This window comes from Harpia harpyja, chromosome 7 (genome assembly GCF_026419915.1).
Source record: "Harpia harpyja isolate bHarHar1 chromosome 7, bHarHar1 primary haplotype, whole genome shotgun sequence".
Classification (NCBI taxonomy): domain Eukaryota; kingdom Metazoa; phylum Chordata; class Aves; order Accipitriformes; family Accipitridae; genus Harpia; species Harpia harpyja.
In genome coordinates this window covers 32,040,024-32,112,112 of record NC_068946.1, presented here as the reverse complement: position 1 = coordinate 32,112,112, position 72,089 = coordinate 32,040,024, and the positions used below count along the sequence as shown (strand labels likewise).

The window sequence follows — 72,089 nt, the reverse complement described above, 5'->3', positions numbered from 1 at the left end:
AGTCTCAGGTACTAGGTGCTTCACAGATGAAGACTAGTGATCTGCCCACAAGAGTGAACAAGAGTCCAACAGAAGGGATAAATACAATAAACTTGAGAAAATTTCTGTTCTTTTTTTAAATTAGCTTAATACTTGAGAAGGTAGCAAAGCCAGGTAAAGAAGTTCAGATGCTTTCCTATGGCAACCCTGTTTAAATAAGAGATAGACAACATGCTTTATTCAGACAAAAAAATAGTCAAAATACTATTTTGTACTATTATTTGTCAAGGCAAAGTGAAGTTTAAATTGTAAAATGCATAATCAAACGCTGAAAGTTTTGATCTTGCTCAGTCATAAATGGGTTGGTTGTTTCCGATGGCTGGGAACTTTCTGATTAGATAATTTGTTCATGCTTATTTGTCAAAATGAGACATTTTCAAGGGACTCCTTTGTCAGGAAACGTTTCTTAGCTTCGTTTTCTGGTTAAAAACAGGGATAAAAGAGAATAGGCAGACTCAGCCCAGCCTAGCAGAAAGGTCACAGACTTAAAACAGGTGAGACTTGCCTGGAAGTGTCTGCTGTCCCCAATCCACTCAAATGGTTCACAGCATGATCTGCAGAACCCCTGATCACATCTATGATCTGTTTATCCATTTATTTGTTCCCTTTGCCATTTTGCTATGGTTTCTTTCTCTTTTTTACTCACATTTTACAAAGTTGTTTATTTGTTTTTTTTAAATGACTTGGTCTTATCCCAGCATAGAGCAGCTAACTGTTAGAAATTTTGAAAAGACTTATGGGCCCAGAACAAGGTTTCTTGCCCAGCTTCAGGTCATTCCCCTCACCTCTGAAAGTGGGGAACTTGTGTGTGCTTAGTGCTGGGGCATCAGGTCAGCTCTTGTATATTCAAACCCATATTTTGTGAGTTGTCTCTAGAGAGCTCCCAAAGGCAAGGCAACCTCCCAACCCTATTTAAAGTTGCAACGTAATTTTGTGGCAGCTAGAAACAGGTCTTTGCCCTCCCTTCCCTGCCCTGGGCATAGGTATGTAGAGCTGCTTAAGATTCACACGCAGAACACTACAAAAATTCAAGACCCTACTTATAGCATGTACAAGATTTTCTGAAAAAAACCCACCTAAACCCTGTAAAGAGATCTTACATTTCGTTCATCTTGGCATTTGCGTCTGCTCTGCTGGCAGAGAGCTCTAATTGCCAGGGACACAATAAGCTGTGCTCTTATCTGTGATTAATAGACATGATCTTTCCAGAATGATAAATGCAGGTAGGTAAAGTCTCTGTGACTGTATCTACACTACATTATAGATTATCAAAAACCCTACAATGTGGACATGATAATAAGCATCCATGGTGTCTAAAAGTGCTGGCTAAGAGTTCCTAATGTCTAGAATTAGACTTTTATGATTTTAATGAGGCTTTGTGTGGGAATGTCCTCCTCAACATTGAAATTCAGTGTTCAGTTTCTTAGTTGTTGCTCAACTCTGTTATGGGGATTTCACCCACATTCCTTTCTGAGATTCCCTTTAAGCAGAAAGAGGGATCTGCCCTCAGCAGCGGGACAGGCTGGAGCTGCAGGAGAATTGTGCACCAGCCCCAGTGTGGCTCTTCTCGGGGTTGAAGAGGGACGAATTGACATTCCTCACAGCAACTAGCAACCGTCTCTTTTTCCCTTGCCATGGTGGCACCAAAACCCTCACATACATTTTCAGCACACCACCAGCTGTGATTGTCATTGCTGTGACAAGGGCTGTGGCAGGGCCCTGCCTGTTGCTTGGTCCAGCTTGGAGTGAGAAGAAAGCTCCTTCCTATGGCACCCCCTTCTCTTTCCTGTGCATCCCAGGACTGCATCCCCCAGACAGCCTTCTGCAGGCTACATTGTGGGTGAAACAGGGGAGGCCCCACCACAGAGTTGTCCAGAAGTTCTTCAGAATTGTTAACTATGTGCTTACCTCTGCAGGGAGATGGGGTGCCAAGCAAGATCTCCCTCCTGACTTGCTCTCTGCCCCGGGAGAGAGTTTAATATTTATCATCAAAATGATAAAACACAGTAAGTAGGAAAACTACCTGCTAGATTCGGCTCATTCATTGCAACATGAAGCCAACATTTAAATATGAAGTAAGAGTTTTGTTCTAGACCAGCACTGCCCAGCCTGTGCCACAGTACAAAGTTTGGATCTGAGTGCCAGAAAGCTTGAAGGTGCTCATTCTGATGATTTTTTAAAAATCATATTCTAGTACAATGCCTTTATTCACAGCCTATTTCGGAAATCTCGCCTCTTGTTAAAAGCAAGAAGCCTTAGATAAGCCCAGGAGTGAAGGGGAGCGGGGTCACAGAGAGTGGGGAAAGGTGGGCTTTCTTTCATGGGTGATCACATGTATCTGCACCAGACACTCGACGGGAAGGTCAGTAAAACTCCAAAACGTTTTATCTTTCTCATCCATGTTTACTTCCCTGTGTGCTTTTTAGTGACTTTGAAGGAAAATATTCCCTGGTTTGTAGGCAATGCTATGTATTTTTAAAGATGATGTGGCGATTGCCAAAGTATCTATTGCATTATGTGGATCAACAAAAGGATATTAGTCTGGTGAAAATGTCTTAAGGCAAGGAAAGACAGGACTGAGAGCCCTTGCTCCTCTTCAAAGCCACAGCCAGCACAGAGTTTGCATTTGAAAGGCTTTTCAGCTAGATAGAGTTGTCACAAATGGAGTCTTTTGGGAAACTCACACCATTACAACCCCTTGAGGGAAGCATTTGGAACAATATTTTTCTTTTGCTGATAGCAATGTTTCAGAAGGCCGACGTCCTCTGAAAGTTGCTGCAGCGATGAACTACCACCATCTCATGCCATCCAGTCATGAGGGGAAGAATGGTGATTGCAAATGACAACCAGCGTGATTAAAACCACCCATCAAAGAGATTAAGAATCTGTAAATGCCATGGTACGTAAGATGCAGAGCACCACACTACTATGCAGATGGAAACATCTGTAGCAGAGATGTGACATTCAGAAATGTGCAACAAGTTTTTCAGATGCTCTTGCAGCCTGAGACGCAGGCCACACACTGCGAGCAGATGGCTCCACTATGCTTCATCATACACAGAAACATTGATTTGTTGTCATGCCATGGTGTAGATTTTTGTTGATAGCAGGTTAATGGCATTTGGCAGTAACCATTGTGGAGCCTTTTTTCCTTTTTTTGGTGACATGGGTTGTTTTTCCACAGAGGCACACAGTGTGGTGCTGAGATGTCCCTTCGGGTATTTCCTCAGACCACCATGGTAGGTTTGGGGAGTCTGTGAGGAGGGGAAAGGAGCAGCTCAGCTCTTCTTTATTTGCATGGGAGCCAATGACCAAGCAGGAGGTTTTGGCTCGCATACAGCTGTCTGAGGCAAGCTTTGTGATGAGGAAGTTTTTGGTACTCGGATACTGAGAAGCGTTATTTTCAGCATATATATTCTGTACCAGGCAGCGTAAGAATTAAACATGGTGGAGACACTTGTATAAAATTGACATGAGAGTTGTATCTGCTTTTTTATCTCAGGTTTGTAATAAACTTCCAGCCAGAGCAGTAATGGCCAGAAAAGCTTTGCAGTAAAGACTAGTAAAGACTGGTCAGACTCTTATACCTCTTCCTCAGACAATTCCACCTCTAAAACTACTGATGGTTTTGCTTGCCTGCACATTAGACAAAAGCAGACTACCCAGAGCTCTGGGTTGTGCTATCTGAAAGCTCCGGCAAAATTAGTGTGAGCCTGCCCATGTTGCCGGCAGGCCAGATTTGCCCAGGTGCATCAAACCTCTGCTCTGGTGTCCCTGACAAGTGACACCCTTCTGGGGAGAGCTGACAGTTATGTTCTGTGTCCTTGAAGCCCTATCCATTTAAGCCACCAAAGTCTTTCTCTTCCACAGGGGCAACTGTTGTACTGAAATACTTCACTTGGAAGACCCAAATTGGGAATTTGTAAGAAAGAGGAGCAAAAAAGGTCTGACAAGTGTTCTCCCTCAGAAAAATGTTTGAGTCCATGACTGGCTATGTCTACTTTATAAGTCATGTCTCTTAAGAACTTTTATTACATCAGGATTTATAATCTGTCTAATTGCTAGGTTTCCTCCAAGATTAATTAGTTGCTACGGATATCCACTCCCATTTCTGTAAATCAACAACTCTTAATCTTGTAATGCATACCAAGAAAATATGGGGAAGCATGTCTCCTAAATACTGATGATAATGACCAAGATGATGATATTCAAACACAGTTATTAAGGACATTTATTCCCATAAAGCACACAAGCCCTAGAATCTTTGGGTACAGAGATAAGATATAGAAACAGTTTTATTAACATGAATGAAAAGTCTTATTCTATTTTTAAATAACAAAAGATATAAAGAGTAAGAAGATGGATTATCAACAAATTGAGAATTTGGCAGGCAGAAGTACTGTCAAAGAATCAGCAGGAGAGAGGAATCAAAAATATGAAAGAAATTCTGGGACAGCTGCAGAAAAACACCCACTCTGAAGCCATGTGGGCATTATTGGATGATATATGCATAGAAAACCAAAATAATTACTTTTTTATCAGCTTGAGGGGATTTTAATAGGTTGAACAACTGTAGAAGACATTTCAGGAGAAGCTTTAGACTAGTGACCTGATTAAACAAAGTTAGGCACGTGTTTAAGGGACTTGCTGCCTTGGGATCTTAATTATTACGGACAATTTCCATGTGTGTGTTTGCTTTAACATTGTCTCCTGCTGGAAAACAGCTGGCTGCAAATGGGCTGGCAAGGTAAACAGAAACAGGCCTGCAATGCTCAGCAACTCAGACAAGTCTCATCACCAGCACAAATCTGTTGCCAACCTGACAAGCATAAAATGTCTTGGAAGGATCCACATTTCATAGCAGTTGTGCCTTGTGGACTGTGTCATAGTCCAACAACAAGATATTCAGGGCACGGTCATACAGTCATTGTTGCATGTCAAATGTTGAGGAAAGAACATAGATCCTTACCAAATAATTTTTCTTCTGAAATATGTAGGTTAATTCAGTGTTTGTGAATAAACCAATGCTCTGTTCGCTTACAGTGTAATGCTGGCAGAACTGGCTGGTGCTGTGTTAGTAAATCCTGACAGCTTATTATTTTTGAGTTAATTGCTATTTGTTCAACTCCAAGAGTGTTCCAGGTGACTCGCAGGCTGATATAGAAAGAAAAAACTTGCCCTGAATAACCTAAATAAAATAGTTGGAAAAAAGAAAGGGGAGGTAGCAGTGGGTATAAGACAGTAGAGCTGAGTTATGAACTAAGGGCTCAGTCTGTTGGGCTTTCAGTACAGTCAGTCGAACAGCCAGGGATATTGGTCATCCTGTTGCCAGAAGCTAATGTTCTTGTGCTGGGAGAAGAGGAGAACTTAAATAGAAATGGTGATTATGTTTCTGTAGTTTCCTTCCAGAAGCCTTGTGTTTGTTCTTTTTTTGGTCCTGGATTCCCCTGCATTGCTAACTGTACTAGCATAAGGACCTAGCTCCAGTGTGTACGTGTGGGACACTTCTCCAGTGATGAGTAGCTGATCAAAATCACTCCAAAAAGCTCTGAGGAGTAACCGTTGTGCCTATTAAACCAGGGTGCAGGTCGAACCCACAGCTGGAATAGTGGCCCAGATTTTGCATGCAATTTCATTGCCTTTCACAAAGCTTAAGTGTGTGCAGCTACCACTGTCCAAAATAAGGCCATATTATTCTGCCGTGGTCTCCTGCTTTGGGAGCACAGGTTGATCTGTTAGGCAGACCTACTCGTATATCTCTCTACATGCCTGTCTTTTAAATGACTATTTGAGGTGAATCTCATTTAAACAAATATAAACAGGGCCATGTGAAGAAAAGGCTGTCTGCATAGGGTCGAGTCATTCCATAGTTTGGACAGAGAGAAGAACATGTACAGAAAGAGATGAAAACAGATGTACTAGGGAAAGGTTATCTATAGTACTGAGTAGTGGAAGAGATACTAGCAAAAGAAAGCAAATACGTAATGATAGTGCCAAGGTTTTGAGCCTGACAAGATAACAGAATTGAGATCACTGAGGAGACAGACGGGATGTGATGGAGAAAATTAAGAGAAAAAATAACATGCTTTTGTTTTGGAGAATGACAGTCTAATGTAGTCATCTAGAGCAGACAGCAGAGAAAGCAGCAGGGGCAAGGGTGCTGGATAAGCCAAAGAGGCAAAAAGCAGGCTTTGAGGGGCAGTTGGAGAAGATGAAGTTGAAAAAAGAGAGAAGAGTGGAAATAGAAGAAAACAAACAAACAAAAAACCAAGAACAACAATGGGGTAAAAGGGATTAGGAGACTGCAAATATCTCATATTTCCATTATCTACCTACTCATGAACTGATTGAAGTGTGCATTTAAGTACACAAATAAGGAGCTTCTCCCCTCATCCCCACTGATAATGAGCTAAGTATAAGCGATGGAAGCCTCTTATAAATGGCCTAGGACAGGTACTTAGCAGACAAAAATGCAATAAAAATCAAAGTTAAAATATCAGTCTTTGAGGAGTGGCCCAACTTATCAATGGCATGGGCTGCTTGACCATCCTGTCCTGGTCCCTCCATGGAGGTCATAACTGGGAGGCATTGTCCTTGTAGCCTCCCTTTTCACAGACGGCAGGACACCTCCATCTGCATGACTCTTGTCTCAATAGTCATGAACTGGCCTACTTCACTGGCAGGGCTGAAGTATGAAGTGGAAAAAATCTGAAATTATTTTCAAAGAGCAGAAATAGTGGCTTGGATCACTAGGGTTCACAGCAACTATATAGCAGCAATGAGACAAGTATAATTATGTTTTTTACTCTCATATTCCACAGAGACTTAATACTTCCCAGCATGTTGCCCTACCAATAAATAAATAACCAACATTTCCCTTATTTCATTAGTTTTCAGATTCATTCATTTATTACAGGTTCCCTATATTTTTTACTAATATATGCCAAATAAAAAGTTTAATATTTAATCACTAGGATGGGGAGATCAGCATTTTGGGGAGTTATCAGACTCCAGTCTGATAACTTCGAGTTTCACTGCTGATTGCCATGTAAAGGCAAGGCCATACTTTGCTTCAGTTTGTCATTCTCTGGACTGGCTTCACATAGTGTGTATGTGGAGAGAATGAATATTTACAAAGTGTTCTTGAAATCACAGGGACAAAAAGCATCATTAAAATATTAGTTTACTTTTTTTTTCATCAGTACATGACACTGCAGCAATCCTAGTGCGATCGTGCACTCGCAGACCTCTCAGTGACTGGAGGAGTGTGCTGTGTAACTACCAATTACGTTGCTACAGCTCCTGAATGGCACCATTTTGTTGTTAGAATGAACAAAGGATGCCTACAAGGGAGTGAAATGTAAGGTGCTGAGAGAGGAAAGTTTTCTGCAGTGTGCTGGGGGAATGTGGGCAGCATGGCTAACATGACAGATCGTGATGAATGATGTTACACGAAGAGAGGCTGGGCCAGATGTGTGCATGCAGTGAACGTCTGTCCTCGATAAGCCGGGCAACTTAATGGGAGTGAGCAAAGAAAAGCTCCTTTCTATGATAGGATTTCATCCCCTTTCTCTTTGTCAGGACCTTGCATTTAAAAATGTTACTCTTGTAGCAAGGATGGCCATGGGCTACACTGCATTAACCCGTTTTGACACTAGGGTAACACAGTGAACAGCTTCATCAGCAGGCAGGAGTGACGCAGGCTCCCTCCAAATCAAACACTCAGAAAATGAATTTGCTATTGATGAAATAATCACCACCTCAGTTCTTGACAATTAGCACAAGCAAATTTGACTGTAGCTATACACTGCAAGCTCACTGAAATCGATATTAGGTATTCAGAAACATTGCACAATTAGAAGTGTCTTGATTGATCTTTTAGGATTGAATCTAAAGACAAAAAAGAAAAGAAGTTTCATCTAAAGACAAAAAAGTTTTATTTCATTTGGGGAATTTAAAAAAAAAATCTTTGTTTATGCAAAATTCTGATAAATAAAATACTTGACTGAAGCGTTTTGCCCACCTCTGGTTAGCAATGCCGTATCACTGAAATCTTTTATAAGCAGATAATATTTAGTTCTAGAACACAACTAACATACTACTCTGCTGACTATTTGGATATATTATTGACAGCAATATGTGGAGAAGAGTAAGGTTAAAGTGGTAATCAGGTGGAATTTAGCCCAGTTATCACACCACTTCTAACACCAGTCATCCAGAAAAGAAGTTAAGGAAACTGCTGAAGTCTCCTCTGAGTAGAGATTTCCTTTACATTGTAGTTTCCCCTCTTTGCTAATGAAACGTACATAAACACGTGCCAATAGTAAGGACTTTTTTGCGTAGTTTTGCACTGAAATCTGTGTTGGCACCTTCCCGTACTGAGAAAGCTTTTTCATGTTACAGGCCATCTCCAGCACTGTTGGGAGAAAATGCATCATGAAGGGAGGTGTTAGAGGTGAGGGGGCTCACAGTAATGCGACACTGCAGTCCATAGTTGTGAAATATAAATGCTAGAGGTAGCAACGTAAAATGTGGACAGTCTGTGTGGCTCTAGACTAAAGAAAAGCATGTGTAAAACTTGTAACAGCATTTTGCAGCTTGCTGGTGATCAGCTCTCTAGAGCAGCATTTTTGTACAGCTGTACACTATATAAAGTGGGTGATTGGGTGTCTTTCAGGTTTTTTTTTCCTTTTGGCTGACAAAATTTCAAGCAGATTAAGAATAAAATCAATTAATGTAAACTTTATGTGACTCTTCATTGGCTGTCAAGGACAACTAGGACCCACCAGATGATACAGAAGCATGTTCCTCTCCTGAATCCATTTTTTATCTCAGTGTATTACAGTCAGTTGTCTTCTCAGTGGATGTTTGATGAGGAATTGTGTTTTTCTGAGCCCTTTTTAAGACAGACAAAAATGAATTGGTCCCACTTTACTGACCTACATCAGGCAATTTATCTAAACATTGTAATGTAGTCATATATAAAAGTTATGGCAATTCCTTCACTGCTCAAACCATGTAGCGATTAACTTTATTTGTGTATTTATTTCAACATGCTAGATATGTCAGTCATGGGGCTACACTTAAAAGTGTATCAACAGTTGCCTTTTTCAGGCAATTAAATTTTAGAAAGCTTTAATTTTGTTGTACCTAGATGTAATCACAAGAATAAATATGTCTTTAATGATGAATGAAAATGGTTTGGATATATTAAAGTCACATATAAGCACAAAATTTAAACAAAAACTATTATCAGGACAGGATTTCATTATGAAACACTCGTAAACAGCTTTATGTGGGCATACAACTGTCAGCAGTTTTCTTTCTATTTTCTTTCTCTTCTCTGGGTCACTGGGAAGAGTAACAGGTGAGATTTGCAGTTCCTTTCCACCTACTATGCTGTTAAACGTTCTTGCAGCTATGCCCTTGATTTCTGGTTTATTAGCTGATGCAGAGTGTCAAGAACTAGCATTTGTATATACACGAAATGGGAAATGTGGGACAGTACCAGAAAAAATCCTCAAAGTACTTTCAGTGCTTTGAAACAGTAAAATAGTAAAGATAGTGAAATAGTATGTAAATCTTACTATTTCAGCTACAACACACGCCAAGGCACGTACCGATATCTACCCCAGCCCTTTGATGGGAACCAGTGGCCATGCACAGCCACACTGTGTTCACTGGAGCTTGCAGAACTAAGTGCAGGACCAGGGTGTCACGTTCTCCTGGCTCTGCTCATGCTGAGGAGTAACTATTCTACTGCAGTCAACTGAAGAACCTGCTTATTTAAGTCAAAAAAGCAGAATCTGGCCTTTGGCAGATAGTCTTACCATTTCCCATGGAGTAAGTCACGATCTAAAATGCACAACAAAACACACATTAAATGATAGTCATGGAGTGAATGTTATGATTTTTACAAGGTCCAGATGCAATATACCGGAGAGCGAGCGCAGCGTTATGTGTTCACAGTCCGCATCAGTTGTAGGGGTATCTTGTGTTAGTATTTGTTGGCGTTACTTCAGGAGGAGCTTGTGTGCAATGGTCAGAGCAATCAGCTCAGAAGGGGGTTTGCCAGCCCTGGGGTTCAATCCTGCTCCCAGTCCTTACATCACTCCTCAGATCTGAGAAAGCTAAAACTCATCCAAATGTATTTTCTTATGCTGGCTGGCAAAATTGTCCAAGCAGATCACCGAGGACTATACCGGCCTTCCTAAAAGGGGCATGGCAACTTGCAGTCCCCAGTGTACTAGCAAGATCTGAGGAGTGAGTTCATTAAGGCTGAGTCCATAGTGTTTCTGGCCCTGTCTTGTATGGGGATAACAGCGATCTGATAGGAATGGGAATAAATAAAAATCAGTAAACTTTTGTTAGATTTCAAAGTGACAGTGTCACTGATGGATGGATGATGATGAAAAATGGTGGTGGCACTTTAGAGGCCCTCAGTGATGCACATCACAGTCAGATGCTCCATAGAGACTCAAACATAACTAGGTAAAAATGCATTTTTTGAAATACCTAAATATGTTGGCCTTTGGCAAATACTATGTAGGGGTTTTTTTTTGGTCTCAGAAGTAAATAATGCATGTTTTATAACCATCAAGAAAATTCTCTGCTTTCCCTTCTTCACTTCAGATCATCATAAGAAGAAAAGAAATTACACAGACAACCATTGTCCAATTATATAGACTGACTGATGCTTTTAACATTGATATTTTTTTTTTTTCTTCTTCCGCATTTGGAAATCATAGAGAAGAAATAACAGCTATACAACTTCAAAGCACTTTCTAGCACTGGATGTCATTAGAGATATTTCAGCTGTTCTTCCTACTCTGACAGCTCTGGCTTTCACATGCTAATGCTCTAAACAATAGTAAGCAGAGAATGGACAACAGTTTACTGACAAAGTTTTGGTGTAAGTATATACCAGAAGGGATGTGCCTTCCAATTTGATTTCAAAATTCTGCTGGCTTTGCTCACACGGCAGTCATGGGAGCTTTGAGATCATCAAGACGCTTCACTGGTTAATGAACTGAATGTGTAAACCATGAAGCAGGGGTAGGCATGTGCTTCGGTGGGTGCTGCTGAAGAGCCCTGAGCGAGGCAGAACTGCAGGGTGGCAGAGGGGCTCCAACCCGTGTGGCTGGATTCACCCTGAGCCCTCGCTCCTGGGGTCCAAAACTTACAGCATTTCAGGAGGAGCTCTTTAGCTTATCTGCTACAGGAACAGTGACGGAAGACGAGCAGACTTTACTGTCTAGAATGACCAGGACGTCATAAATTCACCCTCATTTCTGTATTCGATTGCCTGATAAGCTGATGTAACTGACTGTACGGTTTGTGTAAGTGTGCTGGTTTTGGCTGGGATAGAGTTAATTTTCTTCATAGTAGCTAGTATGGGGCTATGTTTTGGATTTGTGCTGAAAACAGTGTTGATAACACAGGGATGTTTTTGTTACTGCTGAGCAGTGCTTACACAGAGCCAAGGCCTTTTCTGCTTCTCACCCCACCCCACCAGTGAGGAGGCTGGGGGTGCGCAAGAAGTTGGGAGGGGACACAGCTGACCCCAACTGACCAAAGGTATATTTCAGACCATATGACATCATGCTCAGTATATAAAGCTAGGGGAAGAAGGAGGAATGGGGGGACGTTCAGAGTGATGAGTTTGTCTTCCCAAGTCACCGTTAGGCATGATGGAGCCCTGCTTTCCTGGAGATGGCTGAACACCTGCCTGCTGATGGGAAGTGGTGAATGAATTCCTTGTTTTGCTTTGCTTGTGTGCGCAGCTTTTGCTTTACCTATTAAACTGTCTTTATCTCAGCCCATGAGTTTTCTCACTGTTGCTCTTCCGATTCTCTCCCCCATCCTGCTGTGAGGGGACTGAGCGAGCGGCTGTGTGGGGCTTGGTTGCCTGCTGGGGTTAAACCACAACAGTAAGAAAATCCCCTTCCCAGACAAAACTCTCTACTGACAAAATAGTCCAGTTGCTGTTAGAAAAAAAAAGGGACTAACGGTCTCACCAGTACTCATACTAGGAAAAGGCCAAAGCAGGTATCTGTCACTCAGTATCATACTTTGTATCTCTCTTGCTAATTGTCAGAATTTTAACCCTCCTAAATGTATCAATCTTCTTCTTCCCATAGCACTCCACATCATCCTGTATTGCTTTAATCTGATGTGGGCATAAGCCAGATTCTTCAGTGAAAGAGGAGTACTAGATTCACCTGTATTCCTTCTGCTTATTCCTCATCTCACCTCCCTCACAGGGCACACCAAGTACGTGCTGATTCAGCAAAGTACACAATGCGACACAAGGAAGCAGAGTGACAGGAATGAGATGGCGTGGTACCAAGCTGGGATATTCCCTTTGCCCGGGAATGCTCAAGGCCTGATAACTTTGCATTTCCTCTGCCCACGGACAGACTCCACCAGCAGGATAAGCAGTTTAGCCAGTTATTTGTGTTGACAGGGCTTGCCATTTAATAGTTAATATTGTCTTGCACTGAAAGTATTGTTATCAGGCCTCTAAGGTATCACGTTTGATGGGCACAATTCACACTTCTCAGAACCATTATTCCAAGCTTCCTGCCAGCTCCTTAGTTTGCTCAGGCTTCGCCTTTGCAAGGTTATTTTTGCAGCGACAAAGGCTGGAAATGTAAGGCCCGATTCTCTGCCAGAAGGAACTGGCGCAGTCCCACTGCCTGCGCCCTGGCTGCCTGCGCCCTGGCTGCCTGCCTGGGTGCTGGGGCACCGCTGGGGCCGCGGATGGGCTCGGGGAGAACCACGGCTGCTCCTGCAGGGACTCTCTCCAGCTCTGGTTACGAGCCAGGAGTCAGCCAGTCATGCTGACCTGTCTCTCCTTCAGGTCCATGGTAAAACGCTTCTACCAGCTTGAAAGGCATGAATTTTCTTACCCAGCTTTTCATGATGAAAATCTCCAATTTCTTTTCTTCTTTATCGCTGTAGCCAGCTGGGTGTCGGGCTCCCTCTTCACTTAGGCCCCGCAACCTAGGCTTTACTGTACTACCAGACCTACGAGTTTGATATCCACAGGCAGTGAGTTGCAAATGAGAATCACGCAGCGGTTGATAACATTTTATTGAAGGTGGGTAAATATGGGACCCAAGGCACCAAAGAATCATGAGCCACAAATTGAATGGAAGGCGGGGAAGCTAAACAGGAGAAAAAAACATTGCTCTGTACTTCTAAGTCAGGAAATAAGGACATTCTTTCAAAACAGCAGATTATGAGTACGGAAAATTACCTACAACCAGGAAAATGTGAAGCTCGTCTTTTCAGGATTATATTTGTTCCAGTTTAATGGACTGTATCTGGTATATATTAAAACAGTCCTAAGCAATGCTGCTGTAGTTAAAGATAGGTCAGTTTTTTTTCACTGTAAACACAAATTTCAGGGCATATAGTTCAGCTGTGTAAATCCACACCAGCCTAAGCTTGTGATATAACTGCCATACTGTGGTGCGGTGCCTCCTCCCCTACACAAACCAGCTACGTTGTTTTTACTTAAAGAACAATGAATAAAAAGAAATTTATTTGGGCTCAGTTCAAATATTGCCTATTTTCCCCTTGATGAGAAAGAGAAGGATTTAAAATAGAGATGGGAATTTCAGAACAAGTTCTTTCTCTAAGAAGATCCACTACTTGCTATGGATGTGGATCAACTCATTTTCATAATTATTTCCAACATGGAGTTCTGTCGGCATCTGGCACTGTCAGTGGGATATTACTGGAATATACACAGTGAAGAGTTTAGTCCAATGAATATATTAGGTGCCAAAGATGCTAGCGTGGCTTTCCACTTTAAGATATGCACAGTGCAGATTATGCTGCTAAACAGTAGCAACAGATCTTGTCTACACATGGAGTTATTCCTCCAAAATCATGTCTGGATCCTCCCTATTCCAGAAGAAAAGTGTGTTTGATGCTGTGCTTAAGTCATTTTCACTGTAAATTAAAATAACTGAAAGGAAGAAGTTTTATTCTACAGTAAGTGAGTCCATACACAGAGTTCTTGAAATATCTTTTGCATTATAAAGTCACATCCTACCATAACCTAGCTCTGAATTGCAGATAATATTGTATTTATAAAGTATACATTCTCAGGGGATGAAAAATATTTCTCAAAATGCCATCCAAATGTTGAAAATGTAATATTTACACTGGATAGGTGCCATTCTTGTCTGGCAGGCTAATGGATCAGAAAAAACTGTCTGTGAAAAGACGAGTGTGGGAGTGGCTGGGAGTCCAGCAGTTTCTTCCCCCCTTCCATTTTTACCAAAATTGTACTTCCTGGTGTTATGGTTTAAATCAGATTTTAAGAAGTCCATTATGATGCATCTGCTTAAAATATCAAGGGGAAGCACAATTCAGTAACACTAAATGTGCAAAAGCGAGGGCTGTGAATTAATACTGTCTCTCCTGCTTAACTACTGCCTCTTGTGTTAAAGCATCATTGACATACAATTTCACATCTCCATGGTCCTAAAGAGTGTCATGAACTGTAAATAGCCACTTGTGCCTTTGAATGTCTTCCCATGCCCTTGCATCGTCCAGATCAGACCTGGTGGTCTTATATACAGTAATCCAACTTTGTTGATTTGAAGTTAATATTTTAGTTGAGTTATGCTGTAGTTACAGGAAATCAAAATGTTATACAGCTATTTGTCTTTTTGGCAGTTTACACTTAGTATTGCCATTTATATTACCTGGATTAAAAAAAATGATAACAACCCATGCAAATCATTTGTAGAGGAGCTAATTTCTATTTCTTCTAAAGCCAATTTTAAATCTCCTCCATATGGCTGATACAAAATATTACAATGCAGTTGATGAAAACGTGGCTCCAATGAAGTCAATGAGTTTTGTGACTGACTTCAGGAGAGCCAAGATTTCATCCATTATCTATTTCTGTAGCATAGGGCCCAGATGTATTACAGTAAAAAAAAAATAAAAATAAAAAATCCAACAACAAAAGCCTGAAGCCATTAATCAACTCAGAAAGATCTGGTTTATGTATTGCAAGATAGGCCTCTGTTGGATGGTGCGTGCCTTTAAATTCTGCAAGCACTTAAAGAAACCCTGCAAAAGAAGTGACACATGTGCAGCCCCAGTCCCTGAGCCCAGACAATATCCATCCTGCCTGCTGCAAGCATCGTGGGCTGCTGTAACTGTGCTTTTCTTCCTCACCCTTTGAGGCCCTTCTGACAGGCAGACTGCAAACTTCCCTAGGCAGGACTCCTGCGTTTGCTCGTCGCAGCTGGAGGTGCAAGGCACAATGTCGGGTACTGAAAGGAGCGGGGCTGAAGCTGGATGTAAACAACGTGAGTTCCAGCCTTGCCCAATGCAGGGTCAGACATTTGCCCATCGGGCCTTTATTGAGTCCATTTAAACATAACCTACAGTCGCCTATCGTATCTTGTTTTTGGAATTTTACATCACATTAGGCTGATACAAAAATTCTGTTGTTGCAGTAATGCCGCATATTCAAAACCACCCGCTGCAAATTAGAACGCTAAATTTAGGAAAAAAAGAAATTTCCTTTCACCACTGAAACCTGGATCCTGCACACATAAGCACGTACCCTGATTCATGTCCATAAACCCCATGGAACAAATGGGATTGTTCACACAGTGACATTGTACACGTACTTGCTCAGGCAGAGTGCAGCACGAAATAGCAAACAGCTGATCAACCAGAGACAGAGTTAGTTTTTTTAAAGAACCCTTTCTAAAATAAAGGCAGTGTGGCTCTGCACACCATAGCCTAAAGAGGGATTTTCTAGGAATGTTCTCCAAATCCATTAAATATTAGAACTGATCCTGAAGAGTCTTTCAGTAATGCAAACTAACTCCCGAACCCCTTCATTTCATTTAAAAACTCTTCAAAGTTATGTAGGCACGCACACACCTTAGCCACATGTATGTGGAATTCTGTAATGCTTCGCTGAATTTTTAATTCATGTAAGTTCAAAGCTTTGATCACACTGCTGCTACAATTTGTTTGCGTTTTTGCAGTCTTTACATTATATCTGGTGACAGAAGACTGAAAATTTCATTAGAGGGCAAAGAAAATCATTATTTAGCGTTCATTGAAAACTTGTGTATTTCTATAGATGGTTTAGAGCTCAGATTTTTTTAAAATGCAGTAGACGATGTGATGTGGTCATTTTCTTCGGCTTAAAAAGTACAACTTCTTTCTGTGAGCATTACTAATTGCAGTCATTACTGTAAAATTATTGAAGATTTATATAAAAATCTGTGATGGAAGAAAAGCAAAGTTTTTTGCTATTTATTCAAATGTATTTTATTTCTGTAATTTGTCAGCAAATATATATATATGAATTACACAGTAATATCCTCATTCTTTTAATTGGAGGTGATGAACATAAGGGTATATAAAACATTACAAGTTTTGAATCAGTGAGATAAATTTATATTTTATGGCTGCATGGTCTGCATATGCACACAGGTCTAGCCAACTTTATGTACAAACAGAAGTACCTATTTTTAGAAACCAGTCTTAATTTGAGACAGTTGAGCTAAAGAAAGCACTGCTTTACACTATACCTGCAACTTTCCCATTCATTCAGATGACTCAAAATAAAGCACAACACTGTTTATGTTTTTCTTTGTAAGCCTGCCTTAATAGACAGTGTATAGGTCCCGAATTACTGGAGTGCAATTTACTCACAGGGTTGTTAGAATTTCTAGGAAAAGTAACTTTATGGTTATTTTTTTCCCTTTAGTGAGAACAAAGCTCTTTGTTCCTGCTCATATAGTGTATCTCCTTAAGCCGGTTTTTGCCTAAAGGTCTCCCACTGCCTGCTCCCCGTCGGGGCCGGTCCGGCTGCACTTCTGCTCCACTTTTACAGCGTGCACCAGCCCAGGCTCCAAGGCAAGCCAGGCTTAGGCAGCAAGTCACTATTTTTCGTACAGTAGTTGGCCTTGAACATCAGCCTTGCCACATGAGAATCAGTTATCCTCTTCACCTGAATAAAATGAAACTTAAAATATTTTCTACCCGCAAATCTGAAGTCCATTTCCTCGTTTTATTACCGTTTTATCCTCCCCGCTCCCCCCGCCCCCCCGCGTTAGGTTTCGGGCGCCTTTGCCAAGCGGCTCCATGTGACGGGAGCGCGGTCGCTTCCTTCCCGGCCACCCGCAGGTAAATCCCGGTGCAGCCCCCAGGGACGGACGTCCCGAGGGGGGAGCGATGCCAGAAGAAGCTGGCACCGCCGCCTCGCCCGCTTCCTCAGTGCCCGCAGCCCGGCAGCGCGGCGCTGCCGGCGCCAAAACCAGCCCGGACACCAGCGTTCCCCCCTCCCACGCCCACGGACTGCTCGGCGCGGCGCGGCGCGGCGCGGCCCGGGGGGAGCGCGGCCAGCGGCGGCAGCCGGTCCCGTCCCGCCGCGTTCCCCCGCCCCGCCGCGGCCGTCGGCGGCGGGGCTCGTCCCTCTGCCTGTCCCTCTCCCTGTCCCGGCCGCGCCTTCTCCCTGCGCAGCACCGACGGCAACGGAAAGGTTCGACTTACTTGGCTTCTGCGGCGGGCCCCCGGAGGCACGGAGGGCGAGCGCTCTCTGCCGCCTCGCCCCCGGCGCGGGACCCCCTGCCCTCGCCCCGCCGCTGCCCCTGTCCCGGGCGCGGGGGCGCGGAGCCGGGGCGGCGGCGGGGCGGGCGGGGGGGAGCGGCGCGGCCGAAGCTGCCGGGAGCCCGCTCCGCTGCTGCCCGCCCCGCGAGGCACCTTCCAGCCCAGCTCTACCCGCATTGTTTTCCTGGCTCCATTTTTTTTTTTTTTTTGATTTGCAAGAAGACGCCAAAATCCCTGTAAATGGCTCATTTCTGGGGTGGGGGGGGCGCTCCCGGCGGCCTGCGGGGCTGCTCCGGGGGTCGCGGCGCGGCGCGGGGCCCGCCGCATTCCCGCTCCCACAGCGCCGCCTGGCGGCCACCCCGCGCTCCCGCCGCGCTCCCGCCGCGCTCCCGCCGCGCTCCCGCCGCGCTCCCGCCGCGCTCCCGCCGCGCTCCCGCCGCGCTCCCGCCGCGCTCCCGCCGCGCTCCCGCCGCGCTCCCGCCGCGCTCCCGCCGCGCCCCGGGCCCGCCCGCCCGCAGCCCGCCCGCGCGTTCATCCCCGCCCGCCCGCCAGTAAAACGCGAGGATCGCCATAAACTAAACCCCCGTGACCCATATTTAGTTCAAGTGCAATCTTTCTTCTCCCCCCCCCCCCTTGTTTTTTTCCTGGATCCTCTTTTAAACCCACTCCACACTGCCGCGCTGTCTATTACATGCTAATTTAATTTTACTATGGACGATATTTTCAGCATTTGCTGAGGACAGTAAATTTTGTAGTTTATGTTATTTCACTTTTTATGACTTTTTAACACTTAATAAAATTTTATTAGAGCACTTTTGTGTTTACAAGGCCACAAAACTCTTGGCAGGTTGTCAGAAGTCCTTTTTATTATGATCCTACTGATATACTGCGAGTAATGAAATAATCATGTCCAGAAATGTATCAAAGGCCAGAGGGATTATCCAATTTAATGGCTCTACAGATGCGCTGTGAGGGATACGGACAGGCAACGCGTCGACAGGCTCAAAAGCGTGTGCGAGGAGGAGGCAGACCTGCTTAATTTCTTCCCCATTGCAGGCTGGTTCTGCGCTGTCCGAAAGGCGCCGGGCTTGGTCACGTGGCTCCGGGTGCTTTCCAGAAAAAATGGATTTCTTCTGCTGCAAAAAACTCTTTTCTTTTTATTCTTCTTAGGTGTGCATCTAGCACCGGTGTTCTTGCTCTGGTGTTTCCACTGCTTGCGACGTTCATTAAAATACAATGTACTGGCAAACACCCAGTGTCATCATGCCATTGTGCAGCACACGGTGGCTTCGGGCGTTAGGATTTGGTCTTGCAGCCAGCAAGTAAATAAATAGGAAAAAGAAAGACCAAAACAAACAAACATAAATAAAAAGTCAGAGGCAGAACAAGCTGGTGAAATCAAAAGTAAGCAAGATACTTTACAGTGCTCTCTGAAATGATTGCTTTTTGCTTTTGTCTTTGCAAGGGGTAGGGCTGCGGGCGCGCTCTCGTTTGTGTGTGTGCCTTCGTTCCACAATGGGCTGTTTTCCTGCGCTGCTGTCGGTGCTATAGCCTGAGATACTGCAGCTGCTTTTAAGGTCATTTCCTTTTATTTTAAATAATTGTTCATTTAACATATGTTGTTAAACTCATTCTTGCGTCAAAAGGAGGCGATTATACTTCCTGACCCCGAAAGCAAGGTGGGTGGCTTTGTTTTATAATTAAATTTGCTGTGTTCAATTTCATATTTTTCTTTCTCTGCTGTTTCCTAAAGAGCATGCCAAAAAAGATAAAAGGCAGCAATGATACCAGGAACACTTCGATGCCAGGCTTGTCTCTTTAACACACATTGTTGCAAACTTTCAAGCTTCATGGGGACACCAGGAAGATATTCTTTCATCATTTTACAATTAAGTGTTTAATTCACTGTGATTTAAAACCTGCCCCCTTAAAGTCTGCAGCTAGAATGTGTTTCACAATTTCCAGAGTAGAAGGAGGACTTTTTTCTTCCAGCACAAACATACGTAGTGTATTCCAAGGCATCTCGTGATACTGCCAATAGGGATTTCTTTTAAAGAAAACAGGTACTATCTGTGTATTTTTAAACTATATGTGAGTAATTTGCAAGGACTTTACAAACAGACCTGAAGACAAGGTTAGAAGTGATCAAAGAATTTATCTTTGAAATCATGACAATATATTAGTGGACCACATGTTGGTGTATTTATCCATATTGTGAATCTGCCTCACCTTGGAAGAGTGCCTCCAAAATCAGTGGGGCTTCCGGAGGACTTAAAATAACGTACAGTGTTAGTAAATACACGAGAACCTGGCCCAGGAGAAGTCATACAAATCATTAAATGCAGTTTAGCTTCAGGACAGAAGTTTTGTTTTTCCAGAACAATATAATCTACTGTAAATCATATGTTTGCAGGTCAAGGTCAATTTAAACTTCTTAAACCTTTAACAGCCATCAAACTGGAAACCTGCAGGATGAAATGATGTGGTGAAAGAAGTGATGGACTGGAAACTGTTAACCTCGGAAGAGCAGCGTTTGCTATTGTTCTTTTCAGAGAAAGAGCAAACTTAGAAATGCCTTGAGTATAAATATGTAAACATGCCACAGATTATTTAATCAATGAAGCATCTAACTAATTTAACCCCTTCCTGGGGGCTTCACTTTTTTCCTGGAACACCAGAAAAGGCCTGAGGAAGCAAGTATGCCATTCCCACCACCATGGAAACAGAAACAGAGAGGCAGGATTCAGTGACTGGACCGGGGCTGGCACCTAGGTGAAGTGTGCAAGGCTGGCAAGATTGTCCTGGCTGAAAGGGGACAACCTTGGTGGAATAATTTAAGGGAACAGCATGACTAGGGACAGCTCTGTCCCCAGCATGCACAAATGGCAGCCCTGCGAAAGGTCCCTCAGACCCCAACTGGCACTGTCAGGGCACTTATGTGGGGAGGGACATTCCCCTCCACCGAGGATGGCCAGAAGATGCTATTAGAGACATGGGGAACGTGGGTCCAGGAGGAAATCTGTGGATACTCTGTATTTACACATAACCCCTGTTTATGAGCCGGTTACTCTCTTTGATAGGCCATCGAGCAGGCGCACTAGTGAAATGCAGCATACTCTCAGCATACAGCACATTGCCAAATCCACTGATGCTCTGGTGAAAATGAGAAGGTACATAATTAATACATACATAATTAATGGGCCAAATCCTACACCTATTCCAGTCAGTGGAACCTGTGCCATTGTCCACAATGAGACTAAAAGTGCAGTCGTGATTAATTAGTTATTAATAGGCAGTCACCTATGAGCTTTGTAATGACGTTGTACTATCAAAAGCACAAAGCTGGACTATGGTATGCTATAGACTGATGGAACGAATAATAGTAGTTTAACAATTTATCATACACATATTTACATGCAACGTGCCAACAGCCTTTTTCATAAAACAACTATGAAACCCATAAATTATGAAAATCAATCCAGAAGTCTTTAATTTAAGAAGACAAGATGTTCTGTGAGAGCCATTTGGGTTTTAGCCATGCAACTCCTATGGATTAGAGTGGGATTTGTGCAGCTAAATCCCATTCAAATTTCTGAAAACAAAGTTAAGGTTGATGATGAAGCCGCAAAGTCAAGTAGACTTCCTTCTGAAATCTATTAAAGGGACTTCAATCAGTTAACTTTCTTTTTTTGCAAAACTGCTGGCAAAACAAGCAATAGGTACTTTTTCAGGGCTGTTTGTTATTTTTATTTTTTGGTTAGCAAATCATTTGCTTGTTGAAAGCTGGCATTTCACAAATCAGGAGAAAATGTAACAAAAAATATGGGTCCCTCAAAGCAATGAAAACATTTCCAGGGGCTTGGTTACAATTACTTGAGAAAGAAGGCCTGGTTCCTATAGATTAGATATTAATATACTCCCCTGGTATTCAGGAGACCATAAGACAATCCCTTCTCTGTAAATTCAAGCATGGACTGGAGTTCACATCTGCCACCTCCCAAATGAGTGCCTAATGCCTAGGTGATGGGGTCTTCCAAGATAGGTCTTCCAGTGAGGGCACTCCAGGGAGCTCAAGGGAAGACAGAAAATAACAGCAAGGTTTAATTAACCTGTCTCATGCATTTTTATTAAAATTCCTGAAGTTTGGCAGGGGTTGTGGCTTGGGAGCGAGGCCGGAGCTCCTGACTAGGTCATCGAATTGAGGAAAACACACATTCCTGTGAAAACTCTGGCCTTTTCTTTCCCATGTAGTCATCTGCTACAGAGATTAGTATGCTGCAGATGTATGAAAGAATGGCAGTACATGAAGATAATGATATAAACTTAAGGTATATAAAAATAAGATAGTGAAATGCTACCTGCATTGTAGTTTCATTATAGTTTAATGGACATAAGCCGATGAGCATTGCGCCTCTGTGTCCAAACTGATAGATGTACCCCATAAAAGCTTTCCGCAGAAGAAAGTCAGATAAGTGAAACTCGGTAGAAAAATAGCTGTACTTTCTGCAGCTATAGATTATTCAATCAATGAAACTCCTATCTAACTCAATACTACCCATGTCCTTGGATTTACTTTCTGAACTCTAATCTGAAGTACAAACTGGCTCCCAAATTCCTCTGATGAGTGTGGTAGTTTTGAAAGCCCAGAAACCCTTCTCGGGGAGTAAGCAGTAGCTCCAGACTATGGGTTTTATGGCTGAGACCAGAAAGGGATAGCATTTACAGTTCTCAAGACAGAGCTTGGGATTTGCTTTCTTGCTTAGGAACATAGTTATCATTTATAATGCAATGTCATTTAAGTTCTTAAGCTGAGTGGTAGTTACAGAATCATTTCATGTTCTTTATTATTTTGGCTTAGTCTCATTTTTCTTTTCCTTTATTTGCACTACATATCTCTCTCTCTCATTACTAGTTCTCAAGAAAACATTAACATTTCTTTACTGTCTGTTTCCTGGTAACTTATGGAGACAACTTTATTAATGGTAACCATAGTAATACAGAAACAGAGTCTAACATGACCGCCTCAGACCGCCTCAGAATAGCTACAAGGAACCTGAGGTGCAATTCTTAGCCGGAGGAATTATAAACAGCAAACCCAAGTGGAGAACTTCCCACTTTATATTGGAAAGTCCTACCAAACTGCCGTACTCATCCTGCTGAACATTAGCCCCAGATTAGGGGCTGTTTTGCTATTTAACACCCCCGAACCTGCCCTGTGCCTTCAGCATGTGAGGCACTGGCATGAGTAACAAACATGGCAAGAGCCACTGGGAAGTCTCTGGCTGCCCAAGTGCTGCTCTGGTTACTACCGCAGGACAGCTCCTTGCTGGGTACAGAATTATCTTTACAACCATTTTCCAGAGGAGAAACTGAGGCACTCATCTTGAAGGTATTTACGTCCCTAGGGAAATCCCACTTGGTGCTCTGTTCTAACGGAATCTGCCTAAAATATTCTTGTGAGTTTAAATGGTATCTCCAAGGTTTCACAGATTTGAATGGCATAGGAGGAAGATGAGTTCATACTCCTCAGGTTACCAGTGTAGCCCTTAAGCACAGTAGGTAAGGCAGCACAAAATCTCCTACAGCAAACTGCCCGCACCTTCCTGTGCAAAACGTGGCGTGGCGGGGAACGAGCCTCTGCGGGGAGGATACATAAGACACAGGTCTCACGGCAAGTGGGTGCCAGGAGCAGCCTCGGTGGAGGGATTAGGCTGGGGTGTCACATGTGGCCCAGCACGGTGCAGGTGTCAGGGAGCTGGGGCTTTCTGGAGCAGCCCCTGCACAGGAGCTGGTGCACAGGGAAGCCTGGGCAAATGGCTCTGCTCTCCATTTTGCCCTGGGCTGGAGAGGCAGCTCTGTTATCCTTTGGGTGGCTGGGGACAGGGAAGTTTCAAGCATCATCTTTTTGACCCAAATTCTGCCATTAAGGGAGCATTATGGAGGCTGTCTGCAGCCCGCCCTAGTCTCTCAGAGCATGTTGCTTCTCCCTCTCTCCTTACACAGGCCCAGCCACACTGCTGGGATGGTTTGCAGGGGAGAGGGAGGGCTGATACTACTTGTAGGCTTTTTTCCCCCTCTTGATCTGGGTGCTTTGCTTTCCTGATGCACTCTGGGGCAAGGGTGAGGAGATATTTATATCTCCCATATCGATGAGAATTACCAGGATCTTAAAATACCAGTTAGAAATGCTGTAACAATGAGTATGTTACACTGGCAGTAGCTCTTTAAAGGTTTCTCATGTAAATAAAGACTGTCTCCAAGAAAAGTCCCATACATAATATTACACAGTAATCATTAGCTTTAAAAATTATTACAAACAATATAAAATTCAACACATCAAAATGGATTTGGGCTATGTGACCATTCAAAGGTTATTAAAATGACTAACTTGAAGAAGCAGCCAGAATGCTTAAACCTCAGCACTTCTTCATGTGCTAGTTTGATTTAAAGAAGACTCCAGAGGCTTTCTTGAGCCTCTCATGAATTATTCCCCAGACTTCAATGCTGGCCAAAATATGGCCATCACTAGACCTCAGGTCCCTCCCTCTGTGTGATCTGGCTTTTCACAAAAGATTCAAACCTGACAGCCTTTCCTCTCACACCCATACTCTTGGCAACTCTTTATTTTCCTTGGGGAATTCTAGAGCCTTTACCTTCACTCACACTTAAAAAAGATGTGGTTTGCAATGCTTTAACACTACTACTAATGCAGCAGTTTCTTGGTGAGTAGCATAAGCTTGGGGCCTTTTCTCTTGGCTTGAAGGTGTGCTAGGGCATGTCTGCACCGCAGCCTGTGCTGTACTGCAACAGTGCCTGAGCTGGTGCTGCACTGCCCAGCCTTGCTGCTGCGGCTCCTTCGCAGGGCAAATTGCCACTTCTGCTGTGTGAATGTGGCCAAGGTGTACCCCTACCTTTTACAGAAACTTCAGTGAAAAACTGCGTTTCTAGTTTCTCAGATTGTTCACACATCTTAGCTCAAGCCTCTCATGCCCGAGGGGTAAGAACAATAATTTTTTTTGCAAAATTATTGCCCGTAAAGTGAACAGTTTACAGCAGTATGTGTTGAACAGGTCAACTGCAGTAGGGTCCCAAATAGTGATGTCCAAACAAGCAGTGCCTGTTGTGGGAATGGGAGTCAAACAGGAGGGGTAGAGAGCCAATGGGGGAATGGAGGCTACAAGGAAAGGTTTTGATCATCCTTTACCGTAAAGTCCATAAAGTAAGTTTGGCTCAAGGAACAGGCAAGGGTCTGGTCAGTTTTTAGACTAGTTGAAATGAGTCTTCTGCGAAGAAAAGTTTTGGCAATTCATCCGGCAGGACAACTTTGCACATCAGGTTACTGTGATTTAAGTGACATCCTTTTTATCACAATGACATTGAACCAACCTGAAAAATGTTTCAAGATACTAAATCCTTCAAGCTTGATATTTGGAATGGGGTCCTCTTTCAAAATTTGAATTTTCCCATCACTGATGACATCTTTGTATTATGGAGTCCCTTATCTTTCATTCTAATGATATTGCATAGACCTGTCTTTGTGACACACTGAAGACCTGTGATAAAGTGATGCAGTGAATTTTCTCACTGGGATGTAAGAAAAAGATGTCTTCTGGACAGCTTCTACTCTTTTTTTTTATAAGTTTTACAAAACCCCGTTACAAAACACAAGATAATTCAAAGCAGATAAAGTTTTTATCAGACATCAGGTATTTTAAAAAGACAGTAACAATATCACAGGAAGAAGGTGATCGTAAAGGCAATCAAATATAATACTTATTTTTAAAGTGTCTGAAAAATTATTTTATGTTTTGTTCACTTTATTTGCATGTCTGCACTGCTTCAAGTTGTTACTGTCCAATCACTCTTCAACCATTTCCTTGTAGGCTAACATTGTGATACGGTGAACGCATGTCAGTTTAACAGCACATTCTTTTAAAAATGTCACCAGAGCCAGGTAGGGCCTGATCCACTGCGCATGGAAGATCAATGCAAGCTTTTCAGTTACTTCTAAAGCCTTTGAGTTGGTTGGTCTCATAAGGAATATTAGTAAAGGATATGAAGATAAGTGGTTTCTGCTGATTTCCCAAAAGCTTTGTACAATTTTCAGTGTACTCCCATGTAAGCCTGTCCTCACTAAGTCAGTAGGTCTGTGTACATGCCTCACAAAAGATACACAAAGTAGGATGCTCTGTGAAGAGAGAGATCTCTAAAAATTCCTACAAATACTATAAGAAACATACTTTGACATCAAAGCAGTGCCTCTTATGCATAATAATAAATTCAGACCGTGGGGAGAAGAGGGTCCGTTTTTAGTGTTGGTCCATTTAAAAATGTTTTCAGTAGGTCATACACCTGGGGGGAACACCCCGTATTATAGCACTTGCTGCAAATGTTCCAGACATATCAGTTAATCAAAATACCAAATATCTTTCACTACAGTCTGGTTAACCTTTGTAAACTAAACAATTACTTACAGGACTTTCCTCACAAGATAAACTTCTGGCAGTGGATACATAAACACACTTTGTGGGCTGAGCCCTTTTCCACTAACATACTTTGTTTTTGGCACAGTAAAAAATAAGAGAGGGGAGGGTGGAAGGATCAGCCACTTCCCGACATCTAAAATCTTTATCAGTACTAGCAAGCCCTCGGCTTGGTGTCAGTGATTTGTGGTATTGTTGTTTATCTGTGTATCACTCACTTGGACGCGCTGTTTAGATCCAAAGGTCTCAAGACCATTTGCAATCTCTTCTAGGCTTGCTGTACCAGACAGAGCAGACATCTGGCTGTCAGTAATAATTGCATCCTGCACCAGAAGTTGTTTTTAAATACTCCTGATTCCCTTTGAACGCCGAACTGTGATGCACAGCAGTTTCAAGCCATTACTGCAAGAGGCAAAGTCAATCCATGGCTTTAGCCCAGTTTGAAGCAAGATTTATGAGGGACGGTGGGGAGGGGGGCCATTTTACAAAAGGGTGGCTGTTTGAGCCTGCTTGGTTTTTTAATGATACAGCAGTTTCCTTTCCAGCCTGTACAACTTATTCTTTGAACGCTGACAGAAATAGTGCATCAGAAAAGTATATTTGTGGTGTTGCCATGTTTACTGTTTCCTGTTGTCTTTCTTTGGAAGTATTTTAACAAAAATTAGGACTTCACATAAAAACCCTACAGCCTCTGGGATGAAAGGATTTACTATTAGGTTTCCTTCTCACTCTAACATGGTGGACTGTGATTTAAACCCTACAGGCTCATGACAGGATATGATGCCAATTAAAAGCATGAAGCCTAATTTTTTGACAGAATAATCACATAATCCCCTTTCTATTATCTGGCTAAAGGGTTATTGACAGCACCTTTATTTCTCAGCCCAAATCTTGGATTTATTAGGCTAACAAACTGCTCTTGTTTAAGTTATATAGGCCAATGATTATTGTTGAATGTCCAGGCGCAGGACTGCATTCAATATTGTAAAGGGATGTTTTTCCCCTGGTAATTGTCACACTGGGTCAAGAATGCACAGAAATGTAAGTGGACAGCTGGTTTTGGTTGAAAGCAGAGTTCTGATTTGCTCTTTAATACCAAATCAATTATAAAGTAATTTAATAACAAATCTTATAAAGTGAAACATTACAGTGGAAAATTCAGCTGGAGTCTCTTCTGAGCTCTGAATTCAGTTTGCATGGAGTACATAGGAAGTTTGATGCAAAACCGTTACTGGATTAGAGACAAGACAGAGGTTAAGTTCTGCCTCTCCGGGTTGCCAGTCAAGACTGCTTGAGCCCAATACGTGATCTACATTGTTTTGTCAAGGCAAGACTTTTGGTAAGATAGACAATGCTGATGCACTGTTGGAAGTGACCTATCCCTCTCTGCTTTGACAGCTGATTTGACACCAGTGAAGAGTCCAGAGGCCAGTATTTGCCATTCAGTTCAGCCCCTGGTGGACTGCTATCTATATTACATATGGGTTTTCCCCAGAAATGTTTCACATTTACAGACATTTTGTGCAGCAGCATCTGAAATGGGGAGGAATCTCTCTCTCTCTCTCTCTCTCTGTGTCACATACACGCTCACATAAACTGGAGCCTGCAATTTCCCTAATCACTAAAATCCCTTCTCCCCATGTGTAAGTTGTTAACCTTCATTACATCCCCAAGGGGACATACACTAAGCAGAGGCCTGTTAAAATGAAAATAACCATCCCTCCAAATTGCCAAATCATCATATTAAAAAGTCCCTTTCTTATAAAACAAGGTTCATCATTTGCAGTGCCAGGCTAATTTCTGCTCAGAGTTGAATGTAATTATTTCTGCTATATGGTTTTATTTTTTAAAAAACTTCATTGGCTTCTGCAGCATCACAACAGCACGTATTGTGTTAAATCTTCCTAAAGTTACAAGTTCTAAGATGAAGATACACCTTAGAGTTACTAGAAAATTCATATGGAGACTGCTTTCACATGTATACATATGTTGTTTTCTTTGAGCTTCAAGGTTAATTTTTACCCTGTGTGTTTTCCAGATGCACACAGGATTTTCCCCTCATTTCCTGTCTCATTCCTAATCTAAAATCTACTGCCATTTCATAATAATTAAAAAAAGAGCTGGGCTGTTGAGTGAGCAGAGGAACTCCGGTGCTGAGTCGGGTGTGCCAGCCCTTCTGAACCACCATTTTATCGCTGTTGCATGTGGACTGCAAAATGGTGGTTCCTATGATTTTGATGAACAGGGACCTGCAATACACTCGTTGCACGGTCATGAAAAATGCCCTCGCCCCGGCTAAAAAAAGGCTGGCTTCCCTTGCCGGTGCTTGCCTTTGTGCCTGTCTCTCTGTGCTTTCATAGCCCTTGGTCGCCTCAGGACTGCCCATAATTCCTCTGCGAGATCTACAAAGCCACTAAACGCTGATTTCTAATTTAAAGTTCCTCAGGAGTAGCCACGGTGCTGCGTGCATGACATACAACCCCAAATGGTAAGAGGACAAAATCACAGTAATTTTGTGTCTTGTGTGTTTATTAATAGAGGACCAAATGTCACACAGGCAGTAGTTGCAGGACCAGTTTGTATGGAGAATGAATGTTTTGCTCATGAATAAATGGTCCCTCCAGATCAAGGTTGAGGTCATTGGCAAGATCTAGGCGTTAGCTCATTCTAAAGCTATGTGCACATGCGAATACAGGAGTTAATGTCTGGACTGTCAGTATCTCTCTTTCATAAGAGATGTGTTCAGCCTATTTTTTTTGTAATAGTTGGATACAAACAGTTTATCCCACACTTCAGTGTAAATATGTTGCCGGCAAAATAGCAGCCAAAGCAGGCAGTGACCTTGGGCTACCACTAGCTCGGTATCAAAAAGCACCACAAAAGAGGGTTAGGAAAATGCTAACGAAATGGAAATTGCCTGTGATTACCCACAGCAGGATGAGCATCCTCTTTTGCCTGGGAAGAAATAATTTCCTTTCACCCAGGTACTCAGCTCCTGTAGCGCGTTACGGAAAGCAGCTTCGCAGCGTGCCGGTAACCACGGATGATACACAAATATGCTAGCCGTTGAGAAGCTATGTGTAGTTCCCCGCCCCCCCCGGATAAAATACATCCACAGCAACAGTATTTATGGTCTACACAACAATATTATTTTTCTCTCTTTGGTTTGCAAGGGTTGTAAATAGAAAAAAAAAAAAGGCTAAGCTATTAAATCTAGGGATAACAAGGCTCTTAAAGCCAAGTTTATTGTACCGGGATAGGTAAAAGCTTTACGTTTTTTGATCTCCGGGTGTTAAATATCCTGTCTGCGCCAGGATTCCTGCTCGGATGTTATTTATCTCCCTGAATCTCTGGGAGAAGAGGGAGCGGACAGCTGTCCTTAAACTGCGGGCACCACCTGGCGGCGGGCGCGCGGCGGGGCGGGGCGGGGCGGGGCTCGGCCTCCCCCTCCCCCTCCCTCCCCCTCCCCCTCCCCCTCCCCCTCCCCCTCCCCCTCCCCCTCCCCCTCCCGGCGGGTACCCGCCGCCTGCAGCCCCTCCCCGCCCCCCCCGCGGGTGGAGGTGGGCTTCTATTTTGACGAAAATGAAATGAAACGGTCCCTAGTGTTTTGATTTTACTGACTTTTAAGCGCTCAAGCCAAGTGTTATCCAATTTTTCCCATACAATCTGTTTGGAGAGCTAGCAGTGCATTTCAAAATGGCTTATTTTGATGACATGGTCATAATTCTAAATAATTTGATTTCCAAATATATACATCATATTGTGTCCTTGCCAGAAAATCATTCTATTGAAAGACTTCTGTCTTAAGATTTAGACTAAATAAAGGAGAAGTGATTACAGGATCTAAACACCTTTCTGTGGGAAGCGGGGCGGGGTGTGCTGCTGCTTGCTAGGAAAAAGCTAAACAAAGAAAATATTTTCCAACCCCAAAAGCTTCTTTCTGGGGGTCATGAACCAGAGACATTGCGAGTACTGTCAAAAATCTAAAGAGGAAATGAAAAATAGCACTTGCTCCTTTTCAATGTGTGCGTATGCTTTCTTTTCTTGATGGCTGGAGGAGACTGCATTTAACAAGGTTTCTCAGTGCATTAGAAAATGCAGAAACATGTCATAATTCCTGGGTTCCTTCAAACTAAAAAATCAGAGAGCCTGTTTAACATATAAGAACTCTGTGCCTGTGTATTAGCTTGTAGTTGCAAAGCAGAACTTCCAGCTATGTATGTATGTATGTATGTATGGTGGAATTTAAATCTTCAGCCTGCAATAAAATTGTATTCTGTAATAAAACTGCTGCACCTTGACTCCAGACTACACTGCATCCCAAATTAAACACCCCATTTGCTCTACTGTAACAAGCAGGAAGGTTTGCTGCAGTGAACACTATTACAGACAGGAAAGGCATATTATCATTCTCTTTACCTTCTGTACATACGATAGTAACACCTAAACAGCCCCTGTGAGTCATATTTTCCTCTAGTTTCTGGCCCCTCTTACAAGAAAGAATTGATGAAGGGAAAAGGTGGATTGAAATGTGATATTTAATTTCACATCACTCCCTTAATTACTTAGCTAGCTGGACAGACAGCTCCAGCAGTTGAAAAGCAAGCAGGTAGCGTACTTTACTACAAAATGTCTTCCTGGATTTCATGAATAACTCAGTGTCATAAACAGAAACAGCTGGCATGCTGAAGGCTGTGTAGATTTCTTTATGCATTATATATAATGTAGATGCTTCCCACATAATGCACATGAACTAGCCGCTTCATATCAATGTTTGTAGCCCACAAATATCACTAAATATTATACCAGAGATATAAAATTAGGGGACTTAAACTCGTTAATTCAGGTTATGTGTTAAAATGCCATTGTTTAGTGGCCATTTGTCTATTGTTTAAAGGTCTAACCATTTCAGATGCATACCGTTCTTGGGTGCCAATTTTCCTATCTTTGTCTAGGATAGTCATTATAGAATGTTGATGTTTTTGTTGTGGTTATTAAATTAGAAATTGGAGCTCACTGAGGGTAACAGGAGGTGAGAAAGGCTGTTAATACTGCTCTGTCACGCCAAGCGAAGCGCAGGCGAGCTGGGCAGGCTGTGTCTGGGGCTGGGCTGAAGGCTTTCAGCTATGATCTGAGGGGAGCTACCCTCTAGTGGACTGATGGGGAACTTTATTCCCCTTTTCATGCCTTATCCTGGTCTTCATATATTAAATACAAGGTACCTTCCCTAAGGATATTCTTGGCTATTAACCTTCATGCATGAGACAGGAGCTGAAAGTTAATAAAGAAAGTATTTCTCATCAACTGTGGTGATGTGAGGCATGGAGAAGTCATACTAGTAAGCCAAGAATGTGAATCCCCAGGCCTCTCGCAGCTGAGGTTAATCTGAAAGGAGTTACAAGTTTGAAGTTGGTTTAGATCAGATGTCTAAGGCGAAGAAGGAGGGCTCCATTCCCAGACATCTGATTAAACCCTTTGAGCCTTGGGAATTTTGACTCCAGATGCAGGTTCCAGCTCTGCAGGTGATCCTTATCTTTAATGGGACCAACTCAAACAACCACACATAGATTTGTTGCCATTGCAAAGGACCCAAAGAAAGAAATTGGCGCTCAGCCTGTAGCTATGGGGGAATTAATTCGTTGACCACGAATAGTCTGAGTTTGGCTCACCTCTCTTTAAAAGTGGAGTAACCTAGGAAAAAGAAACAGGCCAGGGAGCTGGAAAGCTGAAGAATAAAGGATGTGACCGAATTAGAAGTTTTTCTGGGCCCATGCAGGGCGTTGTGTGTAGCACTGCTGGGCTAGAAACTCTATTAGCATCTACTGTAAGTTTTGTTCCAAGGGGTCAGATTTCTGGAGCCTGAGACCAGTTACGATACATCAGAGGAAGCCTCGTAATAGGAAGCTTTATTGCCTTCTGCTAAGTGAGCCAAAAGTCACGGGCTTTCCCTTGTAAGCATAAGGCTGGGAAGGGGGGGAAAGGGGAGGTGGGAGGGTTTTTTTTTTTTTTTCTTTTTGCCTGATGTGTTTCATCCTTCCCCACCTCCAACATCAAAGTGTTTGCTAGGGCAAGTCAGCCCTGTGATTCTGGAGCTGTGTATTTCCCCTCTCCCAGTAGTTTCCATGCCCATTTCCTATAGCCCAGCTGCCAGAGCACTAACCCTCTGCTGCTTTAATCACTCCATTAATCAAGCCTTTGCAGTGATCAGCACACTAGCTCTCACTGCCACAAGGAAGCCTGTTACTTCTTCAGGACACATAATCTCCCACTAGCCCGCCTGTTACTTCTTCAGGACACATAATCTCCCACTAGCCCTCCAAGGGTTTTTACTCAACTGAGCCATATTGCTCCACCAGCTAAAAAGGGTATTTCACTCCATTTTGAATTAGCTGTGTTTTTAATACAATGCAGCTCACATAAGGCTCAACTTAAGAATAGTTCTTGTATTTTGGGCTCTACGAAGGTGAAAAGACATACTTAGCTATTTCCTATCTCAGCTTCACAGACACTGTGATTTCATTAAACAGACGAACGCTGTCATCAAACCAAAGATCAGCAGATACAAAGAAGTCATTTCTGCTGGCTCCTAGAGAGCCATGATTGCATCCCCATGGGCACGGGGGGGCTGTCATATACAAAGGCATGTGTATAGACAGTCTCCAGTCCAGTCAGAGCAGTTTATTAACTACTATTTCGTACTGGGTAGTGCCAAAAGATGGCAGATCCTATTATGCTAGGAGACTTTGAAAAATTTAAAATGTAGCCATAAAATAAAAGATCACAGTAAAGCCACAGACAGAGCAAAAATAAATGAAAGGAAAGCTCAGTAACCTTCAGTGGCCTCTCACACTTCTGACTCTTGGAAAGGGAACAGTGTATCGCTTGAAAATTATTTTTCAGTGTCTTTTGTAGAGTGAAGACTGCGCACTCTGCTGACTTGCAGGATGAAGATGTCATTTCCGAAGGTTAAGGGGAAGCAGGGAGAGTCCTGTGTGCTCAGGGAAGGTGCAGCCCCTGCCTGGTGCGAGGTGGGGCAAGGCTTGTCCCCTGGTAGCTCTGCCTGCCTTTGCTAGGAAACCTCTCTTCCCGCGCATCTGTCCCCCAGCACGCCTTGCCTTTTCCTGAGCCATCCGTTTCTGAAGCCAGGAAAATCAGGGAAAGGAAAGGAAGGAAAAAAAAAAACCCCAGAGCTGCACTAGAAAGTACTTACATCCCTACCACCATCATTCCAGCAATATGTGAAAGCAAAGGCACAAGGGTGGGATGTGAAAACAGCGGCAGAGAGGAAATGAGCTCGGAGTTTGAGAATCCCAGCCTGCTGGGAAGGACAAAATCCTTCCAGTTGTGGCAAAAGGTTCAGCAAAGAGCAGTGTCTGAAGGAGCAGAGACTGAAAGAAATGGAAGTGAGACCAGTCTGCTTTGCTGATGGCAGTGGGGGGCATAGAAAGCAAGCATGTTGCCATTCATCAGCTTTGAGTCTAAGCATGAGCACACTCTAAAATTTTCAATGTCCAGTTTATATAGCTGTTCATTCCCTTCCCAGATCCAGATTTGAATTCTGCAGCTTGGGCAATTTGTGACTGCTATAAGCAAAGCAGTTCTCTCACATGAATGCACACATGCACATGTGCGCACAAACACCCACATGCTCTTGTGGTGGACATCTGCAAAAATATCAGCAGCAAATAGAAACGGTAACACCTAGAACAGTTTCCGAATACAAACACTCATGCAGTACAATCAGTACAATAGTTTTGCAGAATCATTTCACTGAAGTATTTACTTGTCTATCTGCTGTGACTGCATGTTTCAGCTTTTCTTCCTATTTATTAATGCTTGTTTTCCCATTTAAGTTGTCTAGCTCTGGCTTAGTAAACGTGCACCAAATCCAAATGACATGTTTGCATGTGTATACTCAATGAACAACACAAATTATTTATCCCTTGGGATAAAGGACTTGAAAATACAGATGGTCTTGATACAGTCTGGTAAGAATGTAAACAGGAAAATATCTTTGTTGACTTATTTCTTAGTAATCAGTAATAATTAGTTATTGTCTAAAGATGAATTATATTATTTCATAAACCTTGCAACAAACAATAGCTAAATGAAATCGACTTTGATTTTCCTAGGATTACTAAAGATAACATCAGATAACTTCCTTAGCAAAGTAACAAAAGCCCATGCTCCATTTTCCATTGTGTTTTGGTTTATGCCAAATTTAAAGGCAAAAATCAAGATCACGAAAAGTGTCCCAGAATATTATCTTGCCCCTCACTTTTATGGTATTGCAAATGAGCTATTTTATTTTATTTTATGTTATTTTTTAAAGTGTGCTTTTTGCATTCTTCAAATCACCACCCTCATCAGATGTCAATATTAAATCTGCTGAGTGGTTTTAGTTCTTCTGAAATAATTTCTCTTTCCCACCACTTTGACCAAGTATTTCCACCCCAGGAACTATGGTTGGTGTCTTGCCTTCCGTATGTTATGTTCTGCTTCCCCATTTTAGCTGAGCAAACCCAAACAAAACCTTTTTCTCTGTTTGTGGTTGTTCCATAGGCTGGTTAGATTCCAGACAGTCATATCTATCTCTTGCAATGACTTAGCAATTTTTCAAGAATGTTTCAATTTGGGTATTAATACTGGCAAGAAACTAAAAGCTGAGCTGCATTTGGCTTTAGCAACACTGTATCTTATAATGCTAATCCTTTCCCTGACTTCTAGTGTGAGGGAATCACGAAGTTACTATGAAGGTCTGCACATACAGCTGTCTTCATGTCCGGGCAAATCAACTGCAAAAATGATCACAGGGAGAAAATGCAAAAGGATGTGAGCATGGCCGAATTAATAAAAACGTCCAAGGAATGTTCCTCTTTCAACCCTTTTTGCAGAACTTGCACTGGCACGGACTCTGCTGTTACTCCTCCTGGCCCTCCCAAGCTTCTCCCCTCTTTCTGCCCTGCTTGCTCTTCTGCCTTACCTCTGCCTAGATCTGTTCCTAGATCACCTGCTAGTCACCATTCAGTGCTCCTCCACCAGCCTAAAGCAGTCCTCAGACATGTTCAGTGCCTCGTTCTTATTGTGTTTCATACATTGGTAGAACACATTAAGCAAGAACGACTTAACCAATTGGTCAAGTGCAATGATGGCTATCCATCTTAGGGTGGTTGCTGTTGTTATTATTTATTTATTTTGGTATAATTTCAGAAATACCAGCTATCTGTTTTTATTTTTCCAGGTGTAAGGTGATTAGATCTTAGACTACATTTTCTAATGCATCTGTTAGTGTGCATTAAAATAAAATAGAAGGCAAATTCTATTTCCCCTGGATAGTCAACTATCTAATGCAGACTACTGTATTTCTGAGTTGTCACCTGATTGCAGAATTTGCCTGAACCTGTAAGAATTCATGTATGTTCTTTGCAGTGAGGTGACACTGTGGTATAACTAATCTTGAGCAATCAGTTGACAAAAATATTTGTTAATGATTATCTGTGATGGCTGAAGCTATCTGACCATCCGTGTTGGTAATAGGTGACTGTGAGTCAGGGCAGGTGGGGTTTGCTGAGGCTGATATATGAGCCTGATTGGAAAAAAGACATTTTCTATTGCATGTAAGTTGTCTGAGGATGATGACTCAGATGTTGTTATGGAGATCCCTGTGTTGTTGCTCTACAGCCTAACTACCAATGGCCAGAAACCATGCAGTTTGCATTACAGCTTTGTTTAATATAAATTGAAATAATCTCTGCAGCTGTCCTTTTTAATATGGGAATAATCAAATTAGCACCCCACTGAAAAAGCTTAACTAATTCAGAAAAATATCAAGTGAAGTTACTGAAAATAAAAGATCTTACGTGCCGACATGTGGATTGGTATTGATATATGAAACTGTAATGCTTATCTACAAGAACTGCTCGTCTTGTAAAACTGTGCTTTATACTTTACTACTGTTTGACCTCTTGATAGATGTACTTAGCACAACGATGTAGACCGGTGGTTTAGAGGGGCCAGGGTATGCTTCAGTCACTGATAGCAGTTTGGGAATTTTAAAAAGGGAGAGGAATGTCTCAGTCAGGTTTACCAACCAAAATGTCACACGGGATGGAGATGTCTTCACCTAAGAATCGGTCTGATGTAAGTAAATGTACTCTACAGGGTAAAATCACTGTGAGATTGCCCTTTTCTGACAGCTTTCAGAGGAGACTGACCACAGCCTGGGGAGAAATTATGGGACTCGCATAGCAAGACACAGCAGCCCCCGTTGGACTTTCCATCAGTCCACAGCAAATAGGCTTCCATCAAGCTGCCTGCTTCCTAGCTGGTTCTGCTGACAGAATAGGGCCCAAGAGTACAAGTTCACTCAGGGCAAAATTAAATTTACCTGCATACTGCCAAGTAATTAAGTCTACTACCAAACTGGGCTGTAGTTCATCACTGACCAACTAGAAGCTGTGAGCTCAGCACCTAGGGGATAACTATCGGGGCACATTATCTACAAAACCAGAAAATTACGTGGGTGAATAAGGCACGCACTTATTCTCCTTTTGTATAAAATTGGTTAAAAAATAGCATGCTAAGAAAGAAAGGATAACACCCCCATATTATAGGTGGGTATTCCTAATCTTCACAGCGTTCCTTCAGAATTCAGGTATGGGAGTGAGGAAACAAATCTATCCCCTGGACCTGAAAAGCCAGCATCTTCAATCTCTAGCCCAGTCTGCCATGGATTCTGTCCAACACACTTGTCTGTCTTAGTCTCTCTGCTTTTTAAGTGGGGGTAATATTAATTCACCTTTGTAAAGTGCTATGAATTCTTTAGACGGAAAAAGTGCTGTGTATGTTGAACCCTGAACTCAATTTTGGCAGGTAAGTGAAGAAATTGATTTTGAGCCTATATTTATTTGCAGTTTTAAATTGCACTAACTTTCTTAGACTTACTCCAAATGCACAAATGTGTAATTGACAGCAGAATTCATCCCACACCTTCTTATAGACCACTCATCTAACCACTGAACTACAGCAGGCTAGCAGACAGCAGAATCTGGCTCCTTGTATCTTAAGTTGTTTTATAAAACCAATAAAATCAGCTTCACTTTTATAGATTTTTTCTTTTTTTTTTTACAAACTGATAAAATCTAGTGGGTTTTTTAATATGGAGTGCAGAAATTTAACTGTGCTGCAACAGAGTACAGTAAGGGCCAAATTCTACTCTCCATTATTTGAGTAGGTAGATAACATAAATCCATTGGTATCAGAAGTGCTTCTTTAGGTTTATCTTTTTGATCTGTTGCAGTACAGGCGTGAAATATATTTATTTTATTTTGCAACACCTGACTTTTTTGTAATGGCTGCTACAAGAAATATTGACTTTTTATCTTTTAATAAATAATATTTATAGATTTAGAAAAAATCATTAGATATGACTTATAGCTACTGGAATCATTATAAATACATTAACAACAAATGGTCAAGCCAAATTAGAAAAGCTCTATTAAAAATTAAATAAAAAGATCTATTGAGTAAACAGATGTCTCTTCACAGCAGACATATCCCCACAGTTATTGACTGAAGCACTTCTAAGTATTAGGAAATGACCAACCATGACAAAACATTACTAAAATAATGCTCCATAAAATACAACTTGCAATGTTGCCTTGATCGGGGATGATCAGGAGGCTAATTAACAGATTTGCGTGCAATATTCTCAGAAATCCATTGGCTTCTATAAGGAGATCTAAATGACATGCTTAGAAATAATTAAAGAGTTCAGGCAGCAAATTTTTAAAAGAATAGCTATCATCCAAGATGACTGCACTTTAAAGGTGACCATCTGTCTGTTGAGGTCCTTTTCTTACCTTCTGCAGATAAAAGGTTCAAGAGAACAGTAGAGAAGAAAATTGTAGCAAATGGACCCTGAAGCTTAGCAAGGTAGAGCCCTCAATTCCGATTCGAATCAACTCACATAGAGCAGGGAATATGTAAATCTGGTAGGATTGGGCCCCAAATGCTATTAGCATGTTACAAGAACTTATTCAGCAAATAAGTATATGACATAAAAGGTATAATCCTACAGTGTCGATAGCCATGTTTAAAAAGTACATAAACAAGATTATACTTCAATTATTATGCTACTTTGCTTTTACAGAGGGCTAAATCTGATGCTTTAGATTTAAAAGCAGTGCTAACTTCCAGGCTAAAACAAAGCTAGTTTAAGGAACTGAACTGGCCCCAGTTCTTGATTTAAAACAGGTTTTTACTTTCAGTAATCTCTGGCAGTAAACACACATATTTTTCTTTTCAAGATGGTTTATGATCAGTGATTTCAGTCCACTCCACATTACCCTACCACATGTCCTGAACTGCTTGGGACAATCCCAGATTAGGAAACACATTCATAGGTCTCGCACAAAGACTACTTTATACAGAAATAACAGAATGTCCTAACATCAGTTCACAGCCCATTTTAGTAATAAATTCATATACCTTGAAGCTTTCAAAGAAGGTCTTCCTAGAAGTTACCATTATCTCTGGGAGACAAGGGAGCCAGGTGGGGTTTGCACACACACTTTCTTTTAAACTAAATCTTATTATCATTGATGTTATTAGAGAAGCCATTAAATTCTGTCCTTGCTTCCAAGGTGGAAGACCTTAGCTCAAGCTGAATGGCTCAGCTGTATGGCAGATCTGAAATACACAGGGCAGGGGTGAACACTCACTGCCTACCATGAAGTTACAGTTACAGAAAATCATCATATCCTGTCATATAGGGAAGGGAGAGCGGTGATTCAGGGAAAGGGAGTCCAATGGAGTCATCTCTACACTCTGGGCTCTACACCGGCAGTCTCTTGAGAGACCATAAGTCTCCCAAGAAAGAAACAACATGGTGGTGGTACAAGCTATTGCTCTTTAACATTTACAGCTTCTATTTCAGACCAGAAGGAGGGTTTATGCACGCAAAAGTTTGTCTTTTTTTTTCTCAGTGATGGCAACCACTTTAATAAAATGTCACTTCTCCCTATAAACTTGCTGGTCTGACTCCTTCACATACTTGTAACAGCAAATCCCCATCAGAGTGATGCCCGTTAGGCACTCAGATGACCACTATTCAGAATTTGGCCTATCTGGACAGCAACAAACTGTTCTGTAATCCAGGTCCTTGCTTTTTTAATACTTGAACGATAAGTTTATTGCAGTTTTAGTGCCCATTAGGAAGCTGCCTTCCCACAGATGCCCTGATTTAATGTGAGACAGTTGATTTATTATGAGGCACAATGTGAATACTTGTTTTCACCTTCTTCCCATCTCCACCCCCAATTCCCATGTGTTCTGGTTGAAAAGTTCTGCAGCATGTTAAGTGCCATCATCATCAACACATACACCATTCAACCCTCTTTGTAAGGGTAACTTTACATTGAGCGCTGAAGCCTACAAGCTTTACAGTGTGAGCAACCTAAATTGTCAGATTAATGCTATCTTGGGATATGTGCATGACCTAAAGTGATATTTTTCATTGTAGTAGAAGTACACCGTTATAAACAAGAGACACAAAAAATCCAGTAGTGTTTGGAGTGCTTAACCCTCAGAATAGTTTCTAATTTGTTTAAGGCAACTGCTTGAGGAAAGAGATGATACTGCAAGTAAAAGTAACAAAAGCCTCCCACAAAATCATTCATTAAAACAACAACTGAAATGTACATATTAAGTGACACAATTGACATGCATCTGGGTAATTTAAATCTATTAATATTCTAGTGGGAAAAATGCTCACTGCTGCTGCTTGGCCTGATGCAGATCAGAATAACAGTGCTGTGTCACTTAATGTTGTGTGGTAACTCTTACACTCCATCTGAAAACACGTTAGAGATAAATAAGAAATAATAACAGGAAAGAAAAATTACAGGGTATAATGCACAGGAGAACAGAGATGATTTCAGGTGAGATTTGAAATCAGATTGAGAGTCAATGAGGTAGAGAGATAAAGAAAGGCTGTTCCAGATGGCGGGAGCTGCAGAGCAGGAGGCTGTCTTACCACCGATTAATTTAATGAAACCCACCCACCAGTTTCCCGTTCTGAATTTTTTCCCAAACCATGTTAGGCTCGTACCTCGTGGTGTGAAACCACAAGAACCCAATGTGAAAAATTCCATGCTCTCAGCATGCCATGGTGAGAAACTCCCATGTGCAGATCCATCTGTAGGAAAGCCCTGCATTCAGACAAAGGCCTTTCTCTCCTGAATGTCACTGTTAAATCCAACAGATTATCCTACAGGAGCCTGTGCCTGCGCGGTGATGAGCACCTCCATCCCCAGATCACTCCGCACATCTTGGAAGGCGCCGCTCATCACTGAGCGAGCAGTCCAGTACAACAGGATAGGTACTGCTCTTTAGGCAGAGTAGCATACAAGGAAAGGCTTTCCTGGGTGCGTTGGGAGGTAGTTCATGTACAATACCTTTCTCTGGCGTGAGGCCACGCTAGCTTACATGGCACATTATGGCGTGGCTGGTTCAGCCTTCCACACAAGTAGAGGCACCTCTGAGATGCAGAGGGCTAATACCACCATAAAGCAGCCCAACTCTTTGGCTGAACCTAAAGGGAATTCCTCCCATCCAGGGCCGGGTAAACACAAATGATACTAATATGCTTCTTCAGAGGACTCTTACACATCGGAAGTTTAATGAAACATAAAATGACCACTGTGATAATTACCTTTGCATAGTGGAATTCACTGAAGTGAATGTAAGTGTTAATCATATGATCTACACACTGTAACAAGAGAAAGCCTGCAACAAATAATATTTCTAAGCACAGCTTGCCAAAGTAGGATAATTCCTGACAACTAATCTAACAGTTCATCTAACAGCATCAACAGCTCATCCTGAAGAAAAGCGCTTTACCCTGTCCCATGAAGCCCATCAGAACCAAGCTATTTCAGATGACACATAGAAGAGAAGGTTCAGAGTCCATGCTCAGCTCATACTGGGGCCTCTTCTCCTTTGTACAAAGGAGCTTTCGCTGATTTTACCAGCACAAAGGTAGGAGAAGCAGTCTTTCAGACCTTTGAATCTCAGGCAGCACAGGGCTTTCTAGGTTAAAAGCAAAGCCTTCATTTTCACATAGAAACCTACAGGTACTCCTTGTAGGTCAGCAGTCAGTTTGCAGGAGGAAGCATCCCTGAACCATCAGGATATTGTGCTCTCCTTCAGCTTCAATTTCTGGATAATTTCCCCTCGATGTCTGGAAGACCTGATTTTGCCTTATCTGGTTTTGAAGTAAGCATAATCAAAAAGTCAGCATTTGTGGTAGCAATCACAAACTTTTGACTGTATGTAAGTGAAAAATATAAGCTGATTTAGTTATGGCTGCTTCCTCATTTGATAGCAGTAAAGTGTTCTGGGATATACTTCCAGTGAACAACACAGAACCAGTACATGTTGTCAGTTAAACCCATGACCTTCAAGCTATTTTGGGGTAAAACTGGAATAATGCATGAATGAATTGCCTCCCAAACACTGTAAATGTAGATTCACAATATTATTTGATTTTATTCCTTTGCATAATTCTACTTATCACAACTCTAAAAAAACCTAGATAGAAACTATTAAAGAAGTGATGACAAAAATGCCATGTTAGATTTCCATTTATTTTATCATTAAAAAGATTTACAGCCTGTACTGATATCAGATTATAAAAATTAGGGCCCTCCATAAATTAAAAGGCCTTGCTCTTGCTGAGCTATAGTAAGGGAGCTAATATGTCAGATTTGAAAGGTCTAAGAAGCAGAAAAACAAGCAGCAATGAAAAGTGAGATCTTAAAAGCATGTAGAGATTTTAAAAGTGGATTCTTGTAGAATGCAATGAAATCTTAGCAGAAAAAGGTAACTTGCCAAAATAACTGCGCTAATCCTCCTCTTATAATAGCCTTCATGGCAGAATTAGTAATACTCTTTTTTTTTTTTTCATTAAACAGGCTCTGATATAATGGCATTGAATTCCATGCAAATATTCTACTTCTTTAGGAATAATTTATTATAGCTTTACTGGAAAATTTTAGCTGGATCTTAAAAGGTTTTATGGCCTCAATTATAGCACTTTTACTCCTAATAATCAATATTGATTTTGCCCTATCATCCTTTTTAAAATTTCTCTTGGTTTACCTAGAATCTAAATCCTGACTGAGTTTATAAAGTGCTAATATTTTCATTCTAAAATCATATTCTTTTAGATAATTATTCCAGCTCCTCAATAGCTACTTCTGCTATACCACTAAAAAGACAAACCAAATCTTACTTTCTTTGTTAGTAGGAAGCAAGTGTAGTGTAAGGCAGTAGGAGAAAGGTAGCTAATTAGCAGGATTGTTCAGTGACCTGCAGTTGCGCTCATCCCTTTACGTGTCTTCGTTGTGCTCCAGAGCTTCGTTCATTGTATCACAGAGTCTGTGTCTCATCTGCAGTTGCAGCCTACACCCCTGCTGCAATGCCCTAGAGAGAAGCCTCAGGAAACACTACACACTGACCGACATGGAGCTTTCACTATATGCTCCTCCTAGGAAACACAGCCTTCTGAATCAGCTCCATGCATCATGGGCAGATGCAAGGGATCTGTCTCTCTGGTCTGCTCCTCTGCACAACCAGGCTTTTCCAGCTGTACAGTTCTCCCAGGAGCTGTAACACTGCCACCTCCGAATTGTGCCTTCTCAAGCCAACACACACCCTGTTATCATCTCCTGCAGATGCCGTGCCACTTTCCTTAGCATTAACAGTACTGTGTGTGAAGAGTCTCAGCCACAGAGAGTGCCTGCTCTTCAGGTCTGCCGCCCCTGCCCAGGCTTCTCCTGGTGACAAACGGTGATGAGGTGCCGTCACGCAAGGAGTCCCAGTGCTCACCGGAGCTGGGAGCTGTGGAGAAGGCTGTGATTCAGGCAGCCATCTGCCTCTTTCTAGTCCCGCAGGGCATAACTTCCTTGTTCTCTTCATTGAGCAAAACAATGAGGAATAGATGCACTTTGATCGGTTAGCCCCATGTTTTATTCAGCTTTAGACAGATGAAGTTTGACTCACTTTCCCTGGAGGAGGGCAGTGGTCAAGTGAGATCCTTGAAGGCTCTGTCTGCAGTGGGCATATTTGTTTATATTTGCCAGGAGGATCTCCATTTCCATTCAAAGTATAAGCCTCCTTATTTTGCCCTTGCCTTTTCTAACATAATTAAATGGTGACACATGTATATACACATAGTTTAAATATTGACTTGCTTTTTCAACTAGGAAGAATAAGGAACAAACATATGACAAAAGTGATATGAAAGGAATAGTACATAGAATATTTCTGCGACTGTTTCTATTGACTTGTACACCTGCTTTGTAGGTTCTTTTACTTTGTCCTTCTGCTTCCTTACACTAGGTTTATTTCAGCATCTTTGGAAATGAAAAGATCTCCTTTTGTTTCAGAATTAGTATTTGACTGATGAAAAGAATGAACCCCAGGGGCTGTCTTTTCCAATCAGGCGCTGTACAAGCACTTGAGCTGACTATGTTCTGCAGAACATTGAAAACATGGCATGCCCAGGAAATGTTTGCCATCACATTAGTGATGCTGTAATGGGCACCACAAATCACCTGGACATTAATAGAATGAAATCACTTACTGCCTCTGAAAGCAGCTTTATTCTCAGTTGGTGTCCTGAAGGCACCATGTGTGCAGTCTAGAGTTTCTACCACAAAGGAGAAATTTTCAAATATCATAAAAGTCCTGTTTTACTTGCTGCTTTTGGAGTTTAAGTCTCCACTGATTGTTTCTGATGGCAATCCCTTAAACACAACTAGTGTTGGAAAAAAAACATTAAAAAAAATTAGTTGTCTTACAAACTTTAAGTAATCTCTGATTTTTCTAAAAGCTGTAGCGGGACAGGATACACATGACTTCTAATAACTGCCCTTGCTCTCACTTAACTGCAATAATGCATCAAACGTGTTTCTTTATCCTGTTATTGCTGGTTTGTAATTTGATCATCAGACAGATTTGAATTCTCCCCAAGCTGTTCCAACGTGTCTGTAACAGAAGCAGAGGTACCTACACGCACTTCCCATTTCGCTCAGAAAATAGAACAGCTTCAATGATCACAGCCCGTGTGAAGCAGACAGCAGTGGTTAAATTAACTGTTGTGATCAAAGAAATGGGCTGTTAAAAATACCTGTTTTCCTATTAGAGAAGACTTTTTAATTGTGCTTCTGGTGCCTAGAACATGTTGAATTTTTTATGAGATATTCAGGTAACATTCCATTAGAAAGTGTATTTGATTTAGCCTAAGGAAGTTTGGGAAAAGAGAGAGCACTCCTGTGTGAGCAGCGGCTATCCTTGCCTGCCCTGCCCCTGCCAGGGCTACCGTTCCTAGGCAGCAGAGCGAGCGGTGTGCCCACTCCTCTGCCCCCACAATGCACAGCCCGCTGCATGGATGCACACTGAAATCAACTGCAGGTTACATTAATATATCTAGGTGTGAGCTACAGTGACTGAAAAGCCCACTCTGCTTTCCTTGTTAACGGGAGCAGTATCCTCTGCAGCTAAATTCAAGAGATCTCAGGAGTCAAATCCTTTACTGTCTATAAAATAAAATATCTGGCATCTCAGGCTTCTCTTTCTGCTTTTAACTTATTTTCACTTTGTATTAATAGAATGTTTGTTATACCATGTTCAAGAAAGCATCTAGTTTCTCCACTGCTACTCTAGCAATCAAACTGATAGCTGTAAAACAGATAAATAGGAGCTGTACACCACCGTTTCTGCTGGCCCATTTTTCATTTTTCGAAATAAAACCCCCAGAGTCTTTTTGCAGAATAAATTGAAGATAAAAAAGTTATCTTTTGATGTGGATAGTTTGAATATGTCAGATTTGTGAAGCATTTTCTTCGGCTAACTTAGCACTCTCCCTTTTGAAAGACATATAAGGCAAAGCACAGCTGTCAGAATTAAAAAAAAAAATAGTTGTATAAGACAAAATTAAGTAGCTCTATTAAAAGCAGAGGATCTAGAAAGTCAGGTTCCACTCTCCTTGTTAATGCCAAGCAGCACTTCACTCCACAGTTGTTCCTTACTGAAATCAATGAAATTACTTGGGAAGGGGAGATAATACGAGGAAACATGCCTAAATCTGGCCTTAACTCTTCTGTTCTTGGCATTGAAGCTGCCCTTACAACCTAGGATCCAGCAAATGCCTCTTGCTCTGTGCCCCTTGTTCCAAATAGGAGAGAAGACCAAAATAATCTGGCACAGAGCTCAGCAGTGGGCTCACTGGTTACTGGGGACCCATTTATTTTGATCAGTTCTTTTCCTTCTTTGAATTATGTTGTGGGAAGCTTTGGCTGAGATAGAAGCAATAAGGAATCCTGATTTTGTTTCTCATTCCTAGTTCCTCTGCAAAGCTAAAGACTGAATACGTTTTTCCAGTATGTTTATAAGCAAAATATCAAGTCTAAGCATTGCAGAAGGGAGTATTTTTGTACACAATTCTACTTCATGGTAAGCTATAGAAACTTAATTACTTTCAGCTCTTGGAAGGCTGGTCATATCTGGATCTGAAATAATAGATCTGAGATTATTAAAGTTAATAATTCTCAATATAGCACTGCTTGATTTAATTTTCCATGTAGATCTTCAGCAGTTCAGACAAATATGTGGCAAAGATGATCTTACACTGCACTGACTTCCTTAAACATTCTTAAAATCTACATTTGCACACCTAAGAGCACAAACTGTTGCAGTTTTATACTGCTCATGCTTCTAGACCATGGAGGTACTGATTTAATTTAAATTATTCCTGACTTATTCGTTATGTAAGTTAGGAAACATCAGATTCTCCATCCTGCTATCTGAACTTGTTTTATGGAAACCGAATAATGGAGGATAGGGACATAGTGGGATCAGGGATTTTTGGGAAATAATGAATTAAATCAATGGCTTTCAGTCTGCTTCTTGCTGCAGCTCCTAATAGGCGATTAGCATGTTTGTTACAGCATGCTTGCATTTTTGACCCAGTGCAATCCCTCAAACACCTCACAAAAGCAAATATTGATCAGACAGAGTCCAAAAACACCAGGCAGGATAAGGTCCCGTAAAGTTTAAATCTTTATATCAGTGCTTGGTGGGGGGGAGGAGGGGGGAAGGAGAGGAGTAAGATTGGTAATAATCTTGCTAAAAATATCTATTTCTCTGAGAAAGTAAGACGTTTCAACAGTTCTTATGGTTAAAGTTGTAGTCATAAAGAAGGAAAATCTTTCTAGTTTTAATGCACTTGTAGGGTTAAATGTTCCCTCATTACAGGAAAATACACATTAAAAAAAAGAATCCTCCCTTTAAAAAGCTCTTGTACGACATATGAAGACTGAATTCTGTTCTTAAAGTCCAAGATGAAGGTATTTTTTTTTTTCCTGATTTGTAGGAATATCAGGGTAGCCTTTTGTTTAGAAGTCACTACTGATGCTTGCTTACCACCTCATTAAGTCACACAGGTGCATCATTTCACCACCGATGTGCTGATCATCCCCTTCTCGCAGAGCACAGCCACTAACCCATGACCAGCTTTAGGCAAATGAGTGCTTGCCCAGCTTTGCCTGTGTAGTCACAATGATTTTACACAGGGAAGTGATAAATTTAGTGCAGGTGTGCATGCCTGCTTCATCGGAGACTTTACTACTAAATTGCTGTGAATTGGGTTATGCCATCAGTTTGATAAGAAGCACCAAGCACAACAGGGCTCTGACTAGAGCTTTTAAAATCCCCCAGTTAACAGCAAGAACAGTAAACATGATCAGCTCTACTCTGTGGTATAAATTAGACTAGTTCTGTTCAAGGAAATGAAGAAAATGTAGTGGAGTAACTGAGCTAAGAATTTTGGTCAATGACACTACCTTGAATTTCTTAGTACAAGCTGGATGTACAGCATCTTGGCTTATTACAGCTAAAGAGAAGGCCAGCCCTCAAAGGTGAAGATAGCCATATCTCAAATGACAAGTAGTAGGTGAGATAGGAAGTTATGGCCTTTCATTCAATGGAAGAAAACATCCCAGTTATCTGTGAAAGTCTGTTGCGCTGTTCAAATGACAGAAGGTATTGTACAGCAGTGCTAGAAGACATTCATAAGGATTGTTAGCATAATACAACAATATGGATTCCACTCCTTTCATCCTAAATGTGTAATTAAACTCCTTAGTACTCTTCAGTGATGTATATTTGTCTCTATTATATGCAGTGTTACTCTAGTAAAGACCATCTCACAGGAAATAAAGGCAGCAACCAGCCAAAGAAAATAGGAAAGAGGTATAGGGTGAATTCCTGATCCTTCTGAAATTTATGCCAAGGACATACTGCTAATGACTTCTGATGTTCACCTCCATGTGCTTAGATATAGACACTCTCATGTTGTTCCAGTAAAGAAGGAGGAAATTTCTGAGTCCTGGAAGCTTTATCTATCTGCTGATAATCTGTTAATGCTACAGACTGGATGTAGTCAGACTGCCACACCATAAGAATACCAAAGGTAGACTGAGATGATTAATGAACAGCCCGTATTTGGAGCCTGTGTGTAGGAACATCCCCATTGCCATTTACATAGAGATGAACACTTCAGGTAAGACCTGGGATAATGGCTAGAGTTGGGAAGAATCAGGATTTTCACTTCCAAATTCATCCAATCTGTAGGAGGTTGAGGCAGCAATGGAAGGTGACTGGTTTGGCAGGACTAGAAGGTCCTAGAGAAAGGGAAAGAATAATGGTTTTGGTTGAAAGCAGTGGAAAAGACTTTAGCCTTGGTCTGTATGTTCCCACATACAGACATTTGTGCAAAAATAAATGGAACTACCCATGTAATGGAAATTGCCCTGCTTCTTATAGCGTCTGGCCTTAAAAAGGTTCCTACCTCAACTAGGTGAAAGCCATCATTTTCAGCTTCATTTTCCCTCTGAACATCAGATTGAGCATTTGTGAGGCAATGTCCTGTGAAAGGAATTTCCCTTCACTTAAAAGAAATAAGCTAAAATATCTCCTGACAAATATATTGAGTGAACCCAGTAATGATTTTCATTTGCTGATGTTCACCCAGTAAAGAAAGGAAGCGGTACCTTTCCTCTCAAAGGAAATGAAGATCTCTGTTCTCAGTATGGGGGTGTACAGGGAAAGCTAATTACTTTTTCCATGCCAGGAGAGAAATGACATGTGGCTAGAAAGAAATGTGAATTCTGGTGACCCTGAGACCTCTGCAGAAATGTGACCTTGGCCTGTAACGAACTTCGCTTTGTGGTGGGGCACGTGCACAGTGCAGGAGGCACAGGCTCAAAGGCAAAGAGAAAGAAGTACAGCTCCAGAACCAGAGAACACCAGCACAGGAGAAGGGCCATCACATGAAGTAGTCCATGTTTCTGTATGGCCATGCTTCCTCAAGCCAGAAATTCAGTAATTGGGCCTGAAATTATTTTGATCGTTGTGAAGTTTGATTGTGGCTTAACCATTGTAAAATACCCTTTTCCAAAGTGGTACTTAGAAAAACTTGTACCATAAAGAAGTAAACAATGCACTGTTGTTCTTGTTCCTTTGGATCTGAAACAGTATTTCCAGCTTTTAATCACTATTTGAGAACCTTCTCTTTCCCTACCACCGGCAACTGTCATTTGTAAATTGATTTTTCCCCCTCATGCTTGGCTTGTCATTTCATCTCCAGTCCTCTTCAACTGGCCCCAATGGTAGTTTTGTACCAGTAAATTACTGACAGACCCGGGAACAGAGCTCTCAACGCCCCACTCTTCATCCACTGCTCTCAGAGTGATGCCTTGCTCTGTTCATGCAGTGCCAGCACTGCCGGCATGCTGGTGTTCCTGCTGTAATTGGAGTGCAGCTTTCCATGAGCATAAGCGGCTGGCAAATGGAGATAGAGAGTAGGACATGTTTCTTAATTAGCTCTTGGGGACTGCTGTTCTTTTTCTCTTAGGTATTTTCCAGGAACAATTTTTCCCCCAGTAATAGCAAAGATACTTTTATAGTCAGACCCTTTTCTGCCCTCACAGTGATAAAAAGGCAGTTTAGTTAGGATTATCCACTGTTTGTTGAATTATTGCATTTGAAGGAGGAAAGCTTCACACAATAATTAAACAAGTATGTGGAAAAATGTATTTAAACTTCTGTTTAAATACAAAAATACAGAACAAATTACATCCTGAAATACTAAACACAATGGTAACTCCTGAGAGAAGGACACAGAGAGGAGAGAACACAATAGATAAAAGATAATTTAAAAGAGTAAAATGGCTATTTTACAGGAGGACAATAGTAATTCATTAAAATATTTATAAACACCACAAAATCTACTATGCATAAAAGAGCACTGCAGGAATTTTCATACAAATATAAGGAATGTGTTACAAGTCCTTGTATTATTTATATGCTTCCAGTATTCTGTTTGGTTTTTAAGACTCTTGTGTCTCACATGCCTACGAATCAGACATTGCAGCCATGTCTGCTAGCAAACCATCCTTATACTCTGCAAAAGGTCAGTAAGTGAATAGTTTTTAATGAATTAGTACACAGAAGAAGAATTTAACTGTGTCATAAAATAGCCTCTGCTTAAATTAAAGCAAAATTAAAGCTTCAATATTTATTCTGTGTCATGTAGTTCTCATTATTGCAAATATATTTGACTTCGTTACATAAAAGGCAGAGAAAAGTCCATTTTCTTCTAAAATGAGTAGAAGTCTCTTTTCCATGTTGTAGATATAAAAATCCCTTGCTTATCTCCATTACAAAGAGGATTAATAGCAAATTTACTTGCTGAAGTTGCTGTATCAAGGGATACAGAAGATTCACTCCTATGGTGTATAGCTGTGAAAAAGTGTCCTGTTAGATTGATCTCAGATACAATAACCCTTATCTTCCCTTCCTTCCTTCCCTGAGCTTCAACTAGGCACCTGATGGGACAGTCAACTATCTGTCCTATTGACCAAAGACCTTCTCGAGGTTTTATATATTGAGATATTCTTGCATTTTTATATGTGCCTTATGTATTATATTGATGAACTTGACTCCAGGGTTTAAAGTTACATATACCCTTTGCTAAACTAAGGTCTGAAAAAAACCCTACCAGCCAACACAACCTGGAATAAAAAGGAAATATTTGTTTGTTTATGTGTTGACAGATAGTTATTTTAATTTTGTTTGTTTTTTAAAAGGGCATGAAAGTGTTCATGGTAAATCAGACAAAACCCCCAAGTTTAATTAAAAAAATATAGAAACACAATTGCTAGACCTGTTTGAGGTGGTCATTCAATGATCCAAACCTGTAGGACTGAGATAAATTACTTGTGGTAACATTTTTCTCTTGGAAAATCACAGATGAGACTAAATGAGACGTTTTATATATATAGTAGCAAACAGTCATAGGTACATTTCATTTTGAAAGATCCATCTGTCTTACAGCCCAAACAGTTTTTGACACCACAGAATGATTGCTGCACTTCACATTATATGAAAAGGCAGTAAGAGTTGATATACACCAGGGCTCTAAACATCAGAGCTCCCTTTTACTATATTGAACATTCATTCTAAGGAACTGTGTTAAAAAAAAGGGAAGAAAAGATAGATTAATAATTTATATTCATTACCCTAAAAATATGATCAAGATTTGATTTCAAGGCTCTGAATTACCTAATCCCTAGAAGGATCATCTGATTCATAAATTCAAGGTGTTGCATTTTTTTTTCATAGAAAAGTAAACAAAATGCATGAAAGTGATTTATTGTTTGATCACATTTTAATTTACTGCATTAAAGCTGCAAATATTAAGGGAACTCAGCCAGTGTACTTCTTGGAGCCTGATTCAGCATGCATCTTAAGCTAACTGTGTGTGGCAATCCACAGTCAGTAAGGTTTAAATTAATAATATAGACTTAAATACTACCATCAAAGCAAAGAGTTAATTGCTTTCCTATTTGGAGTGTGGCACTGAAATGCCACAAGAGCTCAAAATGATTGTTACCATCACCAGAAAAAGAAGTGTAGAGTTTATCCATGATTAAAAAGGGATTAGTGTGCTGTCTTATTGCTTAATAAAGAACTACCAGCAGTATGCTCAGTCACACCTACCATCACCTTCCTTATCAAGGTACTCGCAATTACTTTATCTACAGTATAAAGAAACACTTATTTCTAAAGTTCAGGTTATGCCTCTGAGCAGACACTGGTTGGACCCTATGCATTACAAAATCACATATAACAGACAGAAGCATATTATCTACAATCCACCCAGAAGGGTCACTTCCAAGACTCTGAAAGGCAAACAGAAGAGATATTTTTTCTTTAAATAACTCATAAAATTCTACTATAGATAATTTTAGCCCCTTGAATCCATTCAGGAAAGAATTGTCTACTGGATATGGAAGACGATTTTGTATCAGACAAAAGAATCATATTTTCTTTGTAATAATGGGTATCTCTGGAATGCTTGCATGGTTGTAGAAGAGTCCAAGATCCACCGTGGGGAGTAATTTCTGGTACTGGTCAGTTTGCTGCAGGAGTAAAGTCAAGGTCTGTCTTATCCCCATCCTACCCTTGTGTGGTTTTGTAGGCTTCGGTTTGCCTTGATAGCATCAGTATTACCGAGGATGATGTACTGCTGACTAAATGACAATTGTTTGCTCCTTTTGGTCCCCATGCTGGCATTTGGGGGGATTGATCAAAGGAATTTGGACTGGAATGAGAGAGCAATTGTGTGGGCCTTCTCTGATTTCTGAAATGTTGTTTCTAGTGGTTGTTGGAACAAGAGTTTTCCTTTGAAATTTTTGCTTGCAGATGCAAAGAAGGACAGTAGCGAAGGAAAGCCAACAAAATAAGTCTGCCTCCTTAGCATTCTGGCCTTGCAACAATGCTGTGGAAGGGCTTAAATCTCCATAGAAGAACAGAATAGATAAAGATGAATTTTAGTATTTGATGTAATCCAAACCAATGTAGTATGCTACAGCTCAGCATGTCCTGGTAGACTATAACAGAGTAAGTTATAAAGGAAGGCAGATACAACATCCGTTTTTCACAGTCTTAATGAACAGTGTGAATTCGTTGCTTTCAGAATAACAGATGATTTAATTGAATCTGTATAATCTAATGCAATCAATCTCATTTAACTAAATGTCACACAGCCCTTTTCACCAAGAGGGTGTTTATGTACACACACCAAGGAGCAGGACCAATTTCTGAAACCCTTACTAGTGTGAGATCAGTTTTCATGAGTTACCCAGAAAAAGCAGTGCACTTCAATTTTGTTTCTAACTTAACTGCTAAAAACACTGCCTCAAGAAACATTCAAAAGGCTATGGCCCAACAGTAGAGAAACAGATTTATAAAAAAAAAAAGAAAGGAAAAAACCTGTACGTACTATACTTAACCTGAGTTTTAAGCAAAGCAAAATGTAGGACTGAGCAGACTTTTAAGACTTTTTTTTTTCCAATGAGTAAATTGCAGTTTTCCAGGGGCCAAGCACAGTTTTCAGCTTTGGTATATTTCTAAATTTTCCACCATATATTACATACATCTTGCAACATTCTAAGTGCTGTTACGAATAAGGCTGAGCATTCGGTACTCGTAGATCAAGTCCGGATGGTTTACCTACACAGGTCTCACATCAGCAGTGTTTGCAGTGTCTCCCATCTGTAGAGTGCAGGGCCTGGACAGCAGCACCCTCCCTGGTCCTTGCCTTGTGGCTCCTATCTGCTCAGCTCCCTGCAATTCACACACTCTCGCCACTCACATCCTCTGCTTCTGTTGCTGAGAAGCACAGATCATTTAATTGCTAAACCTTTGTCAAATGATGCGCTGCAGGATATGGGATGGAGGGCTCTGCCCCGGCAGGTAGGTTTGTGGCCAAGGCTGCCTTGTCTCCACCCCAGGAACAAGCAGGCTTTTGATACCACCAGGAAGTGATGGGAATTACAGTTTCTTTCTGTGCTGTGCCAGATTTATTCTAAGATGCCAATGGCTGAGCACTGGCTTTCATCTAGCATGGACTTGTGTTCACAGTGCTGTATAGATGTACCATCCCCTGCCTCAGTCGACGAGCAGTATTATTAAATAAGTTTTCCAAAGCAAACAAATACGACTGATTATTCTGCAAAGAAAACAGAAGGAGTGTATCTCTGTTGCATTTTCCTGCAAAGTAGAACCTGTGGGATGTAAAACTTGAAGATGAATTTGCTTAGCTGTGTTAATGCACCCAAAGAATTCCACTGAGTATTCATGATGGTTTTAATATTCATCTAGTTTTAACTGGAAATTAATCCCATCAGAAGGATGTGAAGTGAGGGAAAATCCTTAAAAAAGAGGTGACTTGGGAGCTTAAATTTCTGGTCTCAAGAGCTTGGTACAGTAAAATATTTGAAGGTATTTTGGCAACTAAATTCACTTTGCATTAAAGATATGAAACCTACATTTATATACCCTAAAATGCAGTAAAGTACGTAAGTATGTTTTCAAAAGAGATCTTGGAACCTAAACCTCATTATGGGAGAGCATTGCTTTTGAAAATAAAACACAAGATTCTTAAATCACTCTGTCATTTTGAAAATAAATCTGAGATTGTAAGTGACCCCAGTGGCCTTAAACCTCAATCTAAAGAATGACACCACTAGTTGCATTTTACAATTCTCCCTAATTAATTGTCATTTTGTGTCAATTCAGAAGGAAGAATAAAACTCACAAAAGTCATCATTTCTGGCCTATGCCTTACTTAAAAGTTCTTTCTTTTTCCAATCCCTACTTACCTTTTGAAATTTGACAGGCTCAGAGACCAAGAAAGTAGGGGAATAAGTGATCAAAAGATGCTGATTTATAATCTAAAGCATTTGAACATTTTTAAGACCTTCAAGAGTACAATTTAACGTGTCCCCAGGTGACTTTAGTTTACACAGCCAACCCTTACAACACAGATAATCTAGGCAGACGTTGTCTTTGGCAGCATTACAGGACTACATTTCACAAAACTGGCCTGTTTGTTAACTGTTTTTCAGTGTTTCAGACAGCCACTCATGCATTATTTATGGCATCAGGCATTGCTGTATGTTTTCTTTCACCTTCTATTTGATTACAGAAACATAATTGTGGCTAGCAGAAAAGCAATGGAAATATTGCAAATATAGATTTAGTTCTCCTTTGTGTCTCTTATCTTTTTCAAGGTGTGGAGAAAAATTTGGTTTGGGGGCTTGCTTGGGTTTCTTTTTGGCTTGATTCGCTATTAAAAGTATAGTCATACAATATTTGATTCTCTGAAAGAGCTTCTGAACCTCTGAATAGTAACTAACTAAATGGGCCATTAATCTATGGTATGCTGAAATCCAGGATGCTGGCCCTGTAACCATCCTCTTATTTGCAGTTTACAGGTTAGGTTACCTGAATAAAATGTCTGGGATCTACTTATTTTCTTGCAGTCATTTACAACACCCCCCCCCCCCCCAGTTAACATTCCAAAAATATACATGGAAAAAAAAGGTGCTGGCATTAATCTGAGCAACACCTAGGCACTATTAGCACAAACAGAAGGAGCACTTTTGCAGGCTATCAGCAGAATGACTTATCCATTTTTATCTACTTACCCAGTTTGTCGAGAACAAATTACACTGGGGGGGGGGGGGGACGGGGACTGAAAACTGAGTAAATTTGGGTTGATTCATCACCTGTCCTACTTTGCAGATCAATCAGTTAATAATTTCATTGACCTGGAGGATCATTCAGAACAATATATTTAATTCAGTCATGCATTTAGTTTAATTAAGGTTTGAAGTTACAGTGCTCTGCTGGCAAAGAGATTAAATCTGTTTTCTTTCTGCTTTCCATTCACCATGTGAATTTCTTCTACTGGATATCATTCATAAAAGATCTTTTAATTTATATAAATTGCCTGCTGCTTCTGTGAAATTCTGCACCTTTCTTTGCAATAATAACGACCTGAAAATCTTTCTACATCATTTGATGAATGTGCTGGAAGTATTAGGCCTCTTGAACACTTCAGCAAGTGGGGTTGGGGGGGTACAAAAATCTTGGGAACAAGCTATTTGAAAACTGTCTGAGAGAGTTCAAATGATCTGCTGCAGAGGTGCAACTGAGAAAGGACACAAGTGCCTACTACAGAGCCAAGGGCTTTTCATGAATAGCTCTTGCAATGGCGTGGCAAGGAATAACCCTCACTAGCAGGCAGCTTTGTGGCCTTTTTCCTAAATGATACAGGTGGGTTAAATTCAGCTTTAGAAAAGAATATTAAATATGTATTGAGATTACAGTAAATAAAATAACCAACAATTAACATCAATCTGTCAATTCAGCTGATCTGGAAACTTAGAGTTACAGGTCTGTGATAATCAACATGTACAATGAATACAGACAGAGCTCCATGATCTGCCAGTGCTGAATTTGGTCCCACAGATGATGCTAGAACATTTGGGGATACTTTGCTTTACTGTGTGCTCTTCTGATAGTGTTGTTTTCCTGGAAGCTACTACCTCTTTCTTCCTTTGTGTAACAGCCTCTCATGTTTCAAACCGCTGCAAGTTTGCCACAGGTTGAAAGCTGTGTTTCAAACCGCTGCAAGTTTGCCACAGGTTGAAAGCTGTGTTTCAAACCGCTGCACCTCCTTGTGCACTGCACTCTTAAGTGTCAACAACGTCACTTAACCTGGCCTGAGAGCCTCTGTGGTGTGTGTCTGTGCAAACCTTCACAACAATGCAGAAAAGCTGGATTTACACCATTTCTCTCTGACTGTGGCTACGGAAGGATTGTTCATCATCACCTTTATGAGAAATACCTTAATGTAATGGGAAGAATCTTACTACAACACTGGTTGATATTGCCAACACATCTTAACTTCTGAAGGGCAATGGCTTGAGACTTGCAGACATATCTTTTAGGCCTGCCTTGAGGTCTAAACCGTCCACACATGTTGCAAGACTATGGTCAGGAATAGGACATTTTTCTTGCCCCCGACCTCCTGGCACATTTTGACATGCTCCAGGACGTTGTCATACATTGGGCTGCCAGTCAGTTAGCACATTAAGATTTTCCTCTGCTCTTGGTTTCCATGTAACTGGCCAGCCTCTTCCTTTGGTACGCTGCCAGGCTTGGAGATCCAAAAATGCTCCAGTCATGAGTGAATGATCTTTACTACTTGTGCTAGGGCCATTAAAGTCTCTGAATTGCATTTGTGTTAAGTAATACACTTTCAAAACAGTGAATAGTTGAGATGCATATAAGTTCCCTATTTTAGAGAAGATTGGGTACCTGCAAAGGCCCGAGTGTTCAGGAGGAAGAGTTTTGGACAGCTAGCCATTTCACTCTCTTGTGTTTCCTCAATGTATTAATTTAAGAAATCTAGACACCAGGTCTCTTCTGTTATTAAGAGATAGTTACCCCTCTGGGACTTACAGCCAGAGGATTTGGGAATTCATTTGCTTTGAATTAAGGCTTTACTTCAGCAGCTATGGTTTCAACTAGAAAATTGGTTAATGGCTCTGGAGGCAGATACAGGACTCTGACAAGGTTCAATACGCATATCCATCACTCGCTGTGTGATTGAAAGCACTTTTTGTTCTGGTGGTATGAAATGCAGTGCACGTGATTTGATTATGTTTTCCTACTTTCTTTCTTTTCTATAATTTACTTGTAGAGGCTGTTTCAACAGTCCTGGATCCTCAGCTCTCATGTGGGTGACAGCATAAGGGACTGGTCACATGTAGACGTTGGATGGTGAAGCTTGTAGTCACTTTTATTCTTCACTTTAATTTATTTAGGTACATGTGGAAATCTCCATCACAGATCAGGCCCATTGTATTATATACCTATATCCTAAAAAATGACATTCCAATTGTTTTCAAGGTGTTACCTCAGAAATCCCAGGAGATTAATTGCCAGCTGGAGAAAACAGCTGCAAAATAGTTTCACCCAAATGTTAGCATCTTTACTGTTCATTGCTAAGGCTTGAATTTTACCAAGAAACAGATATATCTAATATTGGTATTTTGGTTTCAGAAGGATGAAGTTGGAGACATGCAGGTCCGGTTTGAGAGCACATCCTTGAAAATCCCATTTGCTGTTTGGAACATTATTATCCCCCAGTGTGGAGAAGGGCTGGGCAGCACACGATTCGTGCTAGGGCTGTCATGGCACACAGGAACACTTTGTCAGTGATTATTAACTTCCCCCTTCACTCTTGTATTTGTTTTTTTCATTTTACTTGGCTAAAAAACTGATTGGAGGACAGAGACCATGGCTGAAAAGTGTATTACTGTGTGTGGAAGCACAGGTAAAAAATACCCAGTTTTTTTCCCTTTGCAAACTGTGCAAAACCACTATTTTCAATTTTGCAGTCTGCTCCATGAAAAACTATACTGGGTCTGCATTAGTTCTGTTCACTAATATCTGAAAAAGCACTAAATATATCATTTTAGTGGCTTTTTCCCTTTTCAGATAAGTCTAGTTTTTGTATTTCTGCAGTGCTAAACCTTCTGCTTGAGCTAGGTATTTCCCCGTTTGCAGAACAAACTTCTTTTTCCTTTTACATTTTGACGCATGCTTCTTCCAAGAAGCCTCGCACTGTTGAATAGCAAAAAGATACTTGAAAGAAAAAGACGTGTCTGGAGCGCCTGGAGTACTGCAGCAGTGTCCCCCAGATGTGGGCCTTGGGGGCAGAGACCCTCTCTCACTCAGGGTATATATACAATGTCATTGCTTCCCATTTAATGACCTCACATCAGTCCTCCCTCAGTATCATTCTTACCTCATCTCACTGTGAGTTTGTTCTTGTTAAGGGCCTGATCCATCAAAGCACTTAAGCACATGGTTGTGGGTTATAAACCCACTAGGGTAAGTACCTTGACTTTTTATAACCCTGTAAAGTGTGTAAAGTGTGTACCTATGGCACTATAAAAGATGGGTTTAAATGATGTCTGTGATAAGAGCTAACCTTTTCTGTTCAGCACTTATTCCTCTCTGTAACACAAGAAGTTTCTGCGGTTTGTGTTGCATATATTTCAAACAAGGCTGGTTTTGACAAATTGACTGTTTCTTTTTTAGTTCTGTCTTTTTTGCACCTGTCTAAAAGAGCATCTACACCTAATAAATTTTCGAGATATTCTTGCTTATCTGTATTTGTCAAAAAACCATTTAGATTCCGTTAGACACCCTGAAGGATTACTTAATACTTAAAATTTTTCAGTTCGGCTTCTTAAAAGACTTAAAGCAAAATAAGAAAACAGGACCATCACAGTAGGCTCAAACCCTAACCCTGCAGATACCACCAAGGGTAAGTCTTAAGTTATATCCTGTTCTGAGAACTGAATTTGGTCCAGTGCAGAATTTTAATTTCTGTAAGCACTGGAAATAAAAAGTAATTAAACCTCTGCATATTCCTTGTGTACTATAAATACATTAATAAAATAGGCAAAGGAAATCAACTCCTAAATTATTAGCAGTAGTAAAATGCTGAATATTGAAACACAGTTTAATTTATTCATTTATAATTTTTATCAGGCTAAAATAGGCCTCTAGGAGCAATTTAAGCATTACAATAATGCAATTGTTCAGTATAGTCAGCAGTTAGATGAACAGCTATCTCTGTGCAAAAACAAATAGCAAGCTAGTGGCAAAGTCCCATACTTCAATGTAAATTGATGGTGAATTTACACAAAGCCAGCAGATTGTTCTCTCATCTTTTTTATGAACAAACAACTTATGTATTTCAGTATGAAAACTACTGGGGAGTGAACTGGTTCAGTGCTCACAGAAAGAAAGTCAAGCTCTAATTTTAAAACTTTTAGGTAACCAGTGTATCTCTAAGTTAGCACACATAAAGTGTAAACCTCCTAACCCCAAAATGAACTCAGGTGTTGACTACCCACTTTAGATGTATTTTAGAGAAAACTGGTTAAGCCCAAGGCAAAACATAACAAATAGATGTCATATATTAATAGCAGGGACAATTGGAAATCTTTTAGCCTATGTATTAGATTGTACATTGCAAAAGACAGATTAGGAGGTAGGCACTTCAAAGCTAAGACTATTAGGGGAAAGTTTTTGCTGAGTGTTTCCTTATATGAAAAAGTGCTCTCAACCCCAGTCTGCTGTACAGGGCAGATGACATGGTTCACAATCATCATTAAAGTAACATTAACCCACTGAGACGTTCCAAAACCACTGTAGCGCAGTTCCAATCTGTTTGAAATTCAGCAACCTTTCTCAACTTTAATTTATAACTACAAGGAGCACCCACAGCTGAGAAAAAAACCTGAAACATTGTGTGTCTAATCCAACATACTGCTGCTTTTCACATCTCAAAGGACTTCAAGCAGTACTTTTTTTCTGGAGCAGTACTCAAAACTAGTGAGAGGAGTGACCTGCTCTTGTTATACTCAAAGGTCTACCTGTGTTTTAGAAGACCTTTGATATCAAAGTAGGGAAAAAGTGAGTGGACCAGACATCTGAATGTTCTCCTTGGTGAAGCTGTAGCTTGATATTCTGCTTGTGTCCAGTTTGGGAGTGTTTCCTCCAGAAACACAGGACCATAAGCTAATGAAGGGTTGAAATGGACCTCAGGAGGTCTCTAGTGCAACCTTGTGCTCAAAGCAGGATCAGTTCTGAGGTTGGACCAAGTTACTCGTGGCTATATCTGGTCTGGTTTTGAAACCTCCATGGATGGACCCTACACAACATCTGGCCCACCTACTCTGCTGCTTGAATGTCCTGATGCCATGTGAGTCCAGAGCCACTGTAGGGAACAGTGCTAGACAAAAAATGCGATTTCACAAACTGCCTCCAAACCACACTGAGGAAAGGCCAGCCTTGCATGCTGTACAGCCTGTATTTTCTTTCTGTGAAAGAAGGGGCAAACTCTGCTCAGATTGGGAATACAGCAATGAACTATGGCTTTCAGTAGAGGCTGTTGCAACACTTAAGCAAACTGTGTTTGTTACTGTAAATTCATATTTTGAGCATTTCTTCTTAACCAGGAGAGCTAGAAAGAGTTGTTTCCAATTAACTTAAATTCTAAGGTCACCACTTGAGAGCCAAAGCACAAAATTGCTGATTTAGGCCTTAATCTGATCTGATCTCAAAAGCATTTGCCTCCAGTGAAGGAAGCATAGCAGTGTTTGGACATTAGCTGAACTCCTGCAGAATCTGCTGAGGGTCACCCCATTTCATGAGTGGAACGTGTCCTGTGGACATCGCTCCAGTGTCATCCTCAGGGAGGGGTTTATAATATACATGAAACAATTTTTTATAAACAGCTATTTTAAGATTTTATTATTCTTTTTAAAAAATGCTTTTAGTTCAAGCTTTATTAAGATATTTTCTATCTCATGCTGCCTATCAGTCAGGTGTCTTTCTACTACAGGTTTATTACTCAGGGCCCAAAGACAGAAAAACTGAATACTAACAATTCGCTGCCAATGAAGGTGCCATTAAACTTGTTTCTAGACCAAAAAAATCTCATAAAATATGTTGTATCCTCATGGAACATAAACTATTTAAATGGACTTCTACCATGTCGTAAGATGTCAAGAAGTTATTTACAATCTTAAATACCTATTGCACACAAAGAGAGACTTGTTTATTTGTAGAGACTGCATAGTTTATTTTTCAACAAGGAATATAATGAAGCCTAACTGAGAAGGGCAATCAAGAAATCTGTGAAACCCTGTTTCATTGTTTCCATAGTAACCTCCTTAATAAGCTAGTAACCTTGGTTAGGGACAACCCTATAAGCAAATATATTGTAAAAATTTCTCAGTCATAATGAATACGCTCTCATTGTTTGGCTTTTTGTATTGCTTTCACAAATATCTTGCCCCTTTATTAATTTCCTTGTTATCTTTAAGACGAAAAATCTGAAGCAAAACTTAACAACGTGCCCTACCCATCGGTCTCAGTATTTAAAAAGGCATGTTTCAGGTACAGTACATTTAATTAGTTTTTAACTATGTTGGCAGAAAGAAAAAGGATAACCAAACTCAAATAGTAAAGGAATTTACTTGCGTGTTTGCCCAGAAAACGACCAAAGCCTTTTCAAGAATATTAAAACTTCAAATTTGGGAGTTAACACTACCTGCAGAATCACTCGCCCGGCTCCCTGCTCCTAGCAGATCCAGCTTTCAGTTTTTGCAAAGGCTGCAGCTAAGAAGAGACAGAGCCACTTGATTAGGTTTTGCACAACTATAGAGAGGGGACTGAAAAACTATGATTTGAATCAAAAGTTCTCCACGTTCAGGGAAGTAAACGCCAGGGTTTAGGTTTAAACTATTTGCACTTATTTTTTGTACCTGATGAGACGAGATGTGGAGCGCCCTTCTCCAAAGCGGTGTTTCTCAGACTGACCTGCGGAGCCCTGCGCAGTCGTCCACAGCCACGCTATGACATAACTACTTGCAAACAGATCAGTTGCGTACAGCTGTGTGGGTGGTACACGAAATGAGTGGGGCTGGCTGCGTCAGGGCCCGGTGGGGGCCGTGGGCTCCTGTCCCACCCCTGGCCAGGAGCAGGGCAGCTGTGGGGGCAGTGGGGCAGCCCCAGCCCTGGGCATCGGGCACTCCCCGGGTCAGGGAGAGGCGGAGGCCATGCTGGGATATGGGCCCGCGGGAGGGCCCCGCACGGTGGGGCGTGTGGGGAGCTGGAGGCTAGCCCTGCTGTGGCATTGCTGGGGCAGGGGCTGCCGGCCCTGGGGGGCGGACATGGGGTCCTGGGCTGTGGGCCGGGCAGGGACAGACAGGCCCATCAGTGCCCTCATGGCCCCGACAGGCTGTGGGTTTTGGGTAAAAAGTTTTGAACCATTAACCGAAGGGGAAGAAAGCCCTACCCTTGGAGTATTTTACCACATCTAGAACTAAGAAGCATCAGAAAAATAAAAATCAACATGATATTTCTGTGATCACCATCGAGTCCTGCGGTACCTGAGTGCTTTGTAGTAGCTGCCAGGCAAATACTGGATGACATGAAGTCCCTGCTTGAACCCGTCATCCCGTTAAGGCCCCTGTTCTGCACAAAATGCACATGCTTAACTCCAGCATCCTAAAGCAAGGCTCTGGCTAAATGCCATAAGCTATGTAATTTTTTTTTTTTCTTCTGAGGAATTCAGAAATGGATAATGTACAAATGTCATTTCATTGGAGACAAGATAGCTACCAGCTATGATACCAGGTACAATCCCTTTCAAAGTTAATAGTAATTATTTTTAAGGTGTCTTATTGACTTCTGATAATCTCTGAGGGGATTAATACCTAAGAAAGTATGTATGTGTTGATGATAGAAAGCAGAATGAAGTGTACTGATTTATTGCAACTCTTCATTAAGTTTAAAAGCATTCCACTGTGATGAAGACATCAACCATAGGCTGTGGTATTTTCACACTGCAAAGGAATAGTTAAGGGCAGGAAGACAAAAAAAGAAAGCAAACAATGTTTTAACTTGAATTCAAGCCAGATTTCACAAAAACAAGACCCTATTCAAATCCAACCAAGTAAAACGCATTAAAAGTATCCACCCCTTTTCCCTGTTAAAGGCATGGATGAAACATACCTGCTTATGTGTGTGCTAAAAATTTTACTAGGTAAGGTAATAGCAGTTTACTATATCACGTAAAGATAAGTATGTAACTGAATTTCCTGTAAATACTCGAATCTGGATTCTCATTCTCTGTTACCTACAATGATATAATTCCGTTGATTTCTGTCGAATTAGATGTAAACCACCAATTTATGAGACAGGACAAGAAGGATCTTTTCATATTTTTTGCCCAGTAAAATTCTGCTGTAATTTTTTAATTAAAAAGATCAGTTCAAACTGAACAGTTATGACAAGGTTTCTTTTGGAGCTTATTTTTAATGAGTTGGCAGAAGAGAGTTACATACTACAGCTGCAGGGTTTGGACATAGGCAGCACAAAAGCAGAACAAAAAGCTGACCGCTCTTTACCCAGCAAAATGGAGGTATTGTAAACTTCTAATTCAAAAGGAATATTCTTCTTAACTCCAATGGGATCAAGATTTTATCTAGCGTTCCTAATTATTTCCTGGTGAGTTTTATACATGTGAATATTACCAACAAAAGTCAGGCCATTAACACAAGTACCTCAACATTGAAAAATACTGAATGCATGCTTGTTTCCCAAATGACACGTGGCCCTGCAGTCTGTGCGTATATGTGTCCCCATGTAATAGAGCTGAAATTCTTCATAAGCATTATCATCAGTCATTCTTCTCAGAGGAAAATGAGCACAGTATGTCATTATGTCTAGGACTGTATCACAGTTTGGCTACTAATGGGCATCGGGCCAAACTCCAGAAAAAAAAAAAAGATTATATTTATTTTGGAAGCCTCTCAAAACAGGGTCTCTCTCTTTTGTGGTACTTAGCACACTGTCAGCACTTACAAATAAAAATAAATAATTCAAATTCTGATATTCAGTTTTGGCAAAATGTTCTGAATACTTATCTGAAGTGGATTAATTAGACAGCTGCATCTCTCCCAACTTAGACCCAGGGTCGCTCCTGCCCCCAGCTTTCGGTAACACATCATCTTCACTGGGCCTCCTTGCTCCAGAGACCCTCTCTCCAAAGTGTGAGGTGGCATTTGCAGAATCCTCAAATATGAAGGCTGCCTTGTGCCCACCCAGTACTTTTACCTGCAAAAACACTTGTATCTTGATTAAAATCACCATTAAGTTATCATATTTCCTATAATTCTCCATAAGGGCCAGAGGGAAAGTTTTAGGTGTGTTTGGGTTCTCTAGACAGAATATTGTCTCTGTAAGGGCTTTGGTAGCAGTATAGGTGGCATTTCCTTCTGTGGACTGATTGATTGCATAATCCTGGGCTTTGTGCTCCGTATTCTGTACTACTTTACCTATATCTCCTTAAAGCTTTTAGAAATGTGTTTTTAAGTATCTTCCTTAGGAGTGCTGAAGTGTGTAAGCCCAGTTTTTTCAGACAAAATTGTTCTGAGAGTGTGTGGGACCGCATCCACACACGTATGCTGCTCCTGACCATCCCAACAGTTATCTTCATCTCCAGTCATACCTCACTCCCACTGGCACCGGTCACAAAGGGAATGCTCCATCCATCCTCCAGCTGGCCACTATTATGCTTACAGAAGGATCTCAGAACATCTATGGGACAGAGCTCAGCTTGATGATTGGACTTGGAGTGTACTATTAAAGTCATCATATTGCTTTGTTGTCCAGGAACCTTAATAGGTTTGGGATTATTTATGCAGGAGAGAACAGCTTTCATATTTTCTTCCCAGCTGCATATGATATAACTTCAACACTACTGCCTGAATATGCATTTTCACTTCCTTTAAATCTTTGTCAAGGCATGCGTTTTAAAAACATTTCTACTTCTGTGTTCTGTTTACTGTCAGGTCTAACAGCCCCTCTTATTTCTGTACATGAGTTCAGAAGAGAAATTTTGTGGACTTTTAGGTCACCCTTAGGTGAACAATTGCTGCTAGTTACTTTGTGCCCTATACATGCATATATATACTAACTGAGATTTTTAGAATCATAATAAAGTACTTGTAATATAGCAGTACAATCCCAGATTTCATCTACAGACTGTGCATCAAAATAGGTATGAAATTCATCCCTCTGTCTCATAACATACCTTCAGAAAATACTAGATCACAAAAAATATTCCCAGAAGTGCAATCTTCCAATTTTTCTGCTGCTGTAGATGCTGTTTCAGTCATTCTGTTGTTTCTGGTTAATAAGTCATAAAGCCTGTCATGATAAGTGTATATGTCTCTTCTGCCAAAATAGTTTTAGTTATAGTTCCCAGACTAGAAAAAACTAGCATGTGAGAAGTTACTACAGAAAGCTGTAGTAGATCCTCTTTCATCTTAACTATGGTCTTCAGAGGCTTCAGAGGAACAAAAGTCATCACAGTCCTAGGCTAGATCTCTTTTTCTAGGCTTATTGCTTTGGATTTTTTTTTTTTTTCTGAGTACACTTACTGGAAACTACTTTGTTATTGATCTTCAGTACTAGGTTTCCATCCCACCTTCCTTTTGGTCCACTTTCCTATAGTTACTGAGGCCCTAGTCACTGGTGGCTAGTGAGAGCCCTTTTCTGGCACCTTCAGCAAATTCTCAAGTGATCTATCTCTATCTGGAAAACCTAAATTCTTTTCTTCTTCCCAAACCTGATATTTAAAAGAATGTTGTATCTTATAGCTATTAAATAGGCTCTTAGGCTTTTATATAATCTGCAGATAAGGAGTATCCATCCTTGCAAGCCTTTAAGAACAGATTAGACAAGCATCTGTTAAAAATTACATGGACACTCCTGCTTTGCAGTAGGACAGCGGACTCAATCATCCTAATTTTCTGTGTTGTAATTGCTTTGACCAGCTCCCAGCGCCAGTAATCAGTTTTCTTCCTTCTCACAGATTGCTCCAGTGAGAAAGAAACACAGTAGTTCAAGAGGAGACAGTGAGACCATACAGTCCATGACAGAATTCATAGAATGTCAAGGCTAGTATTACACCCTGCCCAATCACCCCTAAGAAACATAGCTCAGACTTTGAGTACCTTGTAATGAATACTTACAGGAAATTCTACATAGTAAACTCACCAGAATGAAAAAGAATTCCTGAATACATTTAAGTAATGAGTAAAATTTAAAGAAATCTTTATTGTTGATGGTTGTGAGCAGGATCATGTTCAGATGAGATGTCGGCATTTGTGATAAATTTTGCACACTAATTTACTATGACTAGCAAGCTACTCTTGCATCCCTTTGGTTTTCTCTTTTTTTAAAAAAAATGCAGAGCTAAACAACACTAAATGTTCTTTTTGGTTTGAAATACCTCCACTAAGATTACTTATTGTTTTGGTCAGTCATCACTATGAAGGACCTAGAAATATAGGAATACAAAGAAACTCAAGAAAGCTAAAGTATATAGTGATAGTCCCGAAAACAAACTAACAACTGTACATGAGAATACCTCTGACTTAACAAAAACATGACTCAAATTGGAAGAATATAGAAAATGTGCTTATAATTCTGCCATGATTACTTGGGAAAATTAAAGTATCTTATTTGGTAGATTGGTTTACTGAAGAAAGACCTGTGCCTACCTAACATAGCTGCTCAGGCTTCACTACTTTGCAAAATTAATACCAGACTTCCAGACATATGGGCAAACTTTCTAATATTGTGAGTTAATTTTAGCTTGGGAATTGAGGATTTCTCCAACTCCCATTTCATAAATTTAGAAAATGGAAAATTCTAAAAGTTGTGTTAATATTAGATTTTAAGGCTCAATACTGTGTATATTCAGCAAATAATAGAAATAAATCCTGCTATTTTCTTGTTTGTGTCAATTATTTCTCTCTACTAAATGTACAATGGAGAAAGCAAAAAGGATATGAACCATAAAATGAAAAACTGCAATTGTTTGCCTGATATTGTATCAGATTATGAAAGGACATGGATTAAATGTTAATTCCAGCTAATGAGAGTAAAGAATCTCTTATACAAATTGTGATTGCATGATTTTGTGCTAAACTTCTGCAGTATTCTGGACAAGAAAAGTCTATCATAAGTGGCGTGGAAACTATTCATTCTTGCTCTGGCCTGGCAGATAGCCCATTAGCTTTAAATTAAATAAATATCAGCAATAATATTAAATAAAACTTAAATGTTGCCATAAAGTGTCAACTATCATTTATTTTATGACTACTACTCAAAATAATGGTTATTGTTATAACTATGTCAGAGGGAGGTATTTCTCTGACTTCTCGTCTTCTGTATCAGTAAGAAACTTCTAGTTTATATTAGGAAACAAGTTGTCATTCCAGATCAAGAGCACTGAGCTGGTGTTGGACTTAGAAATCTCTCAGACTTCTGGTAAAATTATTTTAATTAGCCTTCTCCTAACAGCATTTAAACAAATCCTATGCTGCCAGGGAAGGAAGAAATGACTTCTCCGTCAGATAGCTTACTTAGTTCTTTTTCCCCATTGCCATAAATCTTGGAGTGGAGATTATTAGTGACTTAAGACTACTTTTTTTTAAACAATGAACTGTGACCACTTTACCCACTGAAAAGCTCACACATCATTCAAGTATAAATGTCCTGTTTCTGCATGGTTTATTTTCACACCATTGTTGGGTGCTAAAATAGTTTTACACCATTTATAAGGCATGGACATTTTAGCTAATCTATCCAGTCTGTCACAGGTATGCCAAAGTAGAAAACCTAGTAGCAGTAACCATGTATATACGCAGTGCTGTAGGCAGATATATTGGAGCCAGACATGTTTGGCTAATCCTAACAGATTATTTGAATGTCAAATTAACTGGTAGTCATGTACTATGAATTCCATGATACATAGACAAATTCAGAATATACCTTAATTTGAACACGTGAAATGATCAAAAATGCATCTTCCAAGAGAAATCTACTTAAGAGACTTGTAGGCCAAAAAAAATCTATTATTTTTTTCCACATCTAGTGAAAAAGTTTAGAACTCACCTACCTACTGTCTAAAAAGACCCTGCATAAGGTTTGGCTTTGGGCCTTGCATGCTTTCTTCACAAAAGAATTGTTGTCTGTTTCCTGAGTGTGAACGTGAACTCCTGCGAGCGAGCTCACGATGTGCGCGTTGCCCCAGCATTTCTAGCCGAGGCAGCCCAGCGCTCCATGCGGTTAAGTAAACACAGCATGGCTGCTGGGGCATGCAGCCAAGGCTGAGGCTGGGAGGAGGGGATGAGGCTGGGAGGAAATAAGAGCAAATTCCTCTGAAATGATCTGACAGGAAATGACAGAGTGTCAGCCTTATACAACCACACTGCGCGCGAGAGAGAGAGGGCGGGAGAAGTTCTTCCTAAACACAGAGTGGTGCCAGATCTCAGTAGGTGAGGATGATGAAATAATAAAGCATTTCCCGTGTGTGTTTTTCATTAGTCCTGTTTTGTTTTTCTTCCAAGTGCTGTGGAAACAGAACAGAAGCCCACGTTTCAGCCAGGACTGCAATGGCCTCCTCCCATGGGAATAACAGCTGCATAAATAGGAGGGAAGCTCTCAGTGGAATTGCTTCCAACACCTTTCTAATGGAAATAATGATTTGCAAAGCCCAGTTTATACCTTTGCCACGTAATTAGTAGCCAAGATTAAAAACATTGTTCCAACTCCTAGCATCCTTGAAATCTGGCAAGACCTTAAATATTCCACTGTGTTCCAAAAAGGTAGCCCATAAGTGATCATTGTAAGGACAGTCTTGGCCAGCTGAGTCAAGCCCTTGAATCAATCAACACTTATTATATGGAAATTAACCAGTTTGATGTCAATTAGTGGAAATTTGTTAGCAGACATAACCTATGAGACACTTTATTTTGAATTCCTAGCTCTCCCCATTGAAGCGAGCTAAGATGGGGCTGAGGACCAAGCCACACATTTCTTAAGACCTGGAGCAGAATCAATTAAAAAAGGGGGTGGAGGGAAGCTGTATCAAAATACGCAAAACTTTTCCTGTTTATTAGGCACAAGAGGCACAAGGAATTGGATAGTGGATTCTTCCCTATAGAGAGTCAATTTCTAGTCACAGATTTGGGTGCATGACAGTCTATTCTGTATGTGTCATAGTGAGTACAGAAGAAAAAATTGTTGCTAGACTAACGGCATGCTACTTTTAAACTAAATCTCTTTTCCATCATGTTCTTATAAATTATTTTCTCATATTAAGAAAGTAGAAGTTTCTAAATTAAAATTTCTGACTTGATCATTAATTTTCCTCCTAAGAATAACTTTAAAAAATCCAAATTTTGGCTAGCTGCTCAAACCAGAAGGGTGACAAAAGATTTCCTTAAGGCTTAAGAACATTACCTGTCTGGCCCACGGGGTGGATTTGACTTTACTGTGAATTCCAACTTTTGTTTAAAATTAATAAAGTACCCTCACATAACGTTTTACCTGTATATAGCAGCATCCAGTGTGACAGCCTGCTGATATACCATTCACATTAAATATTAGAACTGCAGGTTCAATCTCAAAGCTTTACAGCAATCCTAAAATACTCACAGCTAAGAAGTGAATACAGAATCAGAATCTTGCTATAGTATGAAAAACTCCTGACAGTTCTGAAGCCAGGGTTTCCACACAGCTTGTGGAAACTTCACTGTAACTCCTATTAACTGATCGTGACATCTGCAGCATGTTACCCTCCCATACAAATGGGTGTTCCTAAAAAATGAGCCTGATATTGCCTTCTAGAGTGCACATTCACTAATCTGTTATTTGCAATAACATTGGCCAACGTTACTGCAATATCCAGAGTTCAAATTTTTACCTAATCTGAAGTGCCTCTTAAAACCAAGTGTTCTAAAAATTCTCTCAAGCATTTTAAGTTTCTAGGAATATTTTTTCTGCTTATTTAATTTATAAACAGTTATTAAATGAGCCATTCAATGTAGTGCAATACAATACTTCCAGAAGCTGACAATGGAGATGCCACTGTCAAACTATAATGTCTTTCCTTTGATACTGATAGGGGTTCTGTAACCACATGATCAATGCAATTTATCACCAGATTCAGGCAGTGACAGCACTTACTTGAGAGCAGCCTGATAAAGTTGCAATTATTTCTCGATACTGTTGACCATCCAAGCTTCTGTAATTTCACTAGTAAGAACTGGTTCTAAGGCCAACAGCCTCTTTCAGAAGGGTCATGTTTATGCATGATCACATAGCTACATTCAGTACCCTGTAATATCATTGGAAAAAAGATGCTAACATAAAATAGAGTCTTTCTCTGCCCTTCTTTAAGTCAACTTAAATCTTAACAATAAGCATTGTTCATTCTACACATTTAGTAAATTAGCCATGTTATTTTAAAATATGGGCAAACCTTGTTTTTCTCAAAATTAAAGATAGCAGTGCCATAAATGTTAAAAGATTAAAAATGTGTAAAATTTATTGCAGCATGCCTAGAGATTGTTCATTTAGTAATGGGCCTGTACATTGCTGCTGAAACAGATGCATAAATGGTAGTGGGGTAAAATCAATTTATGAAAGAACATATTTCAATTATGATCAGTATGTTTTGCATAAAAGTTTTAAGTATATGGCAAAAAAGCATAGATTGCACTCTGAGGTACTTTTCATCTCTGTAGATGGTGTCAGAGACTACAGTTAAAGTCCCATTTGGAGATTAAGTATCTGGATAAATCCTTGACTCTGGTGAACTTTATGGGAATTTTGCTATCTGCCTTAGTGGATGCAAGACTTTAATTCTGGAATTTTGTTTCTGCAGTAATAGAAAATGTACACACAACCTCAGTAGTCTAAGGGCATTTCCTGAGCCAACAGGCAGGTATATTTACTGTGGAACTACCAGGGCAGTTATTAGAACTGTACTTTCCATAGTTTCCAGAAGCTGTTAAGTTGGGCTTGCAGTTCTAAGTTGAAGCCCCTGTTGTAGGACTCAAATACTTTGTGTTGCTAGAATACCTTCTCAGTTCACGTGGTACAATGAATAGTTTTGGAAATATCAACACAATGTTCCAAAAGTAAGGATTAATTTTTTAAAACAAGTCTTTAACAAAGCACTTAATTTCTGCTAAAGCAATTAACATCATCAGGTTATTGATGTCAAAGACTCCCGTTGGCTTTGAGAGAGTCATGTTTATGCATGATCACATAGCTACATTCAGTACCCTGTAATATCATTGGAAAAAAGATGCTAACATAAAATAGAGTCTTTCTCTGCCCTTGTTTGTGTGAATTTAAATCTTAACAATTAGCATTGTTCAAAAATTTTTTTATTTCTATTTGTAGAGAGCAGCTTATTCATTCCTGAGATATGAAAATGGCTTACATGTAAATAGGGGACCAAATTCTAATAGTATATGTTGAGTTCCTTGGGAGTGTAAAAGGCAGCTCTTAGGAAAGTCTTTCTGGGCACACAAATTCAAGTACTAGCTGCAAAGCTCAGGGGTAGAGCTATTATATTATCAATCTTTTCTGTTCCAGTTTTCAAACTAGCCAAGTACATTAAGAGACCTTAAGAACGTTCAAGACCTCAGAGTACAGAACTCAGGATCCAAGAGACATTGCTAACCATCAGAAACAGACCCTTTTCTTTCTTCTGTCATGACATCAGGAGGTACTGCAAATAATTTTCAAAAACTGTTCATGTAGTGAAAGAACAGAGCTTCCTGTGTCCTTTAGTGCTCTCGCTAACTACTCCTTGAAGACATAATACTCAGCTTTTGAGACAGTATATCATTTTCTCTGACACTTAAAAATAGTTTTTCTATTTATATGAACTAAGACATTGGAAACTGTGGAACTCAGTGTATCTAATGGTTTTATACTGTACAATCTGCATGTTTCTATAATTTACAGCTCAAATTAATATGTAAATTCTAGACACAAAGGCAAACTAAAAACCTATTCTGCAGTTCTTAGTGTGTAGAAGCTTGATAGGAATGAAGAGAAGTACAGAGCAAAACTATTACTGAGCACCTACTTGCCACACAGTGGCAATGACATCTCTGCACCAGCTGAATGAGAATATACAATGCTAAAAACTTGAATCACTTTGGGTTAGACTATTTTAAACTAGAATATCATTGGACACATTCCATTTAACTAACATATTAACTTGGAAATCTTAGAGAAACTGTCTCTTTTCACTTGATCTTCAACTCTGATTCAGCATTTCACTGATGACTGAAACTGGGTTTAGGTGAACTTAGTGACTAATGCTTAGTAAATAAAAGCAAACACTTCTGGTAGTGCTGCTGTAAGCCAGGCTAGCTATATTACTTGTTCCAGTCTCTGCAACTGGTTCCCGTCTTAGAGCACCAGCAGGAAGTCTGACATTTCATAATGGTCTGCAGCTTTAAGGAGAAAACCACTTGCAATATCAATTGAACTGTGTGGGTGTTGCTGGCACTA

At 40.7% G+C, this 72,089-nt stretch overlaps 1 protein-coding gene across 1 annotated transcript; it reads right to left on the bottom strand.

Moving 5' to 3' along the window:
• Positions 1–16,355: 16,355 nt before the first annotated feature.
• LOC128144279 (nucleosome-remodeling factor subunit BPTF-like) lies at positions 16,356–18,024 on the bottom strand. Its single transcript, XM_052792864.1, has 2 exons — positions 17,587–18,024; positions 16,356–17,044 (listed from the first exon to the last, which is right to left on the bottom strand). Exons 1-2 carry the CDS (start codon positions 17,968–17,970, stop codon positions 16,922–16,924), a joined length of 507 nt encoding a protein of 168 aa, XP_052648824.1. The 5' UTR covers positions 17,971–18,024; the 3' UTR covers positions 16,356–16,921.
• Positions 18,025–72,089: the final 54,065 nt, after the last annotated feature.

Coding starts and splice junctions, on each gene's coding strand:
- LOC128144279 (XM_052792864.1), bottom strand. CDS start 17,970: ATGCGGCGGGCCCCGCGCCGCGCCGCGACCCCCGGAGCAGCCCCGCAG. Junction 17,045..17,586: donor GGGCCCGCCGCAGAAGCCAA/GTAAGTCGAACC, acceptor CATTTTATTCAG/GTGAAGAGGATAACTGATTC.